The sequence below is a fragment of the Adiantum capillus-veneris genome, chromosome 11, assembly GCF_014529385.1.
Source record: "Adiantum capillus-veneris isolate H3 chromosome 11, ASM1452938v2, whole genome shotgun sequence".
In the NCBI taxonomy this organism is placed as follows: domain Eukaryota; kingdom Viridiplantae; phylum Streptophyta; class Polypodiopsida; order Polypodiales; family Pteridaceae; genus Adiantum; species Adiantum capillus-veneris.
In genome coordinates this window covers 126,636,127-126,708,215 of record NC_140941.1, presented here as the reverse complement: position 1 = coordinate 126,708,215, position 72,089 = coordinate 126,636,127, and positions in this window count along the sequence as shown.

Sequence of the window (72,089 nt, the reverse complement as noted above, 5' to 3'; positions counted from 1 at the left end):
GCTAGAGATACCTGTAGAAGAATGACTCGTATTTTTGTTTCTATAGGGACTGATAAAGAAAGAACTTCATGCTATACTCTATAGTAAAAAGCATACAACCCTAGAAGAGTGTGTGTCAGATGCTATTGACTTAGGAGACAATTGTGACATTTTCAACAAATAAGATGTCCCTAAGGATAACCAAAGTAAAAAAACAACATCCACTAAACCAGCACAAGTGGGAATGGATGCTGCAGTGCCACTTTTATCCATAGAATATATTCTCAAAAGGATGAACGACATTATGAATAACATGCAAAAAACACCTATGAGGGGACCAGAATAAGGAATACCTCAACAGGGACAACCAATTAGACCACAAAAATGGTGTGCAATCGAGGGTAAATGTACCAAACATGAGACCCACGAGTGCTACTTCCAACCAAAGTATGATGGGAATGTTCAGTACGTGCCTATGAGGCTACAAGGACAACCCATGTACAGATATCAGCCTAATATGGCCCAAGCTCAAAGACCACTGATGGGTATGGAAAGAACTCAACCTGTGTTGGGTCAGCAACCTCCATATCCAGGACACAATGCAGTGCCTGTAAAGTACATGCACTCTGAAGGAGTCATAGATGAACAAGCATTAGTGCCTGTTACATCCTATGCGGAGCCTATTCCATGTACAATAATGGTAGAAGGAGATTCGTAAAACTCACATCCACCACCAATGGAAGAACTTGTGACTTATGCTCCACCAGAGCTTGCACCAATGTATTATGTACCTAATCAAGGTGTCCGACCTCCCATGGTAAGACCCATGATTAAGCCAAGAATAGGAAATTGTCACAACTGTGGTGCAGATGATCATTGGAATAATGAATTCCCATAGCAAAAAGGGAGGACACATCCTTTGAACAAGGGAAAAATAGTAGTAAACGTAGTCCAAGTGATATCTAGTAGCTAATCAGAGACTGAAATGATTGTTCTTATCAAGGTAATCACTAGAGCCTAGGCTAAGAAAGAGAAACACAACTCCTTTGATGATTTGGAAAATACTAAAGTTTCCTCTCAAAGGATCAAAAGAAGCAAAAGCAAAAGATATGAGATGGAAAAACAGACACAACAGGTTGAAATCGAGGAGAAAGCAAAAAAGCTATTCCAGGAAAAGGTGAAAGAAACTGGAAGTGAAATCAAGGAACCAACCGTGAAATCTGAAGGATCCAATTTGGTTGATAAAGTTTTTGATCCTATTAATGCAGACTTGGAAGCCTACCAAGCAGGACTTAAAGTAGGCCAAAACATGATTTGTTTTTGAGAAAAACTACCCTTCTCCAGACATGGAAGCAGCTAAGCTGGAAGCTTATCAAAATTTGGTAAGAAACACGCAAGAAATGATGGAAAAACAAAAACCCAAGTTGAAAGTCTCACAAAACGTGAGGAGCTTGTGGTAAGAGACAGTAAAGAGAAGTCTGATGTGGTGGTAGAACCCCACCTTGAAACAAAAGAACCAGAAATTATAGTGCTGGACAGCGAAGATGCCTTAGACGGAATTCCATTTGTAGAGGAAGACTGGCCAGGACACTTATGGAAAAAAGTTAGAGAGATCGATGATGGGAGCCTAACTCTAAAGTCAGCTCCTATAGAGGAAGTTTGGTTGGACAACCTACCTTCTGATATAAACATGGATGTACAATCCTTGTACGGGGATTGTGGATCTGAAGCTTCAGGAATGTCAAAACCATTGACCTTGAAAACGTTACACTCTTACTTAAGAGATAACGAAGATGAATCCATAGTGTGTAATACCACTCAAGTAAAAAGAGCTGATCAAACCCTAGAAGTAGACAACATTCATTCAATCATGTCTACACCCATCCAATGCATTCTTACCTTGGGAGAACTGTTAAAACTTAGACCATATTTATGGAATGATCTACAAAAAATCCTAGAGAAGGTGGGGATAACGGGGCTAATCTCAAAATAATTGGGTAAATTGAAACACGAATTGGACAACAAAGAGATTCCATCTGTTCCAATGAACAATGTCGGAGAATATTACGAAGGGGAAGAAGGAAACACCACCCTTCTAGTGAAAAACAATGACATTGAAACCATGGCAATATTGGATAGTGGGGCAGGCATAGCCATAGCCACAAAAGCCGTATGGGAATCCTGAGGACAACCAGTCATTAGACAAACTCAAATGAAACTACAATTGGCTGACGGACACATTGAGAGACCATTAGGGCTGCTTGAAAACGTGATAGTCAATTCCTATGGAATTGAATATCAACACACTTTTGCCATAGTAGACTTTGGGAAAAAATTCAATTATGAAATCATATTGGGAAGACCTTTCATATGAGAGGTACAACTTATCCAAGATTGGGGAAACAATTATATGTACTTGAAGCAAGTGGGATCTATAACAAGGGTAAATCTAAAAGATCACACTTATAGAGATGTCTTGAAAACACTCATACAAGAGTTTGATTCAGTCTCTTCGGGTGAAACTAAGCTTCCATCCTGGTTAAACAAAGACACTCCTATTTGGATGTGTGGAGCTTCAAAAAATGGGAGTTTGAAACGAGAAGAATGTATTCTAGAAAGGGATTGCACAAACGAATCCTATGTACTTGAACCCTTTACAGAGCATTTGTTTGAGCCATTTGAGTGGACTCAAATTTTAGCGACAATGGATGTATGTGTGAATACGTCTATGCGTACTCAATTTTGCAATGAGGATGGCCACGACATAATTCCCATGCAAATGATTTCAACCCTCAACATTTAAGATGAAATGGAGGAACCCAAGGACTTGATGAAAGCTCAACAAGTCTTTTCAAACCTCTACTACGATGCAACAGATGAGTTAGATGAACACTCAGCTACCTGAGAAGATTCGGGGTCAGAAAAAGAACATGTGAGAGCTAAGCTACTCTCGAAAGGAGGGGAGGAAAAGTTTTTTGACTTTCCTAATTAGAAATCAAGAAGACAAAAATGGTATAGATGAAAAAGAGACACCAAAAACATGAAAACACGACCTATGCCATCAGTCTCCAGTAGAACACAATTCCTGATGCAGACAGAGGCACATGATTGTGTCAATGACAAAATCACTGGTAGATATCCTTTAAACAAAAATCCAGGAATGTCAAAAACATCTAGAAAAACAAGGAAGAATACTCAAGCAAACAAACAGGATAAGGAGCCAATCACGACATGAGTTGAGCGGAAAAATAAATATCAAGAATTGAAAAAATCTCTAAAGGAGATATATACGACCAAAATGGAAACCACTAAAGAGGATGGTAAGGATGTAATGAGTGTTCCATCCCATTACAAAAAGTATACTCTCCAAGATCGAGAAATCATAGTTGAACAACCTGTTATGTAACATTTAATGGCCTAAAATCTTATTTGTAGCGGAAATTAGCATGAACATAGTGGGCATTTCATTAGAATAGATTCCTAATGAGAATTACAAGAGTGCTTGGTAGAGAAGATGAGCATGCATTGAAGCTTGGCTCTTGGTTGGATTTGCATCCACATGCCAAGAGAGTGTTGATGTAGGCTTCTATCTCACAAGCTTGGAGTAGGTGATGAGCTCTCCATTAAAGCTTGGGAGGAGATAGAGTGTTTTCCCTTCACACATGGTCAAGTGTGAGAGTGTGAGAGTGAATGCCAAGCAAACATCAGCCCCCCCTCTCTCTTGGGCGAGCCCTAGCTGCTAAGTTAGGCTGGCTTTTTCCTCATTGGACCTCCCCAGGTCAAGCCAATAGGAATTAAGCAGCATAAGTGATAGCCTTCTGACATGTGTCCCCCTTTCCCCTTTTGTGAGAGCTTTAGATAATTAAATAATTAAACTAAACTCTCATTGGATCCCTTTGCCTCCTGGCCAATAGGAATCAGGCAAGCCATGGGGCTTCTGAATGCTCATTGGACCCCTTGGGAGACTGCCCAATAGTCTTCTAGGACACTTAATTCTTATTGGTTTCTTTTATTAAATGTTTTTAAATTAATTAAACTAGATTTACTCTAGCTTAATTCTCATTGGTCCACTTCAAGGGTCTTCCAATAGGAATTGGGCACACCTTGTGGGCATTTGGCCTAGGGAGCTGACATGTGTCCCTCATTCCCTTTGTGTAAAGGGAGCCTGTGTGTGTGTGTGTGGTTTTCTCTCTCATCCCCTAGCTTTGGGGCTCGCCCCCTCCCATGTAGGGATGCAGAAAGACTTTTTGGGCACACACACTAAGCATCCAATTTTCCCTAAGGTTGACCTTTGGACACAACCTTTGAATTTTGGAACCTTAGCATTTTGGAAGTCTTAATGGGCTGAACCTTAGGGTCTTTTTAGCCCGTTGTTTCACATGGCTCTTTTGCAGATGGCCCCCCCTTTGGATCCCTACTATGGCCGGTCTGCTAACTTAACCAATATTCTAGCTTTTTCTCCCTTGGCACTTCCCCACATTAAATGATCAGTTTAATATGAGAAAATCATTTAGGAGAATTAGATATTGATTATTATGACATTACCTCTCTCTTGAAATCATAGTCGTCCTCGACTATGGTGTAGAGAAGATAAAGCATATGCATGAGTCCTTTTCTTAGCGGGTAGAGGATCCCTATGTTACCCTACGACATCATTCCATAATGGATGACTAGTCCATTTGGCGCTTGAGAGCCTGAGGCTGCCGCAAGCATGTCTGCACATTAGTCCTATCAGTCTTCCATAGTAGAGTGACAAGCTCTACTTGGTGTTTGGGAGACGTCGTCTCCACAAACTTGATCTAAGCATGCATACTACTTTATTTTTGTGCACAAATAAAGAAAAAGAGAGTCTTATAAGACAAAAATTTTTGTTCATTTTTTAACATTTTGTACATTTGCTTACTCTTGGGAAGCATTGTAAGCATTGACAAGGTTTAGGTTATCCTTTAATTGTATGCCTTGCATCCATCTAGCATCTTCAAAAGGATAATTCTTAAACTTAATAAGATATCGTCGGATAGTCTTACCGCCTCTTAATACCTTGTCTTCATGTCGGAGAATGGACTCGGGCTGCAGCACCTCCTCGTGGTCCTCGATCTCCGGTGGGTCTTCAATAGTTGGTTCTTGAGGTGGCTCTCCTTTGTAAGGCTTTAAGAGGCTCACATGAAAAGCATTGTGTATGAGCCAATGATTGGGCAACTTAAGTTGATAGGCCATCTCATTGATTGGCCTAAGAATCTGGAAGGGACCATAGTACCTTTTTGCTAGTTTAGCATAGTACTTTTGGTGGCCCGTAGGATTCTTGCCCGTCGTGTGCCTTAAGCGAGCCTTGGGAAACTTTAACAAGACCCAATCGTTTTCTTTAAAGGCTTGGGCTCTTCTGTGCTTGTCAGCAGCAGCCTTTTGCCTTTGCTGTGAGATAGAGATAGCATCCTTAATCTTTTGGAAAGATTCTTGTAGGTCTCGGCTATACTCATCTGCAGCGAAGATCTTCCCATGTACCTTAAGTAGCAAGGGACTTTTTGATCTTCCCTCAATTACCTCGAAAGGTGCTTTTCCTGTAGAAGTATGTACAGTGTTATTGTAAGCATACTCTACTAAGGGTAAGTACTTCTCCCATTTGGATCTTTGATCTACTTCCGTTACATAGGCTTTTAGTAGATCGAGAATAGTTAGGTTAGCTATTTCACTTTGGCCATCAGTTTGTGGATGATAGGCCGAAGAGAAGTTTAGCCTTGTTCCTAAATTCTCAAAGAGACCCTTCCAGAAATTACTGGTCATTCTAGGATCTCTATCCGACACTATGGACATTGGCAAGCCATGGTACTTGAAAATTTGTGAAATGAAGAGGGTTGCCATTTGATGGGCTTTGATAGTCTTTTTGACAGGTATAAAATGAGCTTGTTTACTGAACCTGTCTACTATCGTCCATATTCCCGTATTCCCATGGATAGACTTAGGCAATCCAAAGATAAAATCGATGGATATGCTCTCCCACGGTGAATTAGGATTGGCAAGGGTTGAAGCAATCCAAGTTGCTTCCCTCTATCAAATTTTGTCTTTTGACATACCACACATTTGGAAACATACTCATGTATGTTCACTTTCATGGTAGGCCAATAGAAATATGTTTCAATTCCCTTTAGGGTAGACTGAATCCCTCTATGCCCCGCATATGGGGGAGCATGAGATTCATACATTACTTTCTCACGTAGTGAGTTAGTAACGCATAGTCTATTGCCATAGAGAAGATAGCCATCTTGTAAAGTAAATGGTTCTTCTTTCTTCCCTAAGGCAAGGGCTGAAATCACATCTCTAAAATCGGGATCAATAGCATACTCATCTATCATTAAAGATAGATCATTGTGAGTTGCTATGGAAACCGCATTCACTCTCGGTCGTCTTGAGAGTGCATCGGCTACTTGATTATGCTTGCCAGCAATGTGAGCAATATGAAAATGAAATTGCGAAAGGAAATTTGCCCACCTCATTTGTTTGTCGGAGAGCTTGGTCTGCGTCATGAAGTACTTAAGACTTTGGTGATCCGTTCGCAGAATAAAAGGAGTCCCCAATAAATAGTGCTTCCATGAGTCTAAGGCATGTAGAACTGCAAGGAGTTCTTTTTCGTATATGCCTAGAGCTTGCTCAACAGGGTCGAGCCTTCGACTCTCATAGCCTATGGCGTGCCCTTCTTGGAGCAAAACAGCCCCAAGGCAATCACCACAAGCATCACATTGGACCTCAAATGGTTTTGAGAGATCCGGTAGTGTAAGCACAGGTTGAGAGATAAGCTTTTCTTTAAGCTTTTCGAAAGCATTGTTCTCCTTAGCAGACCACGTATACCTAACATTTTTCTTTGTTAGGTCATGTAATGGTCCCGCAATTTGTGAGAACTTTTCTATGAAGCGTCTATAGTATGCACACATACCTATAAAGCTTCTTAGTTCATGAAGATTCCTTGGTTTAGGCCATCCTTTTATTACCTCTAACTTGGATGGATCCATTTGGATTCCATCTTGAGAGATAATGTGACCTAAATATTGAATCTCTTGCAAGAAAAATTCACTTTTCTTTCGATTAACATAAAGTTTATTCTCTCTTAAAACTTGAAATATTACCTGGAGGTGTTGCTTGTGTTCCTCTAATGAATTAGAGTAGATGATAATATCATCAAAGAACACTCCAGTGAAGGTTCGATGAGGTCTGAACAGCTTCTCCATCAAGCGGTTAAATGTGGCTGGTGCATTAGTCAAGCCAAAAGGCATGACAATGTATTCGTAAAGACCAAATGTAGTACGAAATGCGGTCTTTACAATGTCTTGATCAACTATCCTTATTTGATGATAGCCACTTTTTAGGTCAATCCTACTGAAGTAGGTCGATCCTTGTAGCTTATCAAATAGGTCTTCTACCCGTGGAACGGGAAACCTATTCTTGATAGTGATCCTATTTAGTGCTCTATAGTCGACACACATACGATATGTGCCGTCTTTCTTTTGCACTAATAGCACAGGTGAGCAAAATGGAGATGAGCTAGGCCTAACCATGCCCTTCTCAATTAACTCATGCACTTGCCGCATAATCTCCTCTTGTTGAGCTTGAGAAACTCTATAAGGAGGTTTGTTAGGCGGTGAACTTCCTGGAAGAAGTTCAATTGCATGGTCGTCATTACCTCGTTTAGGAGGTAGCTCACAAGGGATGTCGTCAATAAAGACATCTTGAAACCCTTGAGAAAATTGGATAACTCTAATTCCTTTTGGTTGCTTTTATTTTCTTTTGCTAAAGCATTAGGTTCATTTTGAGAATCTTTAACAAAAATCATGTACACGGAAATAGAGCTCTTTATTGACTTGTTGAAAGCTGGTGTATGTACAATGGGGATGGTGTTACCCATCTCCCTAGCATCTATATACATGTCCTTTTCCCTGAACTTAAAGGAGATTCTCCTTTCAGGAAATTTAACATGGGCAGCCAAACGGTCAAACCATGGTGCCCCTAGGATTACATCCTCATGCTTGAGAGGAGAGATAAAGAAATCCTCTTTGTCCACATAGCCTTGGACATGAAGCCTCAATTTCCCGATTAAGGGAGTGACTGAAGCTTCTTGCCCCTTGAAGGCACTGTCTGCGGGTAGGATATCTCCCATCTCGTAGGATTGTATGCCTAGCTTGGTGGCTAACTCCATAGATATGAAATTGTGAGTAGAACCAGGGTCAAAGAGAATAAAAGCATCATGTTCTCTTACCTTTCCCCAAGCATGGCATAGAGGAGATCCTTTGTGGTGAGTTTGGTGAATCTCCTCCTCTTGGATTTCAACCAAAGAAGCTCTAGGAGGATCTTGGCGGTTGTTCTTTTGGGGACAAGCGCGGTACGCATGCCCTTGTTCGCCGCACTTGAAACACCGGTTATCTTTACGATAACGCTCAAGCTCTTCAGGAGAGAGTTTATTCTTTCCTTTGTAAACTCCCTTCTCTTTAGCTTTGTTGGAATTGCCCTTAGGAGACTTTTGGACATTGTCCTTCCCCTTAGGCTCATTGGAACCTTTGTTTTCCGGGGGCTTATTATTTCTTTTACCCCCGTTTGGAAATTGATTCGCGAGGCCACCATAGTATGGTGTATTACCGCCGATATGGTACGTGGCCTTTGGGAGTTGACATACTCCGCCATTTCTTCGGTTAAGCCCGCACAAAATTGTTGCTTTTGCTCTCCAAAATCCAACTTTTTGAAGACAGTGGCTTTGAGTTGTAGGTCCCAAAACTTGTCTACATATTTGTGGATGGATTCATTGGGAGAGAGCTTTAAGCTTCGCCATTCGGTGAGTACTTTGTCTTTGGCATCGGTGGCCAAAAACTGCTTCATAATGGAAGCTCTTAAAGCCTTCCATGTTCGTGGAGCTTCACCGTTGGCTCGTAGGCTAGACCACCATTGTCTGGCGGACTTTTGAAAGTGCATAGCTACATGGCGTAGCTTAGAGGACTCCGTGAAGCCCTCATCTCCAAACGCCGCATCGAATTGCTGGATAAAGGCCAAAACTTTGTCTGTAGCACCGAAGGTGCCATCATAGGTAAGGAAAGAGATGCTCTTCCCTCCCTCTTTGAATTTCTTCAGCTTGGACGACCTCTTCCATGCGGCATAGGATTTCCTATGGCCTCTTCTTTTTGATGGTTCAAAAGTTGCACCATCACTTTCTTCAGAAGATGAAGAATTTGAAGAAGGTGGAGAAGAGGGTGACCTCTTTCTCGCCTTTTTCTTGTCTTGATCTTTGTCGTCTTCACCATAGCTTTCATAAGAGGAAGAGGATGAAGAAGATGGAGAAGAGGGTGTCCTCTTTCTCGCCTTTTTCTTCTCTTGCTTTTTATCATCCCTCTTTGAATTATGGCGTGGAGAAGAGTGTGATGGTCTTCTCCGCTTTGGTGGTGATGGAGAGCGTTTAGCCCGCCGTCTTCGTGGAGCCATCTCCGCCGAGGTGGCGGGAGACTCGCTTCTTTCTCGTTCCTTCGGTGGAGGCTCTTGAGTTCTCCTTTGGGAAGGAGATGCATCATCAAGAAGTAAGTTCTTGAGCCCTTCATATGGATTCTCTTCTTCTTCCCGAATCGGAGAGAGACCTCTTTTGGTAGTCTCACAAGGAGGCTTCCTAGGTGTTCTCTCGTCATGGTGATGAGCTTGGAGAATCCCGTGAGCACGGAGCTGCCGTTGCACTTCACTTTGGAGAGATGGATTGCCCATGGCTTGTTGAAGCCTAGAAACAAGATAATTAACAAGCATTGAAGCATCATTAGTAGCTTGCTCATGAGCAAAATCAAAGTTATCAACATTAATTTCACTCTCTTTAATATTGTCAGCCATTCTAACAATTTTTAGGTGTACTTTGGCACTTCAAGCCCTAGTTGCTAACTCCTCTTTACCCCTTTAGAAAAAGCACTCAAGCTACTGTACCCGCGGCTCGAATACCATTAATTGCAAGGAATAGAAGAGAGGGTCTTTCGACACCAAAACAGCACCGGCTCCTGTCAAGCTTCTAATAGCTCAATAGTGGTTAAGCCGTAGGCAAGCCCCGTAGGACTCCACTATTAAGACCATAGCTCTCGACGGTGATGCCCCGTTAACTGCACAAAGGCAGGCGCACTGCAAGGCTGAAAAATCCCTATTCTACTTACTCACAGGCAATTAATAATACCAACCATTTGTAGCTAGCTTGAGGACCTCCCTTCTTGAGCAAGAAAAGAGAAACCTTGAGCTCTGATACCAATGTAACATTTAATGGCCTAAAATCTTATTTGTAGCGGAAATTAGCATGAACATAGTGGGCATTTCATTAGAATAGATTCCTAATGAGAATTACAAGAGTGCTTGGTAGAGAAGATGAGCATGCATTGAAGCTTGGCTCTTGTTGGATTTGCATCCACATGCCAAGAGAGTGTTGATGTAGGCTTCTATCTCACAAGCTTGGAGTAGGTGATGAGCTCTCCATTAAAGCTTGGGAGGAGATAGAGTGTTTTCCCTTCACACATGGTCAAGTGTGAGAGTGTGAGAGTGAATGCCAAGCAAAAATCAGCCCCCCCTCTCTCTTGGGCGAGCCCTAGCTGCTAAGTTAGGCTGGCTTTTTCCTCATTGGACCTCCCCAGGTCAAGCCAATAGGAATTAAGCAGCATAAGTGATAGCCTTCTGACATGTGTCCCCCTTTCCCCTTTTGTGAGAGCTTTAGATAATTAAATAATTAAACTAAACTCTCATTGGACCCCTTTGCCTCCTGGCCAATAGGAATCAGGCAAGCCATGGGGCTTCTGAATGCTCATTGGACCCCTTGGGAGACTGCCCAATAGTCTTCTAGGACACTTAATTCTTATTGGTTTCTTTTATTAAATGTTTTTAAATTAATTAAACTAGATTTACTCTAGCTTAATTCTCATTGGTCCACTTCAAGGGTCTTCCAATAGGAATTGGGCACACCTTGTGGGCATTTGGCCTAGGGAGCTGACATGTGTCCCTCATTCCCTTTGTGTAAAGGGAGCCTGTGTGTGTGTGTGTGGTTTTCTCTCTCATCCCCTAGCTTTGGGGCTCGCCCCCTCCCATGTAGGGATGCAGAAAGACTTTTTGGGCACACACACTAAGCATCCAATTTTCCCTAAGGTTGACCTTTGGACACAACCTTTGAATTTTGGAACCTTAGCATTTTGGAAGTCTTAATGGGCTGAACCTTAGGGTCTTTTTAGCCGTTGTTTCACATGGCTCTTTTGCAGATGGCCCCCCTTTGGATCCCTATTTTCCCTCCTTTGGATCCCTACTATGGCCGGTCTGCTAACTTAACCAATATTCTAGCTTTTTCTCCCTTGGCACTTCCCCACATTAAATGATCAGTTTAATATGAGAAAATCATTTAGGAGAATTAGATATTGATTATTATGACATGTTAGGGAATTACAAAAACAAGGCAAAGTCCTACGAAGGTCCCGAAAACGCGAAAAAGATAGACTTGACTGAACCAGGGGAACAACCTATGCCTGCCTACATTGCAAACGACCTAACAGAGAAGAAGAAGAGCTCTTGTTAAGCTTTCTAAAAGAATACCGAGATATCTCCGATTGGTCTTACAAGGATCTCAAGGGTGTTGATCCAAAAATTTGTCAACATACCATACCCATGAGAGATGATGCGAAACCAAGTAGACAAAGGCCATACATAATGAAACATTTGCTAGGAAAATCAAGAAAGAGACTTAAAAACCAAAGTAAGCCGAATTTATTTACAGAATTGAACACACAGATTGGGTGTCTCCAATTTTTCAACCAACGCTCATTATTTAAGATATTCAAGTTCAAATTATGAGCTGTAGGCTAAGAAAACCTATAATTTAAAATTTACGGTGCAGAATTCTGACATGTTTAGCTATACAAAAAGTTAACTAATGTGCTCCTAGATTTATTTACCGCTTGTAGATTTTTTTTTCTTTGTAAATTTAAAGATTGTATATAGAGTTTTTCCTAAGTTTATAAAGTCTAACTTAAGTATGTAAAGTAATTTATCATTAAAGATAAATTAATGGTCAAAAGGTACACATGGGTGGCACATGGAATCATCTGGAGTCACATAGGAGGGGACAAAATGGGACATGCAGTCGCATGGAATGAAGAGCTTAGTCTTGACTAATCTTTGGCTTTATCAGTATATGATGAGGACAAATTGGTCAAATTGATGAGTACCACAAGGAGACCAAAAATCGGTTATGAATTTTAGAGGGCCAAAAAAGTAAATTAATAATAATGAAAAAGTAAAAAGAAATTGAAAAACAAGTTGGACATTTTTCTTAGCTATAAATATAGCAGCCATACTCACACTTTGGGTATAGAGACTGCCTCTATAACACTCACAAAGTATTAGAAGCATTAGAACTTATCATAATTATCCTAAGTTTGTGACAACCTTTGAAAACTACAAAAGATATTTCATAATTTTTGAAGTTAAGTAAATGATTATAACTTATGAATTATATTACAAACTGAAGTATTTTAACTAATATTATTTATAAAATTGACTAAAAAAGATATTCAAGAAAAACAATAAGACGACCTATATGTAAAATAGACCAGGATAATTTTTTTAGGCTTAATTAGCTTAATTGATGATTATTATGAGAGAAATACTCTTATCTAGATTTAAAAGCAATAAATAGGAAATATATAATAAAAAAGATAAAGTAACATTGTATATGAGAATAGAAATAACATAAAAATGACCTTAGCCTCAAGAAAATGACTATGAAAACTGAGCAATTTAAAGTTCTCATTGTATAACCTAAGTGTAATACAAAAACATGGCTCTAAAGCGTGCTCTAATCCAGGTGCTAATGATCATGAAGCTGCTATAAGTAATGTGGGGACTCCTGTGGAACATGCTATGTCTCCACCAATCGAGCTATTAGGAAGTATAGTACATGTTAGTACTATAATTTCAAGTTATGCATTTATTGCTTATGCAAGACCTTAGAGATATATTAATTACCTTAGGAAAGAAAACACGGACCGAAACCAAGGGGCTTAACCCCAAGAAACTAGGAAAGATTGTTTAATTAAACTATTTGCCATAGGAAACAATATATGTCCAATACCTTTCAATATGGTTTCCCTCAAGACTCTCTACTTAATAGCGTTGCAAGGTTTCAGAGACTTGGGATAATTATGATAAGTTATAATGATTCAAATCAAATAACTAATTAATATTTTTTTTCAAAATGGCTAGACATTAAGTGTAAGAATTATAATTTAATAAAATTAAGTACAAATACTTAGCCCACAACTATACTAGTATGAAATTAATCTTAGAAATTATAAAATAAACTTAATTTCTCTATATTAATTTTTTTCTAATCTTAATTAACCAAAACTTAAGTATATAAATTATGAAGTTGAAAAGTTAGAGATGCATTACTCTTATACATGAAATTTCTAAAACAATTCTAACATTAATTTTTAATAATCTATATTTCAATCAAATCAAATTTTTAGTATTATTCAAAATACTAATTTATCTAATTAATAATAAAATTGATGAATGGAAATCTCATTATGCATAATAAGAGTGTGCTAAGTACTCTTATACATTAAATTTCCAATTAACTATGCGTAAGTTAATAGGTAGGCTATTTATAATAATCTTGATAATTACAAAATAATTAGAGAGAGTAGATATAACTAGAGAGATTAGGTAAGAGAGAACACACACATCCTTTCTAATGATAATTAAATGTTTGATTAACACTTACCTTAGTAATCCACGAATAGAGTCTTTGCTCTCTTAGTGGTTTGTGGAAGCCTTCTCTTTAAGAGAAGTGATAGCATTTTGTGAGCATTATAGAGACAATCTCTATACCCAAAGTGTGAGTAGGTTAAAGATCAGAGAAATTTTTAAATTTTTGTTTGGATGTTGAAGGATGCAAAATTTTAAAATAACAGAAAAACCATCGAAAATTGTTTTGAATGTTTATATGTTATTGAGGATTGAGCTTTCTTGGTACATGAAAATTCTCATTCGACCTACCAAAATATCCAAGTGTTCACCATCATATTCAAAAATTGGTGATGAAGATATTGGATAGGCTGGTTTCACCACCTATCCCAAGGGTGCATAGAGGATGGGGCATCAAATGGACTCCATCTAAAAAAATCTATACCACCGATTCTAACAAGATATGGTGCTTCTTCTTCCTCTGAACTAGAGAGAAGATCTTACGGAGATGGTGATGGAGAGCTTGCACCACTCCGTATAATAGATACATATTGCCATGCGATAGAGGCAACTGTTGGCACTAAAAACTAAGCTCTTTATGTTAATTTATAGGCATTGGATGAGACTTGAGTGTGCCCCAAGACAATATGTAGCACCCTCTTCTACTTGGAATAGGTGCAAAGACCATATTAGGTAAAGTGGGAAAATCCCAATTCCCAGGTTGGACAACTTTCAATATATCATGTACAAAATATAGAGATTTTGTCAAAAATTTGAGTTTTCTTAAGGTCTCATTCCACTTTATGCACATACAATACACAATGAAAACAACTAAAATACCATGGTTTCAATCAATTGGATTATTAGGAGAGGAGTATATTGCATCCATTATCGTTTTCTATGTTCTACTGTCCTACCTACAACTTATCTCAACATGGAGAGCTTGGTTTCTAGGTCCACCACTTGTCCAAGTTAATGTAAAAGTGACTCAAGGTTCACAACTTGTGAAAGCAAGGATCCATTGAGGAATACAATCCACTTGGCTATTTTTCCTTAATTTATTGCATGTGACATTAAGCAAGGTCCACTTCTAATCTATAACTTCTTAATTTGAGGCATGGGGCATACATAAAATATGTAGCATATGCTCTATTGCCTCATAGGAAGGTTGGTTTCAAGGTGCACTTATCCATGCTAGCCTATCTTGGAGAAATGATGGAGCTTGCTTCTCTCCTTGTTTCAATGGAGACTAGCTTGGACAAGTGGTGGACCTTTGCTTCTCTCTATGTTTCAATAGAGTTAGCTTGGACAAGTGGTGATCTTGGAACAAAACCCCCATGTAAAACATATCATGGGTATTCCAAGTGATTAGAAAGATTACCATTTAAGATATAACCTTATAGGTTGGACAACTAGATCTTGGCTTGGAGAAATGGTGGACCTTTGATTCTCTCCATGTTTCAATGGAGTCTATCTTGGAGAAATGGTGGAGCTTGCTTCTGTCCATGTTTCAATGGAGCCTAGCTTGAACAGTTGGTGGACCTTTGCTTCTCTCTATGTTTCAATAGAGTTAGCTTAGACACGTGGTGGATCTTCAAAATAAACCAACTACTATCAATGTTGCCTAGCTTGGACAAGTGGTGGAGTGTTTCTCTACTCCATGTTTCAATGGATCTTAGCTTGGACAAGTGTTGGACCTTAAAACAAAAACCCCATGTACAACATAGAATGGATTTTCTAGATTTCAATGGAGTCTAGCTTTAACAAATGGTGGAGCTTGTCTTCATCCATGTTTCAATGAAACTAGCTTGGATGTAACAAACCCTCCCATGTACAACATATCATTGGTTTTCTAAGTGATGGGAAGGAATACCATTCAAGATATAAACTTATAGCTTGGATAAGTAGTTGACTTTAAAACCAAATTCATCATAATACAATGAAATACAGGTCAGCCAATTCCTAAATCTTGAGACCAAACCTCCCATGCTATTAGAGATAATATATTGGATAAGTGGTGGACCTTCTATTATTTTCCCATGCCTAGTTTAGACAACCGGTACACTTCGCAGCTATAAAGGTTGGACGAGTTGTGGAGCCTTGTTTCTATCCATGTTTTAATGGATCCTAGCTTGGACAAGTGGTGGACCTTGGAAAAAAGCTTCCATGTACAACATATATGAGGTTTTCCATGTTTTAATGGAGCCTATCTTGGACAAATGGTGAAGCTTTCTTCTCTCCATGTTGATTTTGGAACTACCTTAGACAAGTGGTGGAGCTTTTCTTTTCTACTCTTCATAATACAATGAAGTATATGTTGGTTACATGGTGAATCTTAAGGCCAAACCTCCCATTTTACTAGAGATGATAGGTTGGACAAGTGGATCAACCTTCTATCATTTCTCCATGACTATATTGGACAATTAGTAGACATAACATCTCTCTATGTTGTCTAGAGATGAGCTTGGACAAGTGATGGACCCTGCTTCTCTCTCCCTTGGTTTACTAGTTTGAAGACTCAGTATATATACTTTCTTAGATCTAGCTTGAACAAGTGGTGGACCTTGCATCCACAATCTTAATTCAGTATAAAAAAGTATATGAAAAAATAACATAGGAATCTTGGTTTGAAGGTCAAGCAATTAGGTTCCAAATGCACATAATAATATATTTTCCACCCATATTAAAAGAAAGTTAAATATGCACATAATAATATATTTTCCAAATGCACATAATAATATATTTTCCACCCATATTAAAAGAAAGTTAAATATGTTATTACCAAATTGACAAAGGTAACGTCCAAGAATTATATCTTTCCATCTTGTCAGATCTAAATCTTCATCAAGGCGACATGCATGTATACATCAACTTTCAAGCCATTCAAGAATACATGCACTTAGATTCCATAGTTTTGTTTTCAAAGTCTTTTAGGTTCTAAAACTCTTTCACATAAAGTATGTAATGACAAAATTCTTGAAGCAAACATTTGTGCCCAAGAAAAAGATCCCTCTCACATATTTAAAGTCCATGAATTCTCTGATCCACACTTACAAGTTTTATTTTGACATCAAACATCAATTCTTTCATAGTTCCAAATAAATGCAACCTCGATATGAATTGACAAAAAATGAATTTCTTTTACTATATGACCCAACATAGGCCCCAATCAAATAAAAAATGAGTCCCCAAAAATTTGGGTGCACTCTAGCAATACATCAGAGTCCCCTTACAATAGGATGCACTCCAATAGTACATTGAAGTCCCCTTAGAGTAGGGTGCACTCCATTCAAGTGTTCATAAAATTGACACACCTTTTATAAAAAAAAAAAGACTATATCAAATTATACAAATGTTGAAAGATACACACTAGAATAAAAAAAGCATCTTATAGCCATATTTATTCAATGCTTTCGTGTTGACAAGTACACACCAAGGACATAATTTGTCTCAGAATCACTATACTGATTTACAATTGTGTTATATGTATAGACTCTCTTATCTCTTGCATACAACCATCCTACCAACCATGGAATTATGGTTCTCTGCAAGAAGTTTTGAAGTTGCTCGGAAGTTTGCCTCCACATCTTTGGAAATATAAGATATGTCCCTGGCATGTTCCACATCACCCTATATGGAGTGTCATCAAAAATTAAGGTATTGTTTGCATCCAAATCCTCAAATATCTTCCAAATATCACTCAGATTTTTGTGATAAACCCTTGTAAATCCTAACATGATATTTGGATTTTGGCAATTTTTGTTACTCATAAACACCTTGAACTTGGTATACTGCTCAGGAAAACACTTTTGTGTGATGCGTTGCACCCTTGTTAAGTTATAGCAACTCCATATCCATAGCTCAAAGTATTCAGCACAAAAATCCAAAAAACTTTGTGCGTCTGGTCGCACCACATGATAAACTTCATCTTTGTCCTCCACAAGTCGCATGTGTTGAGCCCAAGATGGCATAGAATCTCCATGTTTCATTTCAACTGTCTTGAGAAGTAACCCCTCTAGATCCAAGATAAGTACTCTTTTGATGTCCTTGAAAGCAAGTGGTAGGTGATAAGGAGGTGATTCATTCCTTGGACAAGGTCTTGGAGGAGGTTGGATGGGTAATTCAATAGTTTTCTTCAATTTATGCCAGCATATAGCCAATCCATTTTTCTGTAATGGTTCTGAAATTAAAGAACAAGAACACTTAATGCAAACACAACAATAGACATGATTTTTACATTGTCTACCCTAAGGTTTTATTAGATACCAAAATCCATCTATGATCTACTCATTAATAGAAAGAAAGTCAAATTAAAATCCTGACTCTTTTTTATGCTACACTCTCTCTTAGTCTCAATACCATGGAGTTCAACTAGACTTAAGTCAACTAATAACTACTACTTGTTGTTAAAGGTATGCTTGAAGTGTATAAGGCTTAACCAATGCTCTAGTGTAGAATGGGTATTTAGGTCTCAAGGTCTACCACTTATCCAAGCAAAGATCCATTTAGATATGGAAACCCAATTTTTCTTAATATAATGATATAGAGTGGACAAGTGGTGAATCCTGAGACCAAGCCACTCATGCTACTAGGGATAATAGGTTGGACAAGTGGTGGACCTTGAATGTAAACCCCCCATGTACAAAGTATCAGGGGTTTTGGGTATTTCAATGGACTCTAGCATCTTGGAAACATGGTGGAGCTTACTTCTCTCCATGTTTCAATGGAGTCTATCTTGGATAAATGGTGGAGCATCATTCTCTCCATGTTTCAATGGAGCCTACCTTGGACAAGTGGTGCATGTTTGTTTCTCTCTATGTTTGAACAGATCTAGCTTGGACAAGTGGTGGACCTTGGAACAAAATCCCCATGTAAAACATATCATGGACATTACAAGTGGTGAGAAAAAATACCATTCAATATATAACCTTATAGGTTGGAAAAGTGGTGGACCTTAACACCCAATTATTATTAATATAATGACATAGAGTGGACAAGTGGTGAATCTTGCGACCAAACCTACTAGGAAAAGTACGTTGGACAAGTGGTGGACCTTGAATGCAAACCCCCCATGTACAAAATATTACTCATGCTACTAGGAATAATTTGGTATTAAGGTCCATGTTTCAATGGAGCCTAGCTTGGAAAAGTGGTGGACCTTTGTTTCTCTCTATGTTTCAATAGAATTTTCTTGGACAAGTGGTGAACCTTGGAACAAAACCCCCATGTAAAGCATGTCATGGGCATTACAAGTGGTGAGAAAAAATACCATTCAAGGTATAACCTTATAGGCTGGACAAGTGGTGGACCTTAGCACCCAATTCCTCTTATTATAATGACATATAGTGGAAAAGTGGTGAATTGTGAGACCAAACCTACTAGGGATAATAGGTTGGAGAAATGGTTGACCTTGAATGTAAATCACCCATGTACAAAATATCATGGGTTTTGCGTATTTCAATGGAGCCTAGCATCTTGGAGACATGGTGGAACTTACTTCTCTCCATGTTTTAATGGAGCCTATCTAGGAGAAATGGTGGAGGTTCCTTCTCTCCATGTTTCAATGGAGCCTAGCTTGGACAAGTCGTGGACCTTTGTTTCTCTCTATGTTTGAATATGGTTAGCTTGGACAAGTGGTGGATCTTGGAATGAAACTCCCATGTAAAACATATCATGGGCATTTCAAGTGGCGAGAAAGGATACCATTTAAGATATAACCTTATAGGTTGGACAAGTGGTGGACTTTAACACAATATAATGACATAGAGTGTACAAGTGGTGAATCTTGAAACCAAACCACTCATGCTACTAGGGATAATAGGTTAAACAAGTGGTGGGCCTTGAAATAAAACCCCCTAGAGTGTTTCAATGGATCCTAGCTTGGAAACATGGTAAAGCTTGCTTCTCTCCATGTTTCAATGCAGCCTATCTTGGATAAATGGTGCAGCATCATTCTCTCCATGTTTCAATGGAGCCTAGCTTGGACAAGTGGTGGACCTTTGTTTCTCTCTATGTTTAAATAGAGTTATCTTGGAAAAGTGGTGGACCTTGGAACAAAAACCCCATGTAAAACATATCATGGGCATTACAAGTGGTGAGAAAAAATACCATTCAATATATAACCTTATAGGTTGGACAAGTGGTGGACCTTAACACCCAATTATTCTTAATATAATGACATAGAGTGGATAAGTGGTGAAATTGGGACCAAACCTACTAGGGAAATAGGTTGGACAAGTGGTGGACCTTGAATGTAAACGCCCCATGTACAAAATATCACTCATGCTACTAGAAATAATTTGGTATTAAGGTCCATGTTTCAATGCAGCCTAGCTTGGAAAAGTGGTGGACCTTTGTTTCTCTCTATGTTTCAATAGATTTATCTTGGATAAGTGGTGTACCTTGGAACAAAACCCCCATGTAAATCATGTCATGGGCATTACAAGTGGTGAGAAAAAATACCATTCAAGCTATAACATTATAGGTTGGACAAGTGGTGGACCTTAACACCTAATTCCTCTTAATATAATGACATAGAGTGGACAAGTGGTGAATCATGAGACCAAACCTACTAGGGATAATAGGTTGGACAAGTGGTGAACCTTGAATGTAAACCCCCCATGTACAAAAAATTATGGGTATTGGGTATTTCAATGGAGCCTAGCAACTTGGAGACATGGTGGAGCTTATTTCTCTCCATGTTTCAATGGAGCCTATCTAGGAGAAACAGTGGAGGTTCCTTCTCTCCATGTTTCAATGAGCCTAGCTTGGACAAGTGGTGGACCTTTCTTTCTCTATATGTTTTAATAGAGTTAGCTTGGACAAGTGGTGGACCTTGGAATGAAACCCCCATGTAAAACATATCATGGGCATTTCAAGTGGTGAGAAAGGATACTATTTAAAATATAACCTTATAGGCTGGACAAGTGGTGGACTTTAACACATATTTCTTCTTAATATAATGACATAGAGTGTACAAGTGGTGAATCTTGAGACCAAACCACTCTTGCTACTAGGGATAATAGGTTGGACAAGTGGTGGACCTTGAATGTAAACCCCTCATGTACAAAATTATGGGTTTAGGGTATTTCAATGGAGCCTAGCTTGGAGACATGGTGGAGATTGCTTCTCTCAATGTTTCAATGGAACCTATCTTGGAGAAATGGTGGATCATCCTTCTCTCCATGTTTCAATGGAGCCTATCTTGGACAAGTGGTGGATGGAGTTAGCTTGGACAAGTGGTGGGTCTTGGAACAAAACCCCTTTGTAAAACATAGCATGGACATTACAAGTGATGAGGAAAAATATCATTCAAGATATAACCTTATAGGTTGGAAAAGTGGTGATGGACCTTGATAAGTGGTGAAGGATACCATTTAAGATATACCCTTATAGGTTGGACAAGTGGTGGACCTTAACACCCAGTTATTCTTAATATAATGACATAGAGTGGATAAGTGGTGAATCTTAAGACCAAATCACTCATGCTACTAGGTATAATACGTTAGAGAAGTGGTAGACCTTGAATGCAAACACCCCATGTACAAAATATCATGGTTTTAGGGTGTTTCAATGGAGCCTAGAATCTCGGAGACATGGTAGATCTTGATTCTTTCCATGTTTGAATGGCACCTATCTTGGAAAAATGATGGAGGTTACTTCTCTCCATACTTCAACGGAGCCTAGCTTTGACAAGTGGTGAACCTTTGCTTCTCTCTATGTTTGAATAGAGTTAGCTTGGACAAGTGGTGGACCTTTGCTTCTCTCTATGTTTGAATAGAGTTAGCTTGGACAAGTGGTGGACCTTGGAATGAAACCCCCGTGTAAAACATATCATGGGCATTTCAAGTGGTGAGAAAGGATACCATTTAAGATATAACCTTATAGGTTGGACAAGTGGTGGACCTTAATACATAGTTCTTCTTAATATAATGACATAGAGTGTACAAGTGGTGTATCTTGAGACCAAAACACTCGTGCTACTAGGGATCCTAGCTTGGACAAGTGGTGGACCTTGGAAAAAAGTCCCCCTGTACAACATAGATGAGTTTTTTCATGTTTTAATGGAAGAGAGATTCGACAAATGGTGGAGCTTGCTTATCTCCATGTGGATTTTAGAACTAGCTTGGACAAGTGGTGGAGCTTTGCTTTTTTACTCTTCATAATACAATGATGTATAGGTTGGTTACATGGTGAATCTTAAGGCCAAACCTCCCATCTTACTAGAGATGATAGGTTGGACAAGTGGTCAACCTTCTATCATTTCTCCATGCCTATAATTAGACAATTAGTAGAACTAGCATCTTTCTATGTTGTCTAGAGCTGAGCTTGGACAAGTAGTGGACCTTGCTACTCTCTTCCCTTGGATTATTAGTTTGAAGACTCATTATATATACTTGCTTAGATCTATATAATTACTCATTAGTTAGGTTACAAGTGGGTATGTAATTTGTTAGCCTCAAGGGACTTTGAATATTGAATAGTAAGACCAAGTGCTGGTTTGAAGATCTTTTGCTTATCTAAACTAGACTCTAACTCAATAATAAGTTTCATAAGTTCCACGAATTGTCCTATCTAGGCTCCAAAAGAGTCTTAATTGGTTTGTGCTAGATTATAACTTCCTTGATGGGGTAGAATCCTAGAAAAATGAGGCACTATAAGTTTTACCTTAGCTCAAATGGATTTTTCACTTAAACTCGACTGCAATTTGGCTATCTAGTCTTTGTCTCGATGGAGTTTAACACTAGATACATAGTAGTGATATTTAAGCTTCATGTCTCTTCACTTGATCGAGATATGAGACCATACTTTCAAGGTCACCACTTGTCTTACCTAAAGACCAATGTGAGACATGGGAGCAAGAAAGCCATCCGATATTGTTTTAAGGACTATTACATAGGCAATCAATAACTTAAGTAAAGAAAAAAACTTGGATCTTTCACAATTAATAACTTAAGTAAAGCCAAAAAGACTTGGATCTTTGACAGTTTTTTTCAAACTAAAAAAGCACAATCTCATGCTAACAAAACTATAAATCACAATTGAAAGGTTTGAACAAGAAAAAGATCAACAATCTTAATAAGAAGGATACTTTTCATTTCATTTGATGATTACAAACTAAAATAAAGTCTCTCAAGAAATTGATAAACAAAAAATGTAGGTGACTGCTTCATTATTTTGAGCAAAAATATCAAAATCTCTATTGATTGAGCTCCATCTAGTAGTATCCTTTGTAAGATCCTGCAAGAAGGAATAAAAAGAAAGATTTGTTAGATACCATGCACATGAGTGTTCAAGCATGTGTATCAAGAATATATGACATGTCACTAGTACCTTAGGGTTGCTTTCTATCCAGCCTTAGAAGATTGTTCTCAGCTTTCACCTTATTTATATAAGCCTTTGCTGTGGTTGCCTTCAAAACTCCTTTTGTGTTACAACCCAATTGCCTAGCTAAAGTGGTCAATTGTGACGCCTTCATGCTTTCAATGGGTGTACGCTCCTTTGCCAAGATCTCTTGTATTTGGGCTCTTCTCATTTCATTGCGGTGGCTTGTGTCACTTGCATCTTCAATGATAGTTTCATCTCTGTCACCTTTTGCAGGTGGTATTCTTCTTGTAAAGAACACCTTAGCTGACCAAACATCATTTTTCTGCTTCCAATACTCCATGATTTGTTTGTATTCACTATCATTTGTCACTATAGGTTGTCCATAACGATTAGAAGCAATTAAATCACGCACATCCCTTCTCTCATCAAGCTGAATCAAGTATGGCAGTAGCTCCTCCAAGAGCATATTGTCAACCATCTTCTCAGCATCAAATTGTGGTGGAAAAATGCAATTGTTTGCTGGTGAAATACATCCCTTGTAAGGAGAGTCATCAATAAGCACTGTTCTTTGTGGATCACATTCAAACCCCATGGCAATTTTGGCTAGAGGCTTGAACATTGCCTCAACGTTTGGATTGTCGGGTCTAAACAATTTTTGAGTTTGAGCGGTGTAGCAAACATCTTGCGACCAAATTGCAAAGAAAGGCAATGTATCCTCAGCTAAGTTGTTTAGTGCTGCAAGGATTTGATACACATTATTCCTAGTAGCTGTCGACCAAATTGCAACATTAAACCTTTGTAAAATAGTCTTCAAGAATTGGATGCAACCTGGCCTGAGTATAATATATCTTTTTGAATCCATTTGCACTGAGTTGTGGTGTGAGGATGGTTGAGGGGAACGTTTCAACAATAGACCATTTAAATCCAATATAATTGTAAGCATGGATTTCTCAACATCTACGCTACATGACGTAGTACCAATTGGCAATAGCTCGTGAGTGGACTTTTCAGTCTCTTTTGATGTATGTTGCATTTTTGAAGCATCGATTTCTTGGTTCTCATTATTGGAAGCTTGCTCAAGTTGCACAACACTAGACTCTAGTATAGAAATATCATCCATCTTGGGCACTTTAGAAACCATAGAATCTATGGATTCTATAGTTGTTGACTGAACCATAGGAGCATTATCCATCCCAGTTTGTGAATCTAAGAAAACACACACACAAATGGTATCTCAAAACCACTAGAATTTTATTCACCATATTTATATGTAGAACTCCTAGTAAGAAATTTATTTAAGGTAAAGTCGTTGTTAGAATCCTTGCAACCATTTTCAGCATTCGTACACCAAACACCACTTGTCTAAAATACAATCTACTAACTCAACATTTTCCATCCTACACTTTATTAAAGATGAGTACTTAAAGTGAAAACTAAAAGCCACCCTTGTTGAGGAAACATGGATACAAGGTCCACCAAATGTCCAACCTAGACTACAAGAAAATAATTAGAGATTTGGCTTAGATTTGGATTCAAAGGCCACCACTTATTCAAGTAAGATAACTCCACTTGTTTAAGACAGTAATGTTTGAAGCCCCACCACTTGTCCAACCTAGACATTGATTAAATTTTGGTAAGATTTATCACAAATCTAGAGTAGAATCAAGATTCTATGGCCAAGGTAGTCAAATATGTTAGACAACACACAAAGCATAAGAGCACTCTAGATTCTCGTTGAGCATAAACTAAACAATAATCAAATGTTATATTCACTTGAGATTTCATCCATGAAAAATGAAAATGATGCATGTACTTGAGATTTCCATCCATGTACAATACTTTACAATGTCAAGTAAAGTTATAGTCAGCAAACAACTCTTCTCCTGCTTCAACTTGACAAATAGTCTCAATGCATACATGGCCATATTCTTCTGACTTGATGTGTGAAGAGGTGCATTTATGCCAAGGTGGCAAATTTGGATCAAATGTATAGCGTACGTTGGGACAGACATTTGTACTGTGAGAACTATTTATATAGCCCGACACGTTTCCTTCTTCTACACAACCAATAATGTATGATTGATCTTCCTCTTCTTCTATGTTTGGATCCTCTAGAAGAGAATATTTATAAGCTCTTGGAAATATTTTGCATATCTTTTTCCAGTCTTGAAATCTATACTTATGCCCTCCATAGTTTAGAATAGTCAAACCACTTTCCAGGGTAGTATGCACAAATAGCCCATAACCAGCTCCTTCAATACATGAAAGTCGCACTTCAAAATCCACACCGTTAATATGGAAAATTACATCTTTGGGAATAGGAAAAGTTGGTGTCCCAAAAGGATCTTCATGCCAATCATAGTGTGAAATACATCTAGTTTTTATATCACTTAACTCCTTTGTGTCTGCAAAAAGAAGAAAATATTATGCATAAAATAATGACAATATCAAAGAAAGATATCATTATTTTATAGTCCAATAGGTCCATTGTATGGAAGACTTAGAGTGCCTCTTACATGGTGCCTCCAAGGTTTCCAAAAAATAAAATCATTGGAAAAAAAAGGCCACTGTGTCTCCAATCTATTGCCCATTTGAAGCATAGAGAGAACCAAGGTCCACCACTTGTCCAAGCTAGACATGGAGCATTGACACAAGATCCAACACTTATCCAAGAACCCTATAGTATATGTGGTAACATGGGATGCATTGATGCAACAAAAGTAGTCTAGCCTCCTCATCCATCTCTTTTTTCTTGTAGCCTAGAGGAGATTAGTTCAAGGTCTATCACTAGTCAAAAACTACACATAGAAACATTGATACAAGGTTCCACCACATGTGAAACCTATCATCTCTAGTAGCATGGATGGTTTTGATATCAAGGTTCATCGCGGTTCCTACCTATACTCTATTGTAGCATATAGATTCTGGTTTGGTGGTACTACACTTGTCCCAAACTTGCTTGTTGTTGATATCTGGAGGTATCAAGGTCCTCCACTTGTCCAAGTTAGGCATATAAAACAATTGCAAGGTCCACCATGTGTACAACATATGATTGATTATAGCATGCATGGTCTTATTTCATGGGCAACCATCTTCTCTCCAACATTGTGTCCAACCTCGGCTCCATTGAAGCATGGAGAGAAGCAAGGTCCACCACTTATCAAAGCTATTATTTTTCCCAGTGCTTTCAAAACCCATAATACGTTGTACATGGGGGGGGGATTCTTGTTTCAAGGTCCACCCCTTGGCTAAGGATTGGATCCATTGAAACATAAAGAGAAGCAAGCTCTACCATTTGTCCAAGCTAGGAGCCAATTGAAACATGAAAACCCCATAATATGTTGTATACGAGGGGTGGTTTTTTCAAGGTCTACCACTTGTCTAAGGCTATGGTCCATTGGAACATGGAGAGAACCAAAGCTCCACCACTTTTCTAAGCTAGGATCCCATTGAAACATGGAGAGAAGCAAGCTCCATTGTTTGTCTAAGCTAGGCTCCATTGGAACAAGGAGAAAACAAGCTCACCACTTGCCTATTATTGCATAAGATTCTGGTTTGAAGTCCACCACTTGTCCAACCTTGCCTTCATGTAGGAGATAATCAAGAGTGCAATGCCCTCTATAGCTAGGACATAAAAGAGTTTCAAGGTCCACTACATATACGATCTATGATGGGTTGTAGCTGGGAGGTTTCATTTAAGGTTGACCACTTCTCCAGCTCCTCCGCTTGTCCAACCTCAGATCCATTGAAGAATGGAGAATAAAGGTGTACGCAACTCTCCAAAATAGGCAGGACAATCTCTATAAAACCCATGAATTGTTAATATATGCTATGCTTGTGGATTTTGTTGTTTGAAGTTCCACTCCTTATCCAAGCTACAATCCATTGAAGCATGGAACTAAGTAAGATATATCTCTAGTCCAAGATAGGATTCCATTTGAAACATAGAGAGAATCAAGGTCCACCACTTGTCCAAGCTATCATGGGTAATTGATATAAGGACCACTACGTTTTCAACCTATACTATGCTCTATCATGGATGGTTTCATATCCCACCAATTTTCCAACCTATTAAGTAGGTTGTATTATGGGGTTTGGTTTTCAAGGTACTTCAACTGTCTAAGGTGGGTTCCATTGAACCATGGAGAGAAACTATGTCTACCACTTGTCCGAAATATGCTCCTTTAAAAACATAAAAACAAGGTCCACCACTTGTCAAGCTAAAGTTTCTTCCTCTCCATTGAAGCATGGAGAGAAAAACAAGGTCTACCACCTGTCCAAAATATGCTCCATTGAAACATAAAAGCAAGGTCCACCACTTGTCCAAGCTAATATAACAAATGGGTGTTGGTTACAAGGTGTACCACACTTGACTAAACTAGTCTTCATGCAAGGTCTACCACATGTCCAAGCTATATGAGCTTGTTTTGAAGGTCTACCACACCTCTTGAAATTAGGATCCATGTAAGGTCCACCTTTTGTCAAGCTATGCATTTAATGAGTACTAAAACTAAGTAAATTGCAGTACTTAAATACTTTCCAAGCTCATTAAGATTTGGTCTCTAAGGCCGGCCACCACCACATGTCTAATCTATGCTCTAATTGATTACTTATGCTATTTCTCAAAGTCCAAACATAAGCTCCCTTCTAGCAAGGTTAGTTTAAATTTTAGGCTCAGCACCTGTCTAAGCTAGGTTCAATTTATGAAGCATCACCATTTAACCATGCAACGATCTAATGGTATCATATCAAGGGGGTATTGATAAAAGGTCCAACACTTATTGAGTTCAAGCTCTTAAGTAATTAAGTCTTTGTGAGTATTAAATGTTTTAGAGTTTTAGTCTACAGATCCACCATTCAAAACTCAAGTAATTTACTATTTACATTCAAACCTTGAATGCTTGAGATACAAAATACAAACAATCAATAACATTATATAAAGCAAAATCTAACATTAGAGTATCAAATCAGTAACAAGAAACACTAACATGCACAAGAAACTCAAAAACATACGTGTCTCCATTTCCAAAAAGTCCTCCATTGACAGAGGATGGTGTTGTTGTTGTTCTTCTTCTCTTTGTGGAGAGCACACCTCTGTAACAGGCACAATGTCGCCTGATTGCGAAGTGGATTGTTGAAGTCCAGCCCATTTTTCTATATCTTCATGAGACTTAACAAAGTCTAGCAGCATGGTCTCCATGCTTTTTGCCTCCTCCACACTATCAATTAAGCAGATGACTTCTTTTTTCTGTTGTATTCCTTCTTGTGCAACCAAGGAGCCATCACCAAAAACATCAACAAGCTTGCGGTCTTCAAAACAATATGTACAATGTAGTGCTTGACCAAAGCTCTTTTTTTGGCCTCCAAATATTGCAAATCTGACATATCGTTATCTGCTACTTGAAGAAGAGAACAATCAATTGGCATGGGATGTTCCTCTAATCTTCTTCTCAGGTCTTCAAATGCATTGCCTTGTCCCAAGAAGGCAATAACTGTTAGGAATTGAATTGCTCCTTTGCAAGAGAGCTGATGGAAAGTGATGCAATGCACCACAACAATGGTAGCTCAAATTATCTCCCATGGCGTGAAAGGCCACATTGCAATTTTGTGAAGTTAGTGAAATCCACAAATGCAAGAAAGACAAATCCAGGATCTGTTGACCCTCCAGCAATAGCCAAGATCCCATCCAAAGCATTGTTAAATGTCTCCTCACTCCACTTCAAATTGCCTCCAACGTTTTTTTGTCATATCTAAAACACATAAGCCAATAGGCACTTTATTATTGAAGTGGCGCATCAAGTAGAGATTGCCTTCCATTTGTAGGCTCACCACATAGATTGACCATGGCAAAACTCTAGGCTCAGTTTTCTCTCCTTTTGAAGGTGAATTGCCCATTGCATGTATTTTATTGCTCCATCTGGAAAAGCCATTTTCTTTGTTCCACGCGTCAAACTAGATCTGATCCATTCCTCGCATAGCATTAAAATTGTTTTATAAACAACATCATTGATGTTATACATTTGACCACCTCCTCTCCAGTCTTTACATGTGAAGACTCATTCAAATTGTTGAAGCCTTCAAGAAGTGCATCTGAATCAATTTGTCTTGCTTCAACTGCTTGATTCGATCATACATGTCAGTTGCATCACCATCCTTTGCACTCTTTGACAGTAAAATCTTCTCATCTCTAATCTCTTCTTGAATAGTCTTTACCTCTGATTCCTCAAGGCCACAAAGGTATCTAAATACAGTTGTTGGGGTTTTCTTATTCTCCTCTTCTAGATTTTCAATGATTTCTATCCAGCAATCATAAACTAAATCAGAGTACGTGACCATGTGTGCCTGTTTAGCAATCCAACTTGCTGCTGCACTCATTCTTGCCAATCGAAGAAAAGCCTAAAAAGAAATAGAGAAATAATTAAACTATTGAGCAAGATTTGTTAATTAAACACTATCAAAAAGACAAAGAAAATAACTTACATCCCATCCGGCACGAGATGCATGTCCTCTGCAATTCCACTTGCTGCCTTTGGTGGTCCGTCCTGAGAAGATCCATTGACTACCGTAAATGTCTCAATATTTGGCTGTAAGGTTGCTTGACATACAATGCCTGAGCCTCCTCATTTGCAATGGCAGATATAGCAGTTGCAACAAATGGAGGAGCATTCACAACAATGCGAGCCTTTCTAAATTTATACACGCTAATCAGTCTTTCAAAAGATCTCTTTGTGTTGTTTTGTTCATTGTGAAGCAAAACTTTTGCAGCATAGATTGAATGCTGCCCATCAAGAATCCAATAATAATAACTCTAATTTTTTGCTCCTCTACCTCTACTCTGCTTGCCAAAGGAGTCCCCTTCTTTGATTTTGCATTTCGAACAGGCATCAAATATGCACATGCTGCAGGCTTGTCCGAACTCCGTGAAAATCCAAATAACACACTTTCAGCGTGTTTTTTATCCATAATACGTGCATTATAGTGATCAGGAGCAAGCCAACAATTTTGATATAGGGATATCAAATTCCCTATATTGGAAAGGAAAATAATTTATGTACTTATTCATTCCACCTGTATCTTTTTTCTTGTCCTTTCATGGCCTCAGCTTCTAAATGTACATTTCGATCCACAATTCCATCTTTGACATTGAACCCTCTGTTGATGAGGATGCCAAAGATGCCTTGTCTACATCCAAAATGGGCTAGTTCGCTTAGCTTCTACTTTCTGCACTTCTGCTTGCTTGCTTCTTTGTGGATGGTGGTCGTGAAGCTTTCACCTTCTTTCGTTGTAGTGTGGCAATGATGGAGCTTTGAAGTTGATCTGCTGTGATATTTGGATTTGATTCTGCAAACTTCCATCCTCGAGAAAAACATTGTCTCTTCTTTGTTTTCTAGACATGCGCTCCAATGCATATGCTCTCTGGGAGATAGTTGAAATTTCTAGATTCATTGGAACTAGAATGTCAATGCATTCCACCTCTGGATGACTATCAACTACAGAGACAGATGCTTCCACAACTTGTCCAACATCTTCAAACAAGCTGTCATTCTCCTTTTTGGCAATAAATAGATGCACCTTATGAAATTGTGCACCCTCTATACCATGTATGTCCAAATACCATTTCCTAAGATCATTGCAAGTATAGTCAACTGAGACAAGCAACCCTTGCAAACCTGTTTGTCTTTGGAGCCATCTTTCCTGAAACAAAAAAAACACAAATGTTATTTTAACATATACTTTTTTGTAATGGAATAAGTTTGTGTGAATACAAGTTCCACCACTTGTTCAAGCTAGATCTAAGCAAGTATACATAGTGATCATTTAAGCTAGTAAACTAAGGGAAGGGAGAAGTAAGTTCAACCACTTGTCCAAGCTTAGCTCTAGACAACATGGAGAGATTGAGTCTACTAATTGTCTAATATAGGCTAACTATATTGAAACATAGAGAGAAGCAAAGGTCCACCACTTGTCCAATCTAGGGTCCATTGAAACATGGAGAGAAGGATGCTCCACCATTTGTCCAAAATAGGCTCCATTGAAACATGAAGAGAAGCAAGATGCACCATGTCTTTGAGATGCTAGGCTCCATTGAAATACCTTAAAACCCATGATATTTTGTATATGTGGGGTTTAAATTCAAGGTCCACCACTTGTCCAACCTATTATCCCTAGTAGCATGAGTGGTTTGGTCTCAAGATTCACCACTTTTCCACTCTATGTCATTATATTAAGAAGATCTGGGTGTTAAGGTCCACCACTTGTCCAACCTATAAGGCTATATCTTAAATGGTATTATTTACCACCACTTGGAATGCACATGATGGTTTTTACATAGGGGTATGGTTCCAAGGTCCACCACTTGTCCAAGCTAACTCTATTGAAACATAGAGAGAATCAAAGGTCCACCACTTGTCCAAGCTAGGCTCCATTGAAACATGGAGAGAAGGATGCTCCACCATTTGTCCAAGCCAGGTTGATTGAAACATGAAGAGAAGCAAGCTGCACCATGTCTCCAAAATGCTAGGCTCCATTGAAATATCTTAAACCCATGATATTTCGTACATGGGGGTTTACATTCAAGGTCCACCACTTGTCCAACCTATTATCACTAGTAGCATGAGTGGTTTGATGTCAAGATTCACCACTTTTCCACTCTATGTCATTATATTAAGAAGATCTGGGTGTTAAGGTCCACCACTTGTCCAACCTATAAGGCTATATCTTAAAGGGTATTCTTTCTCACCACTTGGAATGACCATGATAGGTTTTACATGGGGGTTTGGTTCCAAGTTCCACCACTTGTCCAAGCTAACTCTATTGAAACATAGAGAGAAGCAAAGGTCCACCACTTGTCTAAGCTAGGGTCCATTGAAACATGGAGAGAAGGATGCTCCACCATTTGTCCAAGATAGGCTCCATTGAAACATGAAGAGAAGCAAGCTGCACCATGTCTCCAAGATGCTAAGATCCATTGAAATACCTTAAACCCACGATATTTTGTACATGGGGAGTTTTACATTCAAGGTCCACCACTTGTCCAACCTATTATCTCTAGTAGCATGAGTGGTTTGGTCTCAAGATTCACCACTTTTCCACTCTATGTCATTACGTTAAGAAGATCTGGGTGTTAAGGTCGACCATTTGTCCAACCTATAAGGGTATATCTTAAAGGGTATTCTTTCTCACACACTTGAAATGTCCATGATATGTTTTACATGGGGTTTGGCTCCAAGGTCCACCACTTGTCCAAGCTAACTCTATTGAAACATAGAGAGAAACAAAGGTCCACCACTTGTCCAAGCTAGCTCCATTGAAACATGGAGAGAAGGATCCTCTACCATTTGTCGAAGCTAACTCTATTGAAACATGGGGGTTTACATTCAAGGTCCACCACTTGTCCAACCTATTAACGCTAGTAGCATGAGTGTTTGGTCTCAAGATTCACACACTTTTCACTCTATGTCATTATATATTAAGATTTGGGTGTTAAGGTCCACCACTTGTCCAACCTATAAGGCTATATCTTAAGGTTATTCTTTCTCACCACTTGGAGTGACCAGCATAGGTTTTACATGGGGTTTTGTTTCAAGGTCCACCACTTGTCCAAGCTAACTCTATTGAAACATAGAGAGAATCAAAGGTCCACCACTTGTCCAAGCTAGGGTCCATTGAAACATGGAGAGAAGGATGCTCCACCACCATTTGTCCAAGATACACTCCATTGAAACATGAAGAGAAGCAAGCTACACCATGTCTCCAAGATGCTAGGCTCCATTGAAATACCTCAAACCCATGATATTTTGTACATGGGGGGTTTTACATTCAAGGTCCACCACTTGTCCAACCTATTATCTCTAGTAGCATGAGTGGTTTGGTCTCAAGATTCACCATTTTTCCACTCTATGTCATTCTATTAAGAATATCGGGTGCTAAGGTCCACCACTTGTCCAACCTATAAGGCTATATCTTAAACTTTATTCTTTCTCACCACTTGGAGTTACCAAGATAGGTTTTACATGGGAGTTTGGTTCCAAGGCCCACCACTTGTCCAAGCTAACTCTATTGAAACATAGAGAGAAGCAAAGGTCCACCACTTGTCCAAGCTAGGCTCCATTGAAACATGGAGAGAAGGATGCTCCACCATTTGTCCAAGATAGGCTCCATTGAAACATGAAGGAAGCAATCTGCACCATGTCTCCAAGATTCTAGGATCCATTGAAATACCTTAAACCCACGAATTGTTTTACATGTGGGTTTAACGTCAAGGTCAGTCACTTTTCCAAGCTATTATCCTAGTAGCACTAGTGGTTTGGTCTCAAGATTTACCACTTTTTCACTCTATGTCGTTATATTATGAAGATCTAGTTCTAAGGTCGACCACTTGTCCAACCTATAAGGCTAATCTTAAAGGGTATTATTTCTCACCACTTGGAATGACCATGATATGTTTTACATGGGGGTTTGGTTTCAAGGTCCACCACTTTCCAAGCTAACTCTATGGAAACATAGAGAGAAGCAAAGGTCCACCACTTGTCCAAGCTAGGCTCCACTGAGACATTTAGAGAAGGATGATCCCCATTGGTGGAAGATAGGCTTCATTGAAACATGAAAAGAAGCAAGTTGCACCATGTCTCCAAGATTCTAGGATCCATTGAAATACCTTAAACCCACGATATTGTTTACATGTGGGGTTTAACGTCAAGGTCAGTCACTTTTCCAAGCTATTATCCCTAGTAGCATGAGTGGTTTGGTCTCAAGATTCACCACTTTTCCACTCTATGTCATTATATAAAGAAGATCTAGGTGTTAAGGTCAACCACTTGTCCAACCTATAAGGTATATCTTAAAGGGTATTCTTTCTCACCACTTGAAATGTCCCATGATATGTTTTACATAGGGGTTTAGTTCCAAGGTCCACCACTTATCCAAGCTAACTTTATTCTTCTCATAGAGAGAAGCAAAAGGTCCACCACTTGTCCAAGCTAGGCTCCATTGAAACATGGAGAAAGGATGCTCCACCATTTGTCGAAGCTAACTCTATTGAAACATGAAGGTTTACATTCAAGGTCCACCAGTTGTCCAACCTATTAACGCTAGTAGCATGAGGGTTTGGTCTCAAGATTCACCACTTTTCACTCTGTGTTATTATATTAAGAATATTTGGGTATTAAGGTCCACCACTTGTCCAACCTATATACTATATCTTAATGGTTATTCTTTCTGACCACTTGGAGTGACCATGAAAGGTTTTACATGGGGGTTTGGTTCCAAGGTCCACCACTTGTCCAAGCTAACTCTATTGAAACATAGAGAGAAGCAAAGGTCCACCACTTGTCTAAGCTAGGGTCTATTGAAACATGGAGAGAAGGATGCTCCACCATTTGTCCAAGATAGACTCCATTGAAACATGAAGAGAAGCAAGCTGCACCATATCTCCAAGATTCTAGACTCCATCGAAATACCTTAAACCCACGTTATTTTGTACATGGGGGTTTACATTCAAGATCAACAATTTGTCCAACCTATTATCGCTAGTAGCATGAGTGGTTTGGTCTCAAGATTCACCACTTTTCCACTCTCTATCATTATATTAAGAATATTTGGGTGTTAAGGTCCACCACTTGTCCAACCTATAAGACTATATCTTAATGGTTATTCTTTTCACCACTCTTGAAAGACTATATCTTAATGGTTATCCCTAGCTATTATTGCTAGTAGCGTGAGTGGTTTGGTCTCAAGATTCACCACTTTTATTAAAATAAAGGTGGGTGTTAAGGTCCACCACTTGTCCAACCTATAAGGCTACATCTTAAAGGTTATTCTTTCTTACTACTTGGAGTGACCATGATAGGTTTTACATGGGGGTTTGGTTCCAAGGTCCACCACTTGTCCAAGCTAACTCTATTGAAACATAGAGAGAAGCAAAGGTCCACCCCTTGTCTAAGCTAGGGTCCATTGAAACATGGAGAGAAGGATGCTCCACCATTTGTCCAAGGTAGGCTCCATTGAAACATGAGGAGAATCAAGGTGCACCATGACTCCAAGATGCTAGGCTCCATCGAAAAACATTAAACCCACGATATGTCGTAGATGAGGGGTTTACATTCAAGGTCCAACACTTGTCCAAGCTATTATTGGTAGTAGCCTGAGTGGTTTGGTCTCAAGATTCACCACTTTTCCACTCTATGTCATTATATTAAGAATATGCGCGTGTTTAAGGTCCACCACTTGTCCAACCTATAAGGCTACATCTTAAAGGTTATTCTTTATTACCACTTGGAGTGACCATGATAGGTTTTACATGGGGGTTTGGTTCCAAGGTCCACCACTTGTCCAAGCTAACTCTATTGAAACATAGAGAGAACAAAGGTCCACCACTTGTCCAAGCTAGGGTCCATTGAAACATGGAGAGAAGGATGCTCCACCATTTGTCCAAGATAGGCTCCATTGAAACATGACGAGAAGCAAGCTGCACCATGTCTCCAAGATGCTAGGCTCCATCGAAATACATTAAACCCACGATATTTCGTAGATGAGGGGTTTACATTCAAGGTCCACCACTTGTCCAAGCTATTATTGCTAGTAGCGTGAGTGGTTTGGTCTCAAGATTCACCACTTTTATTAAGAATATGTGGGTGTTAAGGTCCACCACTTGTCCAACCTATAAGGCTACATCTTAAAAGGTTATTCTTTCTTACTACTTGGAGTGACCATGATAGGTTTTACATGGGGGTTTGGTTCCAAGGTCCACCACTTGTCCAAGCTAACTCTATTGAAACATAGAGAGAAGCAAAGGTCCACCCCTTGTCTAAGCTAGGGTCCATTGAAACATGGAGAGAAGGATGCTCCACCATTTGTCCAAGGTAGGCTCCATTGAAACATGAGGAGAAGCAAGGTGCACCATGTCTCCAAGATGCTAGGCTCCATCGAAAAACATTAAACCCACGATATGTTCGTAGATGAGGGGTTTACATTCAAGGTCCACACTTGTCCAAGCTATTATTGCTAGTAGCCTGAGTGGTTTGGTCTCAAGATTCACCACTTTTCCACTCTATGTCATTATATTAAGAATATGCGCGTGTTAAGGTCCACCACTTGTCCAACCTATAAGGCTACATCTTAAAGGTTATTCTTTATTACCACTTGGAGTGACCATGATAGGTTTTACATGGGGGTTGGTTCCAAGGTCCACCACTTGTCCAAGCTAACTCTATTGAAACATAGAGAGAAACAAAGGTCCACCACTTGTCCAAGCTAGGGTCCATTGAAACATGGAGAGAAGGATGCTCCACCATTTGTCCAAGATAGGCTCCATTGAAACATGACGAGAAGCAAGCTGCACCATGTCTCCAAGATGCTAGGCTCCATCGAAATACATTAAACCCACGATATTTCGTAGATGAGGGGTTTACATTCAAGGTCCACCACTTGTCCAAGCTATTATTGCTAGTAGCTGAGTGGTTTGGTCTCAAGATTCACCACTTTTCCACTCTATGTCATTATATTAAGAATATGGGTGTTAAGGTCCACCACTTGTCCAACCTATAAGGCTACATCTTAAAGGTTATTCTTTCTTACCACTTGGAGTGACCATGATAGGTTTTACATGGGGGTTTGGTTCCAAGGTCCACCACTTGTCCAAGCTAACTCTATTGAAACATAGAGAGAAGCAAAGGTCCACCACTTGTCAAAGCTAGGGTCCATTGAAACATGGAGAGAAGGATGCTCCACCATTTGTCCAAGATAGGCTCCATTGAAACATGAGGAGAAGCAAGGTGCACCATGTCTCCAAGATGCTAGGCTCCATCGAAATACATTAAACCCACGATATTTCGTAGATGAGGGGTTTACATTCAAGGTCCACCACTTGTCCAAGCTATTATTGCTAGTAGCCTGAGTGGTTTGGTCTCAAGATTCACCACTTTTATTAAGAATATGTGGGTGTTAAGGTCCACCACTTGTCCAACCTATAAGGCTACATCTTAAAGGTATTCTTTCTTACCACTTGGAGTGACCATGATAGGTTTTACATGGGGGTTTGGTTCCAAGGTCCACCACTTGTCCAAGCTAACTCTATTGAAACATAGAGAGAAGCAAAGGTCCACCACTTGTCCAAGCTAGGGTCCATTGAAACATGGAGAGAAGGATGCTCCACCATTTGTCCAAGATAGGCTCCATTGAAACATGAGAGAAGCAAGCTGCACCATGTCTCCAAGATGCTAGGCTCCATCGAAATACATTAAACCCACGATATGTCGTAGATGAGGGGTTTACATTCAAGGTCCACCACTTGTCCAAGCTATTATTGCTAGTAGCCTGAGTGGTTTGGTCTCAAGATTCACCACTTTTTCCACTCTATGTCATTATATTAAGAATATGCGCGTGTTAAGGTCCACCACTTGTCCAACCTATAAGGCTACATCTTAAAGGTTATTCTTTATTACCACTTAGAGTGACCATGATAGGTTTTACATGGGGGTTTGGTTCCAAGGTCCACCACTTGTCCAAGCTAACTCTATTGAAACATAGAGAGAAACAAAGGTCCACCACTTGTCCAAGCTAGGGTCCATTGAAACATGGAGAGAAGGATGCTCCACCATTTGTCGAAGCTAACTCTATTGAAACATGGAGGGGTTTACATTCAAGGTCCACCACTTGTCCAAGCTATTATGCTAGTAGCACGAGTGGTTTTGTCTCAAGATTCACCACTTTTTCACTCTATGTCATTATATTAAGAATATTAGGGTGTTAAGGTCCACCACTTGTCCAACCTATAAGGCTATATCTTAAAGGTTATTCTTTCTTTCTCCCACTTGGAGTGACCATGATAGGTTTTAAATGGGGGTTTGGTTCCAAGGTCCACCACTTGTCCAAGCTAACTCTATTGAATAATAGAGAGAAGTAAAGGTCCACCACTTGTCCAAGCTAGGGTCCATTGAAACATGGAGAGAAGGATGCTCCACCATTTGTCCAAGATAGGCTCCATTGAAACATGAAGGGAAGCAATCTGCACCATGTCTCCAAGATTCTAGGATCCATTGAAATACCTTAAACCCACGATATTGTTTACATGTGGGGTTTTAACGTCAAGGTCAGTCACTTGTCCAAGCTATTATCCCTAGTAGCACTAGTTTGTGGGTCTCAAGATTACCACTTTTTCACTCTATGTCGTTATATTATGAAGATCTAGGTTCTAAGGTCGACCACTTGTCCAACCTATAAGGCTAGATCTTAAAGGTATTATTTCTCACCACTTGGAATGACCATGATATGTTTTACATGGGGGTTTGGTTTCAAGGTCCACCACTTGTCCAAGCTAACTCTATGGAAACATAGAGAGAAGCAAAGGTCCACCACTTGTCCAAGCTAGGCTCCACTGAGACATTTAGAGAAGGATGATCCCCCATTGGTGGAAGATAGGCTTCATTGAAACATGAAAAGAAGCAAGTTGCACCATGTCTCCAAGATTCTAGGATCCATTGAAATACCTTAAACCCACGATATTGTTTACATGTGGGGTTTAACGTCAAGGTCAGTCACTTTTCCAAGCTATTATCCCTAGTAGCATGAGTGGTTTGGTCTCAAGATTCACCACTTTTCCACTCTATGTCATTATATAAAGAAGATCTAGGTGTTAAGGTCAACCACTTGTCCAACCTATAAGCGTATATCTTAAAGGTTATTCTTTCTCACCACTTGAAATGTCCATGATATGTTTTACATAGGGGTTTAGTTCCAAGGTCCACCACTTATCCAAGCTAACTTATTCTTCTCATAGAGAGAAGCAAAGGTCCACCACTTGTCCAAGCTAGGCTCCATTGAAACATGGAGAGAAGGATGCTCCACCATTTGTCGAAGCTAACTCTATTGAAACATGGAAGGTTTACATTCAAGGTCCACCATTTGTCCAACCTATTAACGCTAGTAGAATGAGGGGTTTGGTCTCAAGATTCACCACTTTTTCACTCTGTGTTATTATATTAAGAATATTTGGGTATTAAGGTCCACCACTTGTCCAACCTATAAGACTATATCTTAATGGTTATTCTTTCTGACCACTTGGAGTGACCATGAAAGGTTTTACATGGGGGTTGGTTCCAAGGTCCACCACTTGTCCAAGCTAACTCTATTGAAACATAGAGAGAAGCAAAGGTCCACCACTTGTCTAAGCTAGGGTCTATTGAAACATGGAGAGAAGGATGCTCCACCATTTGTCCAAGATAGACTCCATTGAAACATGAAGAGAAGCAAGCTGCACCATATCTCCAAGATTCTAGACTCCATCGAAATACCTTAAACCCACGTATTTTGTACATGGGGGTTTACATTCAAGATCACAATTTGTCCAACCTATTATCGCTAGTAGCATGAGTGGTTTGGTCTCAAGATTCACCACTTTTCCACTCTCTATCATTATATTAAGAATATTTGGGTGTTAAGGTCCACCACTTGTCCAACCTATAAGACTATATCTTAATGGTTATTCTTTCTCACCTCTTGAAAGACTATATCTTAATGGTTATCCCTAGCTATTATTGCTAGTAGCGTGAGTGGTTTGGTCTCAAGATTCACCACTTTTATTAAGAATATGTGGGTGTTAAGGTCCACCACTTGTCCAACCTATAAGGCTACATCTAAAGGTTATTCTTTCTTACTACTTGGAGTGACCATGATAGGTTTTACATGGGGGTTTGGTTCCAAGGTCCACCACTTGTCCAAGCTAACTCTATTGAAACATAGAGAGAAGCAAAGGTCCACCCCTTGTCTAAGCTAGGGTCCATTGAAACATGGAGAGAAGGATGCTCCACCATTTGTCCAAGGTAGGCTCCATTGAAACATGAGGAGAATCAAGGTGCACCATGACTCCAAGATGCTAGGCTCCATCGAAAAACATTAAACCCATGATATGTCGTAGATGAGGGGTTTACATTCAAGGTCCAACACTTGTCCAAGCTATTATTGGTAGTAGCCTGAGTGGTTTGGTCTCAAGATTCACCACTTTTCCACTCTATGTCATTATATTAAGAATATGGCGTGTTAAGGTCCACCACTTGTCCAACCTATAAGGCTACATCTTAAAGGTTATTCTTTATTACCACTTGGAGTGACCATGATAGGTTTTACATGGGGGTTTGGTTCCAAGGTCCACCACTTGTCCAAGCTAACTCTATTGAAACATAGAGAGAAACAAAGGTCCACCACTTGTCCAAGCTAGGGTCCATTGAAACATGGAGAGAAGGATGCTCCACCATTTGTCCAAGATAGGCTCCATTGAAACATGACGAGAAGCAAGCTGCACCATGTCTCCAAGATGCTAGGCTCCATCGAAATACATTAAACCCACGATATTTCGTAGATGAGGGGTTTACATTCAAGGTCCACCACTTGTCCAAGCTATTATTGCTAGTAGCGTGAGTGGTTTGGTCTCAAGATTCACCACTTTTATTAAGAATATGTGGGTGTTAAGGTCCACCACTTGTCCAACCTATAAGGCTACATCTTAAAGGTTATTCTTTCTTACTACTTGGAGTGACCATGATAGGTTTTACATGGGGGTTTGGTTCCAAGGTCCACCACTTGTCCAAGCTAACTCTATTGAAACATAGAGAGAAGCAAAGGTCCACCCCTTGTCTAAGCTAGGGTCCATTGAAACATGGAGAGAAGGATGCTCCACCATTTGTCCAAGGTAGGCTCCATTCAAACATGAGGAGAAGCAAGGTGCACCATGTCTCCAAGATGCTAGGCTCCATCGAAAAACATTAAACCCACGATATGTCGTAGATGAGGGGTTTACATTCAAGGTCCACACTTGTCCAAGCTATTATTGCTAGTAGCCTGAGTGGTTTGGTCTCAAGATTCACCACTTTTCCACTCTATGTCATTATATTAAGAATATGCGCGTGTTAAGGTCCACCACTTGTCCAACCTATAAGGCTACATCTTAAAGGTTATTCTCTATTACCACTTGGAGTGACCATGATAGGTTTTACATGGGGGTTTGGTTCCAAGGTCCACCACTTGTCCAAGCTAACTCTATTGAAACATAGAGAGAAACAAAGGTCCACCACTTGTCCAAGCTAGGGTCCATTGAAACATGGAGAGAAGGATGCTCCACCATTTGTCCAAGATAGGATCCATTGAAACATGACGAGAAGCAAGCTGCACCATGTCTCCAAGATGCTAGGCTCCATCGAAATACATTAAACCCACGATATTTCGTAGATGAGGGGTTTACATTCAAGGTCCACCACTTGTCCAAGCTATTATTGCTAGTAGCCTGAGTGGTTTGGTCTCAAGATTCACCACTTTTCCACTCTATGTCATTAAATTAAGAATATGCGCGTGTTAAGGTCCACCACTTGTCCAACCTATAAGGCTACATCTAAAGGTTATTCTTTATTACCACTTAGAGTGACCATGATAGGTTTTACATGGGGGTTTGGTTCCAAGGTCCACCACTTGTCCAAGCTAACTCTATTGAAACATAGAGAGAAACAAAGGTCCACCACTTGTCCAAGCTAGGGTCCATTGAAACATGGAGAGAAGGATGCTCCACCATTTGTCGAAGCTAACTCTATTGAAACATGGGGGGTTTACATTCAAGGTCCACCACTTGTCCAAGCTATTAGTGCTAGTAGCACGAGTGGTTTTGTCTCAAGATTCACCACTTTTTTCACTCTATGTCATTATATTAAGAATATTAGGGTGTTAAGGTCCACCACTTGTCCAACCTATAAGGCTATATCTTAAAGGTTATTCTTTCTCACCACTTGGAGTGACCATGATAGGTTTTAAATGGGGGTTTGGTTCCAAGGTCCACCACTTGTCCAAGCTAACTCTATTGAATAATAGAGAGAAGTAAAGGTCCACCACTTGTCCAAGCTAGGGTCCATTGAAACATGGAGAGAAGGATGCTCCACCATTTGTCCAAGATAGGCTCCATTGAAACATGAAGGGAAGCAATCTGCACCATGTCTCCAAGATGCTAGGATCCATTGAAATACCTTAAACCCACGATATTGTTTAGATGAGGGGTTTAACGTCAAGGTCAGTCACTTTTCCAAGCTATTATCCCTAGTAGCACTAGTGGTTGGGTCTCAAGATTTACCACTTTTTCACTCTATGTCGTTATATTATGAAGATCTAGGTTCTAAGGTCGACCACTTGTCCAACCTATAAGGCTAGATCTTAAAGGGTATTATTTCTCACCACTTGGAATGACCATGATATGTTTTACATGGGGGTTTGGTTTCAAGGTCCACCACTTGTCCAAGCTAACTCTATGGAAACATAGAGAGAAGCAAAGGTCCACCACTTGTCCAAGCTAGGCTCCACTGAGACATTTAGAGAAGGATGATCCCCCATTTGGCCAAGATAGGCTTCATTGAAACATGAAAAGAAGCAAGTGCACCATGTCTCCAAGATTCTAGGATCCATTGAAATACCTTAAACCCACGATATTGTTTACATGTGGGGTTTAACGTCAAGGTCAGTCACTTTTCCAAGCTATTATCCCTAGTAGCATGAGTGGTTTGGTCTCAAGATTCACCACTTTTCCACTCTATGTCATTATATAAAGAAGATCTAGGTGTTAAGGTCAACCACTTGTCCAACCTATAAGCGTATATCTTAAAGGGTATTCTTTCTCACCACTTGAAATGTCCATGATAGTTTTACATAGGGGTTTAGTTCCAAGGTCCACCACTTATCCAAGCTAACTTTATTCTTCTCATAGAGAGAAGCAAAAGGTCCACCACTTGTCCAAGCTAGGCTCCATTGAAACATGGAGAGAAGGATGCTCCACCATTTGTCGAAGCTAACTCTATTGAAACATGGAAGGTTTACATTCAAGGTCCACCAGTTGTCCAACCTATTAACGCTAGTAGCATGAGGGGTTTGGTCTCAAGATTCACCACTTTTTCACTCTGTGTTATTATATTAAGAATATTTGGGTATTAAGGTCCACCACTTGTCCAACCTATAAGACTATATCTTAATGGTTATTCTTTCTGACCACTTGGAGTGACCATGAAAGGTTTTACATGGGGGTTGGTTCCAAGGTCCACCACTTGTCCAAGCTAACTCTATTCAAAATAGAGAGAAGCAAAGGTCCACCACTTGTCTAAGCTAGGGTCTATTGAAACATGGAGAGAAGGATGCTCCACCATTTGTCCAAGATAGACTCCATTGAAACATGAAGAGAAGCAAGCTGCACCATATCTCCAAGATTCTAGACTCCATCGAAATACCTTAAACCCACACGTTATTTTGTACATGGGGAGGTTACATTCAAGATCAACAATTTGTCCAACCTATTATCGCTAGTAGCATGAGTGGTTTGGTCTCAAGATTCACCACTTTTCCACTCTCTATCATTATATTAAGAATATTTGGGTGTTAAGGTCCACCACTTGTCCAACCTATAAGACTATATCTTAATGGTTATTCTTTCTCACCTCTTGAAAGACTATATCTTAATGGTTATCCCTAGCTATTATTGCTAGTAGCGTGAGTGGTTTGGTCTCAAGATTCACCACTTTTAAAAGAATATGTGGGTGTTAAGGTCCACCACTTGTCCAACCTATAAGGCTACATCTTAAAGGTTATTCTTTCTTACTACTTGGAGTGACCATGATAGGTTTACATGGGGGTTTGGTTCCAAGGTCCACCACTTGTCCAAGCTAACTCTATTGAAACATAGAGAGAAGCAAAGGTCCACCACTTGTCTAAGCTAGGGTCCATTGAAACATGGAGAGAAGGATGCTCCACCATTTGTCCAAGGTAGGCTCCATTGAAACATGAGGAGAAGCAAGGTGCACCATGACTCCAAGATGCTAGGCTCCATCGAAAAACATTAAACCCATGATATGTCGTAGATGAGGGGTTTACATTCAAGGTCCAACACTTGTCCAAGCTATTATTGGTAGTAGCCTGAGTGGTTTGGTCTCAAGATTCACCACTTTTCCACTCTATGTCATTATATTAAGATATGCGCGTGTTAAGGTCCACCACTTGTCCAACCTATAAGGCTACATCTTAAAGGTTATTCTTTATTACCACTTGGAGTGACCATGATAGGTTTTACATGGGGGTTTGGTTCCAAGGTCCACCACTTGTCCAAGCTAACTCTATTGAAACATAGAGAGAAACAAAGGTCCACCACTTGTCCAAGCTAGGGTCCATTGAAACATGGAGAGAAGGATGCTCCACCATTTGTCCAAGATAGGCTCCATTGAAACATGACGAGAAGCAAGCTGCACCATGTCTCCAAGATGCTAGGCTCCATCGAAATACATTAAACCCACGATATTTCGTAGATGAGGGGTTTACATTCAAGGTCCACCACTTGTCCAAGCTATTATTGCTAGTAGCGTGAGTGGTTTGGTCTCAAGATTCACCACTTTTATTAAGAAAATGTGGGTGTTAAGGTCCACCACTTGTCCAACCTATAAGGCTACATCTTAAAGGTTATTCTTTCTTACTACTTGGAGTGACCATGATAGGTTTTACATGGGGGTTTGGTTCCAAGGTCCACCACTTGTCCAAGCTAACTCTATTGAAACATAGAGAGAAGCAAAGGTCCACCCCTTGTCTAAGCTAGGGTCCATTGAAACATGGAGAGAAGGATGCTCCACCATTTGTCCAAGGTAGGCTCCATTGAAACATGAGAGAAGCAAGGTGCACCATGTCTCCAAGATGCTAGGCTCCATCGAAAACATTAAACCCACGATATGTCGTAGATGAGGGGGTTTACATTCAAGGTCCACACTTGTCCAAGCTATTATTGCTAGTAGCCTGAGTGGTTTGGTCTCAAGATTCACCACTTTTCCACTCTATGTCATTATATTAAGAATATGCGCGTGTTAAGGTCCACCACTTGTCCAACCTATAAGGCTACATCTTAAAGGTTATTCTTATTACCACTTGGAGTGACCATGATAGGTTTTACATGGGGGTTTGGTTCCAAGGTCCACCACTTGTCCAAGCTAACTCTATTGAAACATAGAGAGAAACAAAGGTCCACCACTTGTCCAAGCTAGGGTCCATTGAAACATGGAGAGAAGGATGCTCCACCATTTGTCCAAGATAGGCTCCATTGAAACATGACGAGAAGCAAGCTGCACCATGTCTCCAAGATGCTAGGCTCCATCGAAATACATTAAACCCACGATATTTCGTAGATGAGGGGTTTACATTCAAGGTCCACCACTTGTCCAAGCTATTATTGCTAGTAGCCTGAGTGGTTTGGTCTCAAGATTCACCACTTTTCCACTCTATGTCATTATATTAAGAATATGCGCGTGTTAAGGTCCACCACTTGTCCAACCTATAAGGCTACATCTTAAAGGTTATTCTTTATTACCACTTGGAGTGACCATGATAGGTTTTACATGGGGTTTGGTTCCAAGGTCCACCACTTGTCCAAGCTAACTCTATTGAAACATAGAGAGAAACAAAGGTCCACCACTTGTCCAAGCTAGGGTCCATTGAAACATGGAGAGAAGGATGCTCCACCATTTGTCCAAGATAGGCTCCATTGAAACATGACGAGAAGCAAGCTGCACCATGTCTCCAAGATGCTAGCTCCATCGAAATACATTAAACCCACGATATTTCGTAGATGAGGGGTTTACATTCAAGGTCCACCACTTGTCCAAGCTATTATTGCTAGTAGCGTGAGTGGTTTGGTCTCAAGATTCACCACTTTTATTAAGAATATGTGGGTGTTAAGGTCCACCACTTGTCCAACCTATAAGGCTACATCTTAAAGGTTATTCTTTCTTACTACTTGGAGTGACCATGATAGGTTTTACATGGGGGTTTGGTTCCAAGGTCCACCACTTGTCCAAGCTAACTCTATTGAAACATAGAGAGAAGCAAAGGTCCACCCCTTGTCTAAGCTAGGGTCCATTGAAACATGGAGAGAAGGATGCTCCACCATTTGTCCAAGGTAGGCTCCATTGAAACATGAGGAGAAGCAAGGTGCACCATGTCTCCAAGATGCTAGGCTCCATCGAAAAACATTAAACCCACGATATGTCGTAGATGAGGGGTTTACATTCAAGGTCCACACTTGTCCAAGCTATTATTGCTAGTAGCCTGAGTGGTTTGGTCTCAAGATTCACCACTTTTTCCACTCTATGTCATTATATTAGAATATGCGCGTGTTAAGGTCCACCACTTGTCCAACCTATAAGGCTACATCTTAAAGGTTATTCTTTATTACCACTTGGAGTGACCATGATAGGTTTTACATGGGGGTTTGGTTCCAAGGTCCACCACTTGTCCAAGCTAACTCTATTGAAACATAGAGAAAAGCAAAGGTCCACCACTTGTCCAAGCTAGGGTCCATTGAAACATGGAGAGAAGGATGCTCCACCATTTGTCCAAGATAGGATCCATTGAAACATGACGAGAAGCAAGCTGCACCATGTCTCCAAGATGCTAGGCTCCATCGAAATACATTAAACCCACGATATTTCGTAGATGAGGGGTTTACATTCAAGGTCCACCACTTGTCCAAGCTATTATTGCTAGTAGCCTGAGTGGTTTGGTCTCAAGATTCACCACTTTTCCACTCTATGTCATAAATAAAGAATATGCGCGTGTTAAGGTCCACCACTTGTCCAACCTATAAGGCTACATCTTAAAGGTTATTCTTTATTACCACTTAGAGTGACCATGATAGTTTTACATGGGGTTTGGTTCCAAGGTCCACCACTTGTCCAAGCTAACTCTATTGAAACATAGAGAGAAACAAAGGTCCACCACTTGTCCAAGCTAGGGTCCATTGAAACATGGAGAGAAGGATGCTCCACCATTTGTCGAAGCTAACTCTATTGAAACATGGGGGGTTTACATTCAAGGTCCACCACTTGTCCAAGCTATTAGTGCTAGTAGCACGAGTGGTTTGTCTCAAGATTCACCACTTTTTCACTCTATGTCATTATATTAAGAATATTAGGGTGTTAAGGTCCACCACTTGTCCAACCTATAAGGCTATATCTTAAAGGTTATTCTTTCTCACCACTTGGAGTGACCATGATAGGTTTTAAATGGGGGTTTGGTTCCAAGGTCCACCACTTGTCCAAGCTAACTCTATTGAATAATAGAGAGAAGTAAAGGTCCACCACTTGTCCAAGCTAGGGTCCATTGAAACATGGAGAGAAGGATGCTCCACCCATTTGTCCAAGATAGGCTCCATTGAAACATGAAGGGAAGCAATCTGCACCATGTCTCCAAGATTCTAGGATCCATTGAAATACCTTAAACCCACGATATTGTTTACATGTGGGGTTTAACGTCAAGGTCAGTCACTTTTCCAAGCTATTATCCCTAGTAGCACTAGTGGTTGGGTCTCAAGATTTACCACTTTCACTCTATGTCGTTATATTATGAAGATCTAGGTTCTAAGGTCCACCACTTGTCCAACCTATAAGGCTAGATCTTAAAGGGTATTATTTCTCACCACTTGGAATGACCATGATATGTTTTACATGGGGGTTTGGTTTTCAAGGTCCACCACTTGTCCAAGCTAACTCTATGGAAACATAGAGAGAAGCAAAGGTCCACCACTTGTCCAAGCTAGGCTCCACTGAGACATTTAGAGAAGGATGATCCCCCATTGTGGAAGATAGGCTTCATTGAAACATGAAAAGAAGCAAGTTGCACCATGTCTCCAAGATTCTAGGATCCATTGAAATACCTTAAACCCACGATATTGTTTACATGTGGGTTTTAACGTCAAGGTCAGTCACTTTTCCAAGCTATTATCCCTAGTAGCATGAGTGGTTTGGTCTCAAGATTCACCACTTTTCCACTCTATGTCATTATATAAGAAGATCTAGGTGTTAAGGTCAACCACTTGTCCAACCTATAAGCGTATATCTTAAAGGGTATTCTTTCTCACCACTTGAAATGTCCATGATATGTTTTACATAGGGGTTTAGTTCCAAGGTCCACCACTTATCCAAGCTAACTTTATTCTTCTCATAGAGAGAAGCAAAAGGTCCACCACTTGTCCAAGCTAGGCTCCATTGAAACATGGAGAGAAGGATGCTCACCATTTGTCGAAGCTAACTCTATTGAAACATGGAAGGTTTACATTCAAGGTCCACCAGTTGTCCAACCTATTAACGCTAGTAGATGAGGGGTTTGGTCTCAAGATTCACCACTTTTTCACTCTGTGTTATTATATTAAGAATATTTGGGTATTAAGGTCCACCACTTGTCCAACCTATAAGACTATATCTTAATGGTTATTCTTTCTGACCACTTGGAGTGACCATGAAAGGTTTTACATGGGGGGTTGGTTCCAAGGTCCACCACTTGTCCAAGCTAACTCTATTCAAACATAGAGAGAAGCAAAGGTCCACCACTTGTCTAAGCTAGGGTCTATTGAAACATGGAGAGAAGGATGCTCCACCATTTGTCCAAGATAGACTCCATTGAAACATGAAGAGAAGCAAGCTGCACCATATCTCCAAGATTCTAGACTCCATCGAAATACCTTAAACCCACGTTATTTTGTAATGGGGAGTTTACATTCAAGATCAACAATTTGTCCAACTATTATCGCTAGTAGCATGAGTGGTTTGGTCTCAAGATTCACCACTTTTCCACTCTCTATCATTATATTAAGAATATTTGGGTGTTAAGGTCCACCACTTGTCCAACCTATAAGACTATATCTTAATGGTTATTCTTTCTCACCTCTTGAAAGACTATATCTTAATGGTTATCCCTAGCTATTATTGCTAGTAGCCGAGTGGTTTTGGTCTCAAGATTCACCACTTTTATTAAGAATATGTGGGTGTTAAGGTCCACCACTTGTCCAACCTATAAGGCTACATCTTAAAGGTTATTCTTTCTTACTACTTGGAGTGACCATGATAGGTTTTTACATGGGGGTTTGGTTCCAAGGTCACCACTTGTCCAAGCTAACTCTATTGAAACATAGAGAGAAGCAAAGGTCCACCCCTTGTCTAAGCTAGGGTCCATTGAAACATGGAGAGAAGGATGCTCCACCATTTGTCCAAGGTAGGCTCCATTGAAACATGAGAGAAGCAAGGTGCACCATGACTCCAAGATGCTAGGCTCCATCGAAAAACATTAAACCCATGATATGTCGTAGATGAGGGGTTTACATTCAAGGTCCAACACTTGTCCAAGCTATTATTGGTAGTAGCCTGAGTGGTTTGGTCTCAAGATTCACCACTTTTCCACTCTATGTCATTATATTAAGAATATGCGCGTGTTAAGGTCCACCACTTGTCCAACCTATAAGGCTACATCTTAAAGGTTATTCTTTATTACCACTTGGAGTGACCATGATAGGTTTTACATGGGGGTTTGGTTCCAAGGTCCACCACTTGTCCAAGCTAACTCTATTGAAACATAGAGAGAAACAAAGGTCCACCACTTGTCCAAGCTAGGGTCCATTGAAACATGGAGAGAAGGATGCTCCACCATTTGTCCAAGATAGGCTCCATTGAAACATGACGAGAAGCAAGCTGCACCATGTCTCCAAGATGCTAGGCTCCATCGAAATACATTAAACCCACGATATTTCGTAGATGAGGGGTTTACATTCAAGGTCCACCACTTGTCCCAGCTATTTATTGCTAGTAGCGTGAGTGGTTTGGTCTCAAGATTCACCACTTTTAACCAACCTATGATATTTATTAAGTGTACCGTGTTAAGGTCCACCACTTGTCCACTCCTTAACCACAACTAGACAACTTAAATAGTTTTGACTTTTCTATTGTCCCAGTGACCAGAAATGTTTTTACAATTAACCACTTGATCCAGCCCAATAACCCTGTCAACAACAGAGAAGCAAGGGTCCCCCCCTTGTCTAAGCTAGGGTCCATTGAAACATGGAGAGAAGGATGCTCCACCATTTGTCCAAGTAGGCTCCATTCAAACATGAGGAGAAGCAAGGTGCAAGAACCATGTCTCCAAGATGCTGCTCCATCGAAAAACATTAAACCCACGATATGTCGTTAGATGAGGGGTTTACATTCAAGGTCCACACTTGTCCAAGCATTATTGCTAGTAGCCTGAGGTTTGGTCTCAAGATTCACCACTTTTTCCACTCTATGTCATTATATAAAGAATATGCGCGCGTGTTAAGGTCCACCACTTTGTCCAACCTATAAGGCTACTCTTAAAAAGGTTATTCTCTATTACCACTTGGATGACTACCATGATATGGGGGTTGGTTCCAAATGTCCACCACTTGTCCAAGCTAATCAATTGAAACTAGAGAACCACAAATCCACCACTTCCACTTGGGTCCAAGGGGTCCATTGAAACATGGAGAGAAGGATGCTCCCCCATTTGTCCAAGATAGGATCCATTGAAACATGACGAGAAGCAAGCTGCACCATGTCTCCAAGATGCTAGGCTCCATCGAAATACATTAAACCCACGATATTTCGTAGATGAGGGGTTTACATTCAAGGTCCACCACTTGTCCAAGCTATTATTGCTAGTAGCCTGAGTGGTTTGGTCTCAAGATTCACCACTTTTCCACTCTATGTCATTAAATTAAGAATATGCGCGTGTTAAGGTCCACCACTTGTCCAACCTATAAGGCTACATCTTAAAGGTTATTCTTTATTACCACTTAGAGTGACCATGATAGGTTTTACATGGGGGTTTGGTTCCAAGGTCCACCACTTGTCCAAGCTAACTCTATTGAAACATAGAGAGAAACAAAGGTCCACCACTTGTCCAAGCTAGGGTCCATTGAAACATGGAGAGAAGGATGCTCCACCATTTGTCGAAGCTAACTCTATTGAAACATGGGGGTTTACATTCAAGGTCCACCACTTGTCCAAGCTATTAGTGCTAGTAGCACGAGTGGTTTTGTCTCAAGATTCACCACTTTTTCACTCTATGTCATTATATTAAGAATATAGGGTGTTAAGGTCCACCACTTGTCCAACCTATAAGGCTATATCTTAAAGGTTATTCTTTCTCACCACTTGGAGTGACCATGATAGGTTTTAAATGGGGGTTTGGTTCCAAGGTCCACCACTTGTCCAAGCTAACTCTATTGAATAATAGAGAGAAGTAAAGGTCCACCACTTGTCCAAGCTGGGTCCATTGAAACATGGAGAGAAGGATGCTCCACCATTTGTCCAAGATAGGCTCCATTGAAACATGAAGGGAAGCAATCTGCACCATGTCTCCAAGATTCTAGGATCCATTGAAATACCTTAAACCCACGATATTGTTTACATGTGGGGTTTAACGTCAAGGTCAGTCACTTTCCAAGCTATTATCCCTAGTAGCACTAGTGGTTGGGTCTCAAGATTTACCACTTTTTCACTCTATGTCGTTATATTATGAAGATCTAGGTTCTAAGGTCGACCACTTGTCCAACCTATAAGGCTAGATCTTAAAGGGTATTATTTCTCACCACTTGGAATGACCATGATATGTTTTACATGGGGTTTTGTTTCAAGGTCCACCACTTGTCCAAGCTAACTCTATGGAAACATAGAGAGAAGCAAAGGTCCACCACTTTTCCAAGCTAGGCTCCACTGAGACATTTAGAGAAGGATGATCCCCATTGGTGGAAGATAGGCTTCATTGAAACATGAAAAGAAGCAAGTTGCACCATGTCTCCAAGATTCTAGGATCCATTGAAATACCTTAAACCCACGATATTGTTTACATGTGGGGTTTAACGTCAAGGTCAGTCACTTTTCCAAGCTATTATCCCTAGTAGCATGAGTGGTTTGGTCTCAAGATTCACCACTTTTCCACTCTATGTCATTATATAAAGAAGATCTAGGTGTTAAGGTCAACCACTTGTCCAACCTATAAGCGTATATCTTAAAGGGTATTCTTTCTCACCACTTGAAATGTCCATGATATGTTTTACATAGGGGTTTAGTTCCAAGGTCCACCACTTATCCAAGCTAACTTTATTCTTCTCATAGAGAGAAGCAAAAGTCCACCACTTGTCCAAGCTAGGCTCCATTGAAACATGGAGAGAAGGATGCTCCACCATTTGTCGAAGCTAACTCTATTGAAACATGGAAGGTTTACATTCAAGGTCCACCAGTTGTCCAACCTATTAACGCTAGTAGCATGAGGGTTTGGTCTCAAGATTCACCACTTTTTCACTCTGTGTTATTATATTAAGAATATTTGGGTATTAAGGTCCACCACTTGTCCAACCTATAAGACTATATCTTAATGGTTATTCTTTCTGACCACTTGGAGTGACCATGAAAGGTTTTACATGGGGGGTTGGTTCCAAGGTCCACCACTTGTCCAAGCTAACTCTATTCAAACATAGAGAGAAGCAAAGGTCCACCACTTGTCTAAGCTAGGGTCTATTGAAACATGGAGAGAAGGATGCTCCACCATTTGTCCAAGATAGACTCCATTGAAACATGAAGAGAAGCAAGCTGCACCATATCTCCAAGATTCTAGACTCCATCGAAATACCTTAAACCCACGTTATTTTGTACATGGGGAGTTTACATTCAAGATCAACAATTTGTCCAACCTATTATCGCTAGTAGCATGAGTGGTTTGGTCTCAAGATTCACCACTTTTCCACTCTCTATCATTATATTAAGAATATTTGGGTGTTAAGGTCCACCACTTGTCCAACCTATAAGACTATATCTTAATGGTTATTCTTTCTCACCTCTTGAAAGACTATATCTTAATGGTTATCCTAGCTATTATTGCTAGTAGCGTGAGTGGTTTGGTCTCAAGATTCACCACTTTTATTAAGAATATGTGGGTGTTAAGGTCCACCACTTGTCCAACCTATAAGGCTACATCTTAAAGGTTATTCTTTCTTACTACTTGGAGTGACCATGATAGGTTTTACATGGGGGTTTGGTTCCAAGGTCCACCACTTGTCCAAGCTAACTCTATTGAAACATAGAGAGAAGCAAAGTCCACCCCTTGTCTAAGCTAGGGTCCATTGAAACATGGAGAGAAGGATGCTCCACCATTTGTCCAAGGTAGGCTCCATTGAAACATGAGGAGAATCAAGGTGCACCATGACTCCAAGATGCTAGGCTCCATCGAAAAACATTAAACCCATGATATGTCGTAGATGAGGGGTTTACATTCAAGGTCCAACACTTGTCCAAGCTATTATTGGTAGTAGCCTGAGTGGTTTGGTCTCAAGATTCACCACTTTTCCACTCTATGTCATTATATTAAGAATATGCGCGTGTTAAGGTCCACCACTTGTCCAACCTATAAGGCTACATCTTAAAGGTTATTCTTTATTACCACTTGGAGTGACCATGATAGGTTTTACATGGGGGTTTGGTTCCAAGGTCCACCACTTGTCCAAGCTAACTCTATTGAAACATAGAGAGAAAAAAGGTCCACCACTTGTCCAAGCTAGGGTCCATTGAAACATGGAGAGAAGGATGCTCCACCATTTGTCCAAGATAGGCTCCATTGAAACATGACGAGAAGCAAGCTGCACCATGTCTCCAAGATGCTAGGCTCCATCGAAATACATTAAACCCACGATATTATTCGTAGATGAGGGGTTTACATTCAAGGTCCACCACTTGTCCAAGCTATTATTGCTAGTAGCGTGAGTGGTTTTGGTCTCAAGATTCACCACTTTTATTAAGAATATGTGGGTGTTAAGGTCCACCACTTGTCCAACCTATAAGGCTACATCTTAAAGGTTATTCTTTCTTACTACTTGGAGTGACCATGATAGGTTTTACATGGGGGTTTGGTTCCAAGGTCCACCACTTGTCCAAGCTAACTCTATTGAAACATAGAGAGAAGCAAAGGTCCACCCCTTGTCTAAGCTAGGGTCCATGAAACATGGAGAGAAGGATGCTCCACCATTTGTCCAAGGTAGGCTCCATTCAAACATGAGGAGAAGCAAGGTGCACCATGTCTCCAAGATGCTAGGCTCCATCGAAAAACTTAAACCCACGATATGTCGTAGATGAGGGGTTTTACATTCAAGGTCCACACTTGTCCAAGCTATTATTGCTAGTAGCCTGAGTGGTTTGGTCTCAAGATTCACCACTTTTCCACTCTATGTCATTATATTAAGAATATGCGCGTGTTAAGGTCCACCACTTGTCCAACCATAAGGCTACATCTTAAAGGTTATTCTCTATTACCACTTGGAGTGACCATGATAGGTTTTTACATGGGGGTTTGGTTCCAAGGTCCACCACTTGTCCAAGCTAACTCTATTGAAACATAGAGAGAAACAAAGGTCCACCACTTGTCCAAGCTAGGGTCCATGAAACATGGAGAGAGGATGCTCCACCATTTGTCCAAGATAGGATCCATTGAAACATGACGAGAAGCAAGCTGCACCATGTCTCCAAGATGCTAGGCTCCATCGAAATACATTAAACCCACGATATTTCGTAGATGAGGGGTTTACATTCAAGGTCCACCACTTGTCCAAGCTATTATTGCTAGTAGCCTGAGTGGTTTGGTCTCAAGATTCACCACTTTTCCACTCTATGTCATTAAATTAAGAATATGCGCGTGTTAAGGTCCACCACTTGTCCAACCTATAAGGCTACATCTTAAAGGTTATTCTTATTACCACTTAGAGTGACCATGATAGGTTTTACATGGGGTTTGGTTCCAAGGTCCACCACTTGTCCAAGCTAACTCTATTGAAACATAGAGAGAAAAAAGGTCCACCACTTGTCCAAGCTAAGGTCCATTGAAACATGGAAGAAGGATGCTCACCACCATTTGTCGAAGCTAACTCTATTGAAACATGGGGGGTTTACATTCAAGGTCCACACTTGTCCAAGCTATTTAGTGCTAGTAGCACGAGTGGTTTTGTCTCAAGATTCACCACTTTTTCACTCTATGTCATTATATTAAGAATATTAGGGTGTTAAGGTCCACCACTTGTCCAACCTATAAGGCTATATCTTAAAGGTTATTCTTTCTCACCACTTGGAGTGACCATGATAGGTTTTAAATGGGGGTTTGGTTCCAAGGTCCACCACTTGTCCAAGCTAACTCTATTGAATAATAGAGAGAAGTAAGGTCCACCACTTGTCCAAGCTAGGGTCCATTGAAACATGGAGAGAAGGATGCTCCACCATTTGTCCAAGATAGGCTCCATTGAAACATGAAGAGAAGCAAGATGCACGATGTCTCCAAGATGCTAGGCTCCATCGAAATACCTTAAACCCACGATATTTCGTAGATGGGGGGTTTACTTTCAAGGTCCACCACTTGTCCAAGCTATTATCGCTAGTAGCATGGTTTGGTCTCAAGATTCACCAGTTTTCCACGCTATGTCATTATATGAAGAATATCTGGGTGTTAAGGTCCACCACTTGTCCAACCTATAAGGCTATATTCTAAATGATATTTTTTTTGACCACTTGGAATGTGCATGATATGTTTTACATGGGGTTTTATTCCAAGGTCCACCACTTGTCCAACCTATAAGGCTATATTCTAAATGATATTTTTTTTGACCACTTGGAATGTGCATGATATGTTTTACATGGGGTTTTATTCCAAGGTCCACCACTTGTCCAAGCTAGATCTATTACATATATATTATACATACAATATTCAACTAGATTCCCTACCTATCATGTCCAGTAGCATGGATGCTCTAGCTTGAAGGTCCACCACTTGTCCAACCTATACTCTCTTATGTAAGGGAGATCTCGCTATAAATTCAAAACCTTCCCGCCTAAATTTAAAATATCCCTCCCAAATCTTAAATATCCCGCCTAAATTTTAAACTATCCCGCCCAAATTTTAAAATTCAAACCTATTTTTATAAAAATTTAAATTTTACTACTTAAATTTAAAATATTCCACGCAAAATTGATTTTAAATTCAAGTTTACCACAAAAAGATATCATTATACCACCTAAATTCAAAATATGCAAACCTCAAATCATTATATTGTACATAAATTCAAACAAATTCAAATTAACAAGCCTAAACTGATATTAGTTTGCATAGATATGAATTTATCACACCTAAATTATGTCACCATGTTAGAGAGAGTGGTTAGAGAATTTGAACAAGGTCCACCACTTGTCCAACCTAGATACCAAGAAGGATTGAGTGTACAAGGTATTGTTTGGAGGTCCTTATAGTCCATTGGTCTTAAGGTCCACCACTTGTGGTAAGGGTCACCAAAAAGTGTATATATTCATCCAAAGAAATACACGTATTTTTGGTCTACATGTCCTAGTTTAAACCATTTATGTCCATTAGGTGTATCACTAAACAACACTACTATTTTTGAGAAACAGAAGTTACAATCATATCTACAAATGGATTAGAGGAAAATCAGCTCAGCATACATCCAGAACTCGCTACAAGAATCGACTTTAACAGATCACGCAAGTAAGTCTTCCATTCAATTTTACTAGTATTACAATGTGTTAGTTATTTGTGATATTTATGTATGTATATATACTATGTGTGCATATCGTAATTAAGTGTAATTGTGTATCTGCATTATGTATGAGTATTACAATGAAATAACACAAATATACATACATACACATAGATAACACAGACGCACACATACATGAGCATGTATTTTCAAGAGAGAGATAGCAAATACAGAGATAGATAGATAGAGAGAGAGAGAGATAAATAACTGTTTTTTAGAGAGAGGAGAGAGAAAGATAACAGATTTCACTGTGTTTATGTATGTGGAAGAGAGGAAGACGATGTATGGGAATATGTGCACGTATTTTCAAGAGAGAGACAACAAGATAACAGATTTCATTGTGGTTATGTATGTGGAAGTGAGGAAGACGATGTGTGGGAATATGTGCATGTATTTTCAAGAGAGAGACAGCAAGATAACAGATTTCACTGTGGTTATGTATGTGGAAGAGAGGAAGACGATGTGTGGGAATATGTGTATGTGTGCGGGGATACGTTTAAACTATGTATCTCTGTCTTTTGACGAGAGAGTGTGTGTGCAAGAAGAGTTACAGAGAACCATCTTCTCTATATGGAGAAAGACAGAGAGTGAGAGAGAGAGAAATACCTGTTTTTTCTCTATTCGTGAGGTGTGCAATGTCTCCTGAGAAGACTGCCCGATCCTGCCCTTCTGGAAAGCGTTGTGTACGCTGCTGTTTCTTTGTCTTGTGCGCGAACTTTCAATCCTGTGCACTCCACCTGTGTGTTGTGTACGATGCCGAGCTTGCTCCTCTACGCGCGCGTATACTCCAACTGTGTGCGATCCGTGTGCGCTTTCTGTGTTTTTGCTGCTCGCCTGCTTTCTCTGTGTGCGTTTCTCGTGCGCTCTCTGTGTGCCTAATCTTGATAGGGTTTATTAGAATGCCACGTATGCTACAAGTCCATGTTTTATCATAGGATTAAAAAAAACAAAAGCAATATAAAAAATTAACCAATTCACACGGCCAAAATTAAAGAAATCATGGTTGAAAATATGAAAAACATGCATAACTCTATACTAGGAATTCACATGCCGCCCCTTGACCCCGCCCGGGGCGCTGCCCCGGACCCCGCCCGAGGCGCTGCCCCAGGACCCCGCCCAGAACAATATCCCAAAATCAACCTCCCAAGCCCCGCCATCGAGAGCGCTATATTCCACATCCCCATCAAGAGCTATACTACTAATTTACTATAGCAATTCTAGATTATGTCCCATACTATATTTAAGGTGCCAAAGGTTTGGCCTTATGGTCCTAGATTTAGCCAAGTGGTCAACACATATAGGACCAAGTGCACACTGTGCCACAAAACTTGGCCACCACTTCACTTGCCAAAGTTTAGGCCACATGGTCAATCCTAACTTTCCAATGTTCTTATTATGTCACCTTTTGCCTCGTGGAAAACCTAGGCTTGTTTTCACATACTCAGGCACTTCAAGCCACAATAAATTGTCATTACTCTTCGACAACCCTTTTGTTCAAGTCTTTGAAAAAACATTGTTTAAGGCCACCATAAACCATTTTCATTTAGGGGTGTCTAAAACTAGCTTTTTGGCAATTCGAGAAGAAAATGGTCAAAGTTTTATACTTAGTTTTAACCACTTGACCAATTCAAATATTGGAAAGCAAGGTCTTGTAATACTTTTCTTTGGACATCACACATTAAAACTAGGTCCCTCACTTGTCCAAGCTATGCTCTAATACAATAAAGGGCTTTTGGTTTCAAGATGCACCACTTTCCCAACCTTGATTCCATTAAAGAAGCTAGCTCTACTTAGACATTTAATAGCAAGGTCTTGCAGCAGTTCAGATTGAACATTTTCCATGGCAGCTAGGTCCACCACTTATCTAAGCTATGCTCTAATAGAGTAAGGGGGTTTTGGTTTCAAGATCCACCACTTGTCCAAACTTGATTTGGGAAGCAAGGTCCTATAATAGTTTGCTTTGGACATTCACCATTACAACTAAGTCCACCACTTCTCCAAGCTATGTTCTAATACACTAAGGAGGTTTTGGTTTCAAGGAGAACCACTTGTACGACTCTGTTTTTGGAAGTAAGGTCTTTACATAGTTCACCTTGGACCTTGGACATTGGATACTACAACTAAGCCCACCACTTGTCCAAGATATCCTCTATATATAGCCAAAGGGTTTGGGTTTCAAGATTCACCACTTTTCCAACCTTTCTTCCATTAAAGAAAGGAGGGGCTTTATAACTAGGTCCACCACTTGTCCAAGCTATGCTCTGATATGGAAAGGGGATTTTGGTTTCAAGGTCCACCACGTGTTCAACCTTGCAAGACTCAAGGGATACTTGGACATTGGAAAGCATAGTCCTATAGTAGTTGATAGGTGGCAGTGGGTATTACAACTAGGTCCAACCTATGCTCTCATATCGCAAAGAGGCTTTGCTTTCAAGGTCCACCACTTGTCCAACCTTGCTTCCATTAAAGAAATGAGGGGCTACGTAAACATTGGCAAGCAAGGTAGCAAGGTTCTAAGGTGTTTCACCTTGGATATTGGGCATTATAACTAGGTCCACCACTTGTCCAAGCTATGCTCTGATAAAGAAAGGGGATTTTCGTTTAAAGGTCCACCATGTGTTCAACCTTTCTAATATAGAAAGGGGATTTTTGTTTCAAGGTCCACCACGTGTTCAACCTTGAAAGACTCAAGGGATACTTGGACATTGGAAAGCATAGTCTTATAGTAGTTGATAGGTGGCAGTGGGTATTAAAACTAGGTCCAACCTATGCTCTTATATAGCAAAGAGGCTTTGGTTTCAAGGTCCACCACTTGTCCAACCTTACTTCCATTAAAGAAATGAGGGGCTACGTAAACATTGGCAAGCAAGGTAGCAAAGTCCTAAGGTATTTCACCTTGGATATTGGGCATTATAACTAGGTCCACCACTTGTCCAAGCTATGCTCTGATAAAGAAAGGGGATTTTCGTTTCAAGGTCCACCATGTGTTCAACCTTTCTAATATAGAAAGGGGATTTTTGTTTCAAGGTCCACCACGTGTTCAACCTTGAAAGACTCAAGGGATACTTGGACATTGGAAAGCATAGTCTTATAGTAGTTGATAGGTGGCAGTGGGTATTAAAACTAGGTCCAACCTATGCTCTTATATAGCAAAGAGGCTTTGGTTTCAAGGTCCACCACTTGTCCAACCTTACTTCCATTAAAGAAATGAGGGGCTACGTAAACATTGGCAAGCAAGGTAGCAAAGTCCTAAGGTATTTCACCTTGGATATTGGGCATTATAACTAGGTCCACCACTTGTCCAAGCTATGCTCTGATAAAGAAAGGGGATTTTCGTTTCAAGGTCCACCATGTGTTCAACCTTTCTAATATAGAAAGGGGATTTTTGTTTCAAGGTCCACCACGTGTTCAACCTTGAAAGACTCAAGGGATACTTGGACATTGGAAAGCATAGTCTTATAGTAGTTGATAGGTGGCAGTGGGTATTAAAACTAGGTCCAACCTATGCTCTTATATAGCAAAGAGGCTTTGGTTTCAAGGTCCACCACTTGTCCAACCTTACTTCCATTAAAGAAATGAGGGGCTACGTAAACATTGGCAAGCAAGGTAGCAAAGTCCTAAGGTATTTCACCTTGGATATTGGGCATTATAACTAGGTCCACCACTTGTCCAAGCTATGCTCTGATATAGAAAGGGGATTTTCGTTTCAAGGTCCACCGATATTTACACACAAACCCTACTTTTCGCTCAAGCGACATCACGTGTTCAACCTTGAAAGACTCAAGGGATACTTGGACATTGGAAAGCATAGTCCTATAGTAGTTGATAGGTGGCAGTGGGTATTACAACTAGGTCCACCACTTGTCCAACCTATGCTCTCATATAGCAAAGAGGCTTTGGTTTCAAGGTCCACCACTTGTCCAACCTTGCTTCCATTAATATAGCAAGGAGGATTTGGTCTCAAGGTTCACCACTTGTCCAACCTATGCAAACCTTTTTCATGTTGTAGCATGATTTTTGGTTTGAAGAGTATTTTTCTATAACTATGGATTTAACAATGTAATCTTTTTACTTACAGGATGGACTTCGAATCTGGGGAGAAAGTACATATGATACTTGACAATGAAATCGTTGGTATTGGTTGTGTGTGTAGAACAGATCCATATTCCACTTGTGGTGGTACAAAGATAGGGCTGGGAAATGTCTCCATACTAGTGGAGGAATGCTTGAAGGATGTGGTCCTACCTTTTCCTACAATGGATACTTCATCTCTCCAAGGCTCATTATGGAGTGCTGTTCGATGGTCAAAGCTTCTTTTGCAATCTTTTGTATTAAATGGGAACTTAATTGATCCACACGAAAGCTACAATGGTGATGAAGAACATGATCATTCTGATCCTCTAGTTACAGATGCAATACCTATGACAAGCCCAGAATTTGAAGCAATGATTCGAGAGTCTTGGAGAAATCAGAGGGTCCTTTTAAAAGATGACACAATGATGCAAACCATGAATGAAGGGACCATCTTATATGTATTTCCACATGATTATGTCAACTTTCAGGAACTTGGTCCTGATTGTGTGGGTGTGGGTATTGAAAGAGAAAATGCAAGCATTCATGATGTGGTTGAAGTGGGTAGCATCACTTTGCTAAAGTGGCCCATCAAGCAGACAACAATGTTGAATGGGAGCCCATTACAACGCTTTGTTCCTGTTGATGGCATGCATGCTACATATGAGGATGTATCCAACGATGGCAATGTTGGAAAAAAACTTGATGGGAGTAATGTTGTCCAGTTGTCAAGGAAGAGACGATACACTTTCATGAACAGGACTCAAAAATCAAAAGCAGCACCAGCTTCGACTTTTTACCTTTCAAACAAATCAATTCAAAGGGTATCATGCATTGATTGTTGTGCACAAAAATGCTGCCAATTTGCAGATCGTGATATGGTGACAAGGTTACGACAACAATTTTGGGGAGAGTCTCAAAAATCACGCACTAATTATGTTTATGATGTTCTTTCTATATGTTATCAGAAAGATGAGAAGTCACGATACCAATTCAGGCTAAATGGCTCTATTGTTTGTTGTAGAGCATGGTATGAGCTACATGGAATACCAAAGACATCATTTTATCGATACAAGGAGAACTTTGAAAATGGTGTGCGCCAATATGTACATGGGAACACATGTACATTGAGAAGGGGACTTCAACATACTAGTTTAGCAAGAGCACTACTAAACGAGTTTGTGGAAAATAACTCTGAGAAAATGCCACATAGAAGTAGAACACTGCTAGATGGCTCAAGAGAGACTCAATTGGTGATTCCATCAACATACAAACAAGTGGATATTTTATGTGAAATCAACACGACACTTGACCAAATGGGCTATGAGAAGAAGCTATCCCAATCTTCTTTTGGTAGAATTTGGAACAAAGAGTACCCACATGTCACTTTAACAAAGACGAGTGAGTTCTCTAAGTGCAATATTTGTAGTTCAATCAAGGCAAGGTTAGAAGCTAAACCTTCTCTTGAAGAGAGAGCTCTTCTCTTGAGGGAGAGAGAAGTTCACATGGCACAACAAAAGAGTTGCAGAAGCCTATATTATGCATGGCGCACGTATTCAGAAACTCAACCACAAAAATATGTATGCATAATCCATGATAAGATGGATCAAAAGAAGACTGCCATTCCTAGATTACGCATTGTTCCCAAGGGTGTGGATTCAGGATATAATCTGCAGGTGGCATTGATTGGCATGATCACTCATGGACATGGAGAAGGTCATTACGGACACTTTGTCTTGAATGGTTTGTGGCCAGCTGATCCAAATCTTACAATTGGCTCAATTGCTAATTGTTTACATAACCTCGAGAGGATAGATAAGCATCCTCTTGGAGATCTAGTAACAAATGGACTTCCAAGGAGCAATATTTCACTACTACATGCTTTGAACTCAAGGGATGCTTTGGACTACCATAACTTGAGTGATGGAAAAGAGCCCATTGTGCAGTCGTTAGAAATTGCAGAAGAGGAATTGGGGTCAACATTTCGCAGATTGCCAGAGAACTTGTTGCTACAATTGGATAATTGTGCAGGGGAAAACAAAAATCGATACTTATTTGCCTATTTGTCAATGCTTGTTGCAAGGGGTGTTTTCAAAACCATCCAGCTGGGATTTTTAATGGTTGGGCATACACATGAGGACATAGACGCCATGTTTAGTAGGTTTTCAGAGAAGTTGAGAGTTACACAAACCTATACTTTGCCACATTTGATGGATACATTACGAAACAGCTCATCTTCATCTCCAGCTCCATTTTTTCTCACAAAGATCCCTGATTTCAAGCAATATTGTGATGGCTATCTTTGTGATGGACAAGACATACTTGTTGGACATTCCAAACCGCTTCAGTTCAGGTTCTTTATGCAGGATGAGACACCAATGATGCAATATAAGGCACATGTAGGTGTATCAAGTTGGAGTGGAAGTATTCGCCTTTGGAAAACAGACACAGAAGGCAAGCCAATGTTACCACATGGAGATCCACCTCTAGTACAAATGGCGGAGTATGTCAAGGCCCACGAAGAAGTCATTTTGGGGCTAAAGAACTATATAAAATTTTGGAAAAATTTAGGGAATGGTTCAAGTATTCCGCGATATTATAGACCCGTGATAGATTATTGGAGTAAGGTAATTGAAGAGATTGGAAAAGCAATCATATCAGAGGGAGTCTTGTATGAAATATTTTGGCCAAAAACTCAAGAATATTCTCATCTACAAAGCACTACAATGAATTTGCAACAAGGAGCAGAAAGATTCCTAGGCCTTGAAGAGTTGAACGATCATTTTTGTGGGCCTCAACGAGATAGGCCAAGGGAAGAGTTTGACCCTATGTCTGATGTGCACCAAGGTGACTTTCTTATGCTTGTTCCGAGTGACACAGAAATCTATCCAGTGTGGCTTGCAATGGCTTTATCTGACATTGATAATGAGCCTACATCACCAAACTACAGAAAACTCTTGATTCAATATTGGGCACCTTGCGCGAGAAAAAGTGGGATGACAGATACTCAAGCTTACAGTAATTGTTGGAAGGGTTATTGGGCTGTCAACTATAAGGACCCACAAGTGTGGGAAACTATAGATGCAATTGTTTGGTCCTGGAGACCCAACAAAGAAGGACCATTTTCTAGAATAAAGATTCCAGAAAGACATGCTCTAAAAGCCAAAGAAGGCCTCACTCGTGCACATCAGCCACACTTGGATCAAAGTTCAGATATGGTATCAAATGTGGAGTAGAATTATGTGGAGCTTCTATTGTGACTATACTAGTCAATTTGTAAACAAAATCTTTTTTGTATCTTCCTTTGTTTTATGTAATTTATAGTTATTATTCAAATCCATGTGTTGTACATCCTCTTGACTTTTGGTGTTTATCAACACCACAATCCTATGAGATTTTCACTTTATTTACTAGCCACACACCTCAATTTTTCCCACTTTAAGTGGAAAATTCCCAAATTACATGAATTCGGTCGATTTGGAGATTCCCATAATGTGAGATTTTTACCAAAATACCTAATATGGGAAACAATATATGTCCAATACCTTTCAATATGGTTTCCCTCAAGACTCTCTACTTATTAGCGTTGCAAAGGTTGTCAGAGACTTGGGATAATTATGATAAGTTATAATGATTCAAATCAAATAACTAATTAATATTTTTTTTCAAAATGGCTAGACATTAAGTGTAAGAATTATAATTTAATAAAATTAAGTACAAATACTTAGCCCACAACTATACTAGTATGAAATTAATCCTAGAAAATTATAAAATAAACTTAATTTCTCTATATTAATTTTTTTCTAATCTTAATTAACCAAAACTTAAGTATATAAATTATGAAGTTGAAAAGTTAGAGATGCATTACTCTTATACATGAAATTTCTAAAACAATTCTAACATTAATTTTTAATAATCTATATTTCAATCAAATCAAATTTTTAGTATTATTCAAAATACTAATTTATCTAATTAATAATAAAATTGATGAATGGAAATCTCATTATGCATAATAAGAGTGTGCTAAGTACTCTTATACATTAAATTCCAATTAACTATGCGTAAGTTAATAGGTAGGCTATTTATAATAATCTTGATAATTACAAAATAATTAGAGAGAGTAGATATAACTAGAGAGATTAGGTAAGAGAGAACACACACACATCCTTTCTAATGATAATTAAATGTTTGATTAACACTTACCTTAGTAATCCACGAATAGAGTCTTTGCTCTCTTAGTGGTTTGTGGAAGCCTTCTCTTTAAGAGAAGTGATAGCATTTTGTGAGCATTATAGAGACAATCTCTATACCCAAAGTGTGAGTAGGTTAAAGATCAGAGAAATTTTTAAATTTTTGTTTGGATGTTGAAGGATGCAAAATTTTAAAATAACAAAAAAACCATCGAAAATTGTTTTGAATGTTTATATGTTATTGAGGATTGAGCTTTCTTGGTACATGAAAATTCTCATTCGACCTACCAAAATATCCAAGTGTTCACCATCATATTCAAAAATTGGTGATGAAGATATTGGATAGGCTGGTTTCACCACCTATCCCAAGGGTGCATAGAGGATGGGGCATCAAATGGACTCCATCTAAAAAAATCTATACCACCGATTCTAACAAGATATGGTGCTTCTTCTTCCTCTGAACTAGAGAGAAGATCTTACGGAGATGGTGATGGAGAGCTTGCACCACTCCGTATAATAGATACATATTGCCATGCGATAGAGGCAACTGTTGGCACTAAAAACTAAGCTCTTTATGTTAATTTATAGGCATTGGATGAGACTTGAGTGTGCCCCAAGACAATATGTAGCACCCCCTCTTCTACTTGGAATAGGTGCAAGCTTTTAGGAACTTTTCTAAAAACGTAGCTGTACTTTTGGTGGTCAACTCTCTCACTTACCATTCAATTTTTATAGTAAAAATTGACTAATTGGCTAGTATCTTGGCAACTAATGTGAATCTGACTAACTATGCTACACCCTGATGCCCTGACATAGTCATGACTTTCCCGTACTGCTTGACATATTTACGGTGTCTCTTTTTATAAAAATAATTTATATAGATATCTCTTTTAATCTCGTTTCTTTACAGGATGGCCGATTTTAAAACCGACGGTGACTAAAAGTAATTTTTTATATTTAGGTTATTCTAAAAAGCACGTTGCATTTTTAAAACACCAAAAAGCACGAAAAGCTAAAAATAACGTAAAAAGAAAAAATGTCTTCTAAAATTAAACCATGGGGTCCCCTCGTCCAGCAGAATAAGAAAATGGACCCGCTTTTCACTAAAAATCATGAAAAGCTAAAAATAGTATATTAAAAAGCGTTCGAAAAGTAATTTTTTACAAAATTGAACCATAGCTTTCTCGAGACTTATAGATTAAGAATCTGAGCTTGGTTTTTGCAAAAAAGCACCGCAAACAATGAAAAAGCAAGAAAATGGATTTAAAAAAAACTAAAGTAAACGTCCATCAGACGTATCAAAACATAAAAACGACCTTGCTTTTCATTATAAAACCTTACAACACTACCAAACAAGCATTCTGAACCAAAATTTCACCAAGCAGATATTATAATCTATTTTTCTCATTTTCAAAAGAGACCAAAAAATCAAGGATCTTACATCCTTTCACACTTGAAAATTTTCAAGTGTCCTCACCTTGACATAAAATCTAGATAATTGAGTCTCATTACATCATCACATTGCCAACTAGCATCTTCCTCTGGATATGTTGACCATTTAACAAGGATTTGAATAATGGTCTGATTATGAAGATGATTAGTTCTACTTTGAAGAATCGCTTCATGGTATACTTCAAAAGTTCCATCGGTGAAAGTAGACAATAAAGAATCATCAAGAATGTGATTTGGGTCAGGTACATACCTATTGGGTAAGGTGACGTTAAAAAAGTCATGTACCTTTATGTGCAATGATAATAAGAGTCTGCCATTGATTCGCTTTGTGATTGCAAAAGGTCCACAATATCTAACACTGAGCTTTTTACACTTCCCCATTGATAAGGATCTATGTTTAGGTTTGACTCTCAAAAATACCATATCTCGCTCTTTAAAGAGTTGAATAGATTGTTTAGGGTTAGCGTAACTTTTTTGTCTATCTTGAGCAGTCTTAATATCTTGGCGTATAAGGTTTGTCTGCAATTTCATTTTATCCAACATATCTTTAGATGCTTGAACACTTATTAGAGAGTTTATCCATTTTAACGGATTGAGATACTCTTGTCCTTACAATACTTGAAAAGGAGACATTCCAATTGAGCGTTGGAATGAGGTATTATACACAAATAAAACCAATACAATATCGGGTTAGTTAATGTTGTTCATGCATACAATAAGCTCTCAACATATACTCAATAATTTGGTTGGTTCTCTCCATTTATCCATCTGTTTGAGGATGATAAGTATTAAAGGCCAATTGGGTTCCTGTAGGCTGAGAGTAAGGCTTTTCAAAATTTTAAGGTAACTTTGTATCACACTCCAAAATTATATGGGGAGGTAAACCACGATGCATAAAGACACCTTTCATGAAGACTTGAGCTGTATCCTTAGCCGTAAATGTTGTTTGTATCATAAACAAATGGCCATTTGTGTAATCATGTCAACAACCACAAAAATAGATTCATATCCTAGAGATAAAGGAAGTCTTGTAATGAAATCCCCGGATATGAATTCCTATTTTATCTATGGTGCATCAATAGAGTAAAGCTTACTAGGGTATCAAACTCATTCAAGTTCAATACGTTGACATGCCAGCACATAGTTCAACATATCATGCTTTAATCATGTGGCCAAAATAAACTCTTTCTCATAGTAGCGTAAGTTTTAATGTATCTTGGATGTCTTGCAACAGGTAGATCGTGAGCTTCCTATAGTATCTGAAGTTTGATCCCACCATGCTTTTGAATACAAAGATGGTTGTTGAAATAAATATCATTGTATTCAACATGGAAGCCTTTGATTTTATTTTTTTGCTTCTATGTGCAATCATCCAAGTTCATTAAATAAAAAATCTTTATATAATACTGATCATGAGGCATACCTTCATGAATAAGGCCAATTAAAGAGGTAGTAGACATTGTGATAGACGCTACAATACTCTTTCTACTTAAAGCATTGGCCACAAGTTTTTTTTCTAGGTTTATATTCAATTCCAAAATCATGTTGGCATAATATATCCATCCATCTCCATTGTATCATATTAAGATCAATTGGGTGCTTGAGACTCTTATGATCTGTGTGTAATTCATTTATCCTTCCAAGAAGATGATGTTGCCATAATCTAAGAGCATGGACAATAGCCAACAATTCCAAATCATGCGTAGGGGTGAAAGCATGTTAACCTGTCATGCTTTTTCATGTCCCAGATAATGCTAACTAGCACAATTTTGACATATGCTAACTAGTACAATAACTTGAGCTACATCTCCAAGATCTATGATATATGATATATGAATAGAAAGCACTTGAAACAAGGAATCCAAATGTACAACCTCCGAAAATTTTTGATATTATTTGTAAAAAATTTACCGGACGCCCAACTTTTTGAAGATGTACTAACTTGAAACTGCTAACTAGCACAAAAAGCACGACAGGTTAACATGCTTTCACCCGTAGGGTAATTCAACTCATGAGTACGTAACTTACGAGATTCATAAGCTATTGGCCTTCCTTCTTGAGATAGAATGGCATCAATTTCTTGTCCACTTGCATTAGTGAGTATAGTGAGCATCTTTGAGAAGCATGGAAGTTGTGATATTGGAGCATTCACCAAATCTTCTTTGGGTTTCTCAAAGCGAGCTTGAGCATGTTAATTCCAAGTAAACACTTTAGTCTTCTTAAGGGTATTAGTCTTCAATAAAAAGATGATACCATCCTATTAGGCCATGAAATCCACATACTTCTTTGACAAATTTAGGTGTAGTCCAAGCTAGTAGAAACACCATCCTTGGATACAATAAATCACAAATAGTCCACTTTGTGAGTGAAGAAGGTGCATTTGCTACGCTTACCATAAAGCTGACTCTGTCGAGAAATTCCAGTACTCGTTGTATATGTTGTTCATGTTCTTCTATGTTCCTCAAGTAAACCAGAATATCATCAAAGAAGATAAGAACAAAATCATCAAGATGTTCTCTAAACCCATTGATTATAAGATAATTAAAAGTTTCAAGAGCATTTGCCAATCCAAAAGGCATGTCTGTAAACTCATAATCTTCAGATTGAGTGTTGAAACCTGTCTTTGGTATATCTTCCTCCTTGATTCGGGTTTGATAATATGCTGACTTAAGATCATTTTTGTGAAGATAGAAGCTCCATGTAATCAATCAAGTAGCTCATCAATCCTTGGTATTGCATACTTATTCTTCACTATTACATGATTCAATCCACACAATAATCAATACAAAGACATAGAGTACAATCCTTCTTTTGATTAAAATAACGGGAGTACTCCATGGAGAAACACTGGGTCGAATGAAGCCTTGTTCAAGAAGTTGAGTAGGTCGCTCTTTGAGTCTGCACTAAGGTATCCACATCTTGTAGGGTCTACGAGCAATTGGTTGCGCTCCTAGAATAATTTCTATGGCATGATCAATTTCATGCTTAGGTGATAATTTTGAGAGCTCTTTAGGAAATACATCATTAAATTTTAGCAACCACTCAAGTTCAGGTGTTTCTGGTTTCTTTTCTGTAGGGTTAAGCTTTACTCGATAAATCATTTCATTCTTTATGTAGCCTTTCATTAGTTTGGTAAAGTTTACTAGCTGAAGTTTATGTTTTTCCTATTTCTCAATAACTATAACTTTGGAGTTTTTCTCATTTGCAAAAGTCAATGAAGCATTTTTGCAGTGTATGTGAACATCGTTAGCCTTAAGCCAATCCATTCTAGAATTCCATCATGGACTCCTTTGAGTAAGACTCTAAAATGAGCTAAAGTATTGTGACCATCCAAAACAAAATTTAGGTTATCCACCTAAGTAGAAGACTTAACCTTCCTACCCATATCTAATTCCCTTGTAAGGTCTAAAACATGATGTTCAGGTAGAATGAGTTTTCTAATACATCTAGGAGAGATAAAAGAATGCGTACTGTAAAATGGTCACCTTGATACTTTATCAGGGTTTGAGCTACTCAAAATTGTTCATTCACTTCTTAATATTCAATCGTAGCATGAACATATACATTCTCTTGATTTACTTCACCTCTCGCACCTTGAGCTCTGTTGGCCGGTGCTCTTTTTTGAGGTCTTTGATTTCCTCCTCCATCTCCTAGATGAGGTTTACGGTTGAAGTTATTCCCATTGATGTTGTTGTTGTTGTTGGGTGGCCCATTTTGCACAAAAAAGTTTCCTTGATTTCAAATTTGAAAAAAACTTACAGATTTTAAAAGAAAAGGGTACATTATGTTCTGAACAAAATTCACAGATAAGGGGTTTTACAAACATGTCTTGAACGCACGTGATATGGTAGTTTTACACATAGTCAACCCCCCGAGGTAGTTAACAAGCATAGAGGCATCATTAGTAGCCTGTTCATTAGCAAAATCAAAGCTATCAACATTAATTTCACTCTCTTTACTATTGTCAACAACCATTCTAACAATTTTTAGGTGTACTTTGGCACTTCAAGCCCTAGTTACTGCTCCTCTTTACCCCTTTAGAAAAGCACTCAAGCTACTATACCCGTGGATCGAATATCATTAATTACAAGGAATAGAAGAGAGGGTCTTTCAACACCAAAATAGTATCGGCTCTTGTGAAGCTTCTAATAGCTCAATAGTGGTTAAGCCATACGTAAGCCCCGTACGAATCCACTATTAAGACCGTAGCTCTCGACGGTGATGCCCCGTTATCTGCACGAAGCAGGCGTACTGCAAGGCTGAAAAATCCCTATTCTACTTACTCAATTGCAATTAATAATACCAACCATATAGTAGATAGCTTGAGGACCTCTCTTCTTGAGCAAGAAAAGAGAAACCTTGTGCTCTGATACCAATGTAACACTTAATGGCCTAGTAACTTGTGTGTAGAGGAAAATAGCATAAACATAGTGAGCATTTCATTAGAATATATTCTTAATGAGCATAGCAAGAGTGCTTGGATGGAGAAAGCAACAAAAAGCATAACACCTAGTTAGATATGCATGAACAATACTTCAAAAGAGAGATAAATTAAGCTATTGACAACAGTTGAGGACCGGATTTACATGGAGCCAGTCCCCCCTCCAAAAGGCTTTGTATTATAGGTTTCCCCCATCAAGGGAGACATTTTACAATTACAGATCTTTGTGTTCCTTCAATAACTAGCTAGTGCAATGAATATGGAAGCTTCAAGCACTAAGAAAACACTTATAAAACACGGTTTCTCCTACTTACGGTGGCCCCCATAGAAAAAAGTTTTTTTGGCCTAGCTGAGGAGTGGTGCCACTCCACCACTACCTTGTGCATGCATGGCTATGGCTTTAAAAGAGGTGCCTTTTATGGACCTGGTGCAAGAAGAGACTTACTACATTCAAGTGATTGTGTATGACAATACCACCCTTGGCTTCGTAGAGCACTTATTGGGCCCCTTTTCCTACATTTAGCCCAATTCGATAGCTATGGAGAGCATTACCCAGGTGCCAGCCTCCTATCATAAGGAATTTTTCTTTGCAATGCATTTTTTGGTTGACATCTATAACACGTGAGTTTTTCTTTGTGACACCTGTCTTCCACTGACTAATGGAATGTTTGCTTGTTGGCTGTGATAGTGATAGGTATAGAGAAAATCCTTACCCTAAAGAAAACTCTCTGTATAATTTGAAAATGGCATACCTATGTATTATGATCAATTCCTAGCTTTTTCATTAACTAGAAGATGGTAGCCTATTCTCCATTTGTTGCTTTTGTGATTAGCCCTGGTCTCTTGAAACCTACACACACACACACACACACACACATATGTGTGTGTGTGTGTTGGGGGATATATGTTTTGTTGTTTTATTCACGTGAGTTTTTCTTTGTGACACCTATCTTCCACTGACTAATGGAATGTTTGCTTGTTGGCTGTGATAGTGATAGGTATAGAGAAAACCCTTACCCTAAAGAAAACTCTCTCTATAATTTGAAAATGGCATACCTATGTATTATGATCAATTCCTAGCTTTTTCATTAACTAGAAGATGGTAGCCTATTCTCCATTTGTTTCTTTTGTGATTAGCCCTGGTCTCTTGAAACCTACACACACACACACACACACACACACACATATATGTGTGTGTGTGTGTGTGTGTTGGGGGATATATGTTTTGTTGTTTTATTTGCGTATATAATGAATGTAAAAATATAACTACATATATGCAAAATTCTTGAAATGCTCTTTGTTTTATGTGTTGACAGATAGATAAATTTAAAATTTTGAGATAGAATTTGAATTCATGCCTTCAAGAGTTGTTATTTGTTCCTAAATTTTTCATCTAATAAGAAACCGTGGTGTTTCTTGAGGTAGTACTTATTGATTAGTGCATTTATTGTGTGCTTGGTAGGATTATGAGTGACTTTCTGTGTTG